Source organism: Cherax quadricarinatus, chromosome 62, assembly GCF_038502225.1.
Source record: "Cherax quadricarinatus isolate ZL_2023a chromosome 62, ASM3850222v1, whole genome shotgun sequence".
NCBI classification, from domain to species: Eukaryota; Metazoa; Arthropoda; class Malacostraca; order Decapoda; family Parastacidae; genus Cherax; species Cherax quadricarinatus.
The window spans coordinates 6,530,733-6,602,610 of record NC_091353.1 but is presented as its reverse complement, the minus strand read 5'-3'; the positions used below and the strand labels follow the sequence as shown (position 1 = coordinate 6,602,610).

At 44.3% G+C, this 71,878-nt stretch overlaps 2 protein-coding genes across 14 annotated transcripts in view; both read left to right on the top strand.

The window, feature by feature from the left end:
- The first annotated feature begins 42,801 nt into the window (after positions 1–42,801).
- On the top strand, positions 42,802–62,478 carry LOC128687268 (centrosomal protein of 41 kDa B). 2 transcript variants are annotated; one of them, XM_053774614.2, is made up of 4 exons: positions 42,802–42,921; positions 43,467–43,667; positions 49,665–49,856; positions 50,736–62,478. In XM_053774614.2, the coding sequence occupies exons 2-4, from the start codon at positions 43,470–43,472 to the stop codon at positions 51,300–51,302; spliced, it is 957 nt and encodes a 318-aa protein (XP_053630589.2). In that variant the 5' UTR covers positions 42,802–42,921; positions 43,467–43,469; the 3' UTR covers positions 51,303–62,478. The 2 variants fall into 2 exon arrangements, with proteins under 2 accessions (XP_053630589.2, XP_053630588.2); XM_053774613.2 differs by lacking the exon at positions 42,802–42,921 and adding an exon at positions 42,935–43,071.
- Positions 62,479–67,932: 5,454 nt separating this feature from the next.
- Positions 67,933–71,878, top strand: part of LOC128687272 (14 kDa phosphohistidine phosphatase) — an 11,628-nt gene continuing 7,682 nt past the window's right edge. The window contains exons 1-4 of one of the 12 annotated variants that reach the window (XM_053774628.1): positions 68,282–68,306; positions 70,143–70,207; positions 70,347–70,396; positions 70,523–70,585. In XM_053774628.1, coding sequence (XP_053630603.1) covers positions 68,297–68,306; positions 70,143–70,207; positions 70,347–70,396; positions 70,523–70,585 — 188 coding nt within the window. In that variant the 5' untranslated portion in view covers positions 68,282–68,296. Of the gene's footprint in view, positions 67,999–68,281; positions 68,307–68,735; positions 68,913–68,978; positions 69,021–69,095; positions 69,137–70,052; positions 70,208–70,346; positions 70,397–70,522; positions 70,586–71,878 lie in introns of those variants that run through there. The other 11 variants (XM_053774629.1, XM_053774632.1, XM_053774626.1 and 8 more) reach the window with 11 other exon arrangements.

Genomic DNA, 71,878 nt, shown 5'->3' with positions numbered 1-71,878 from the left:
GTGTGAGGTGAGGAACCATGGTTGTCTGCTGGTGTGAGGTGAGGAACTATTGTTGTCTGCTGGTGTGAGGTGGGGAACCATGGTTGTCTGCTGGTGTGAGGTGAGGAACCATGGTTGTCTGCTGGTGTGAGGTGAGGAACCATGGTTGTCAGCTGGTGTGAGGTGAGGAACAATGGTTGTCTCCTGGTGTGAGGTGAAGAACTATGGTTGTCAGCTGGTGTGAGGTGGGGAACAATGGTTGTCTGCTGGTGTGAGGTGAAGAACTATGGTCGTCAGCTGGTGTGAGGTGAGGAACAATGGTTGTCTGCTGGTGTGAGGTGAGGAACCATGGTTGTCAGCTGGTGTGAGGTGGGGAACAATGGTTGTCTGCTGGTGTGAGGTGAAGAACTATGGTTGTCAGCTGGTGTGAGGTGGGGAACAATGGTTGTCTGCTGGTGTGAGGTGAAGAACTATGGTTGTCAGCTGGTGTGAGGTGGGGAACAATGGTTGTGAGTGTCTGCTGGTGTGAGGTGAGGAACCACGAGTGTCTGCTGGTGTGAGGTGAGGAACTGCTGGTGTGAGGTGAAGAACTATGGTTGTCAGCTGGTGTGAGGTGGGGAACAATGGTTGTCTGCTGGTGTGAGGTGAAGAACTATGGTTGTCAGCTGGTGTGAGGTGGGGAACCATGAATGTCTGCTGGTGTGAGGTGAAGAACTATGGTTGTCAGCTGGTGTGAGGTGGGGAACTATTGTTGTCTGCTGGTGTGAGGTGAAGAACTATGGTTGTCAGCTGGTGTGAGGTGGGGAACCATGAATGTCTGCTGGTGTGAGGTGAAGAACTATGGTTGTCAGCTGGTGTGAGGTGGGGAACCAAGAATGTCTGCTGGTGTGAGGTGAAGAACTATGGTTGTCAGCTGGTGTGAGGTGGGGAACCATGAATGTCTGCTGGTGTGAGGTGAAGAACTATGGTTGTCAGCTGGTGTGAGGTGGGGAACCATGAATGTCTGCTGGTGTGAGGTGAACTATGGTTGTCAGCTGGTGTGAGGTGGGGAACCAAGAATGTCTGCTGGTGTGAGGTGAAGAACTATGGTTGTCTGCTGGTGTGAGGTGGGGAACCAAGGTTGTCTGCTGGTGTGAGGTGAGGAACTATTGTCTGCTGGTGTGAGGTGGGGAACCATGGTTGTCTGCTGGTGTGAGGTGAGGAACTATTGTTGTCTGCTGGTGTGAGGTGGGGAACCAAGAATGTCTGCTGGTGTGAGGTGAAGAACTATGGTTGTCAGCTGGTGTGAGGTGGGGAACCATGAATGTCTGCTGGTGTGAGGTGAGGAACAATGGTTGTCAGCTAGTGTGAGGTGGGGAACAATGGTTATCAGCTGGTGTGAGGTGAGGAACAATGGTTGTCAGCTGGTGTGAGGTGAGGAACAATGGTTGTCAGCTGGTGTGAGGTGGGGAACAATGGTTGTCAGCTGGTGTGAGGTGAGGAACAATGGTTGTCAGCTGGTGTGAGGTGAAGAACAATGGTTGTCAGCTGGTGTGAGGTGAGGAACAATGGTTGTCAGCTGGTGTGAGGTGAAGAACAATGGTTGTCTGCTGGTGTGAGGTGAGGAACAATGGTTGTCAGCTGGTGTGAGGTGAGGAACAATGAACAATGGTTGTCAGCTGGTGTGAGGTGAGGAACAATGGTTGTCTGCTGGTGTGAGGTGAAGAACTATGGTTGTCAGCTGGTGTGAGGTGGGGAACAATGGTTGTCAGCTGGTGTGAGGTGGGGAACAATGGTTGTCAGCTGGTGTGAGGTGGGGAACAATGGTTGTCAGCTGGTGTGAGGTGAGGAACAATGGTTGTCAGCTGGTGTGAGGTGGGGAACAATGGTTGTCAGCTGGTATGAGGTGAAGAACAATGGTTGTCAGCTGGTGTGAGGTGGGGAACAATGGTTGTCAGCTGGTGTGAGGTGAGGAACAATGGTTGTCAGCTGGTGTGAGGTGGGGAACAATGGTTGTCAGCTGGTATGAGGTGAAGAACAATGGTTGTCAGCTGGTGTGAGGTGAGGAACAATGGTTGTCAGCTGGTGTGAGGTGGGGAACAATGGTTGTCAGCTGGTATGAGGTGAAGAACAATGGTTGTCAGCTGGTGTGAGGTGAGGAACAATGGTTGTCAGCTGGTGTGAAGTGAAGAACAATGGTTGTCAGCTGGTGTGAGGTGGGGAACAATGGTTGTCAGCTGGTGTGAGGTGAAGAACAATGGTTGTCAGCTGGTGTGAGGTGAGGAACAATGGTTGTCAGCTGGTGTGAGGTGAAGAACAATGGTTGTCTGCTGGTGTGAGGTGAGGAACAATGGTTGTCAGCTGGTGTGAGGTGAGGAACAATGGTTGTCAGCTGGTGTGAGGTGAGGAACAATGGTTGTCAGCTGGTGTGAGGTGGGTCAGCTGGTGTGAACAATTGTTGTCTGCTGGTGTGAGGTGAGGAACAATGGTTGTCAGCTGGTGTGAGGTGGGGAACAATGGTTGTCAGCTGGTGTGAGGTGGGGAACAATGGTTGTCAGCTGGTGTGAGGTGCTGGTGTGAGGAACAATGGTTGTCAGCTGGTGTGAGGTGGGGAACAATGGTTGTCAGCTGGTGTGAGGTGGGGAACAATGGTTGTCAGCTGGTGTGAGGTGGGGAACAATGGTTGTCAGCTGGTGTGAGGTGGGGAACAATGGTTGTCAGCTGGTGTGAGGTGGGGAACAATGGTTGTCAGCTGGTGTGAGGTGAGGAACAATGGTTGTCAGCTGGTGTGAGGTGGGGAACAATGGTTGTCAGCTGGTGTGAGGTGAGGAACAATGGTTGTCAGCTGGTGTGAGGTGAGGAACAATGCTTGTCAGCTGGTGTGAGGTGAGGAACAATGGTTGTCAGCTGGTGTGAGGTGAGGAACAACGGTTGTCAGCTGGTGTGAGGTGAGGAACAATGGTTGTCTGCTGGTGTGAGGTGAGGAACAATGGTTGTCTGCTGGTGTGAGGTGGGGAACAATGGTTGTCTGCTTGTGTGAGGTGGGGAACAATGGTTGTCAGCTGGTGTGAGGTGGGGAACAATGGTTGTCAGCTGGTGTGAGGTGAGGAACAATGGTTGTCAGCTGGTGTGAGGTGAGGAACAATGGTTGTCAGCTGGTGTGAGGTGAGGAACAATGGTTGTCAGCTGGTGTGAGGTGAAGAACAATGGTTGTCAGCTGGTGTGAGGTGGGGAACAATGGTTGTCAGCTGGTGTGAGGTGAGGAACAATGGTTGTCAGCTGGTGTGAGGTGAGGAACAATGGTTGTCAGCTGGTGTGAGGTGGGGAACAATGGTTGTCAGCTGGTGTGAGGTGAAGAACAATGGTTGTCAGCTGGTGTGAGGTGAGGAACAATGGTTGTCAGCTGGTGTGAGGTGAGGAACAATGGTTGTCAGCTGGTGTGAGGTGGGGAACAATGGTTGTCAGCTGGTGTGAGGTGAGGAACAATGGTTGTCAGCTGGTGTGAGGTGAGGAACAATGGTTGTCAGCTGGTGTGAGGTGAAGAACAATGGTTGTCAGCTGGTGTGAGGTGAGGAACAATGGTTGTCAGCTGGTGTGAGGTGAGGAACAATGGTTGTCAGCTGGTGTGAGGTGGGGAACAATGGTTGTCAGCTGGTGTGAGGTGAGGAACAATGGTTGTCAGCTGGTGTGAGGTGAGGAACAATGGTTGTCAGCTGGTGTGAGGTGAGGAACAATGGTTGTCAGCTGGTGTGAGGTGAGGAACAATGGTTGTCAGCTGGTGTGAGGTGGGGAACAATGGTTGTCAGCTGGTGTGAGGTGAGGAACAATGGTTGTCAGCTGGTGTGAGGTGAGGAACAATGGTTGTCAGCTGGTGTGAGGTGGGGAACAATGGTTGTCAGCTGGTGTGAGGTGAGGAACAATGGTTGTCAGCTGGTGTGAGGTGGGGAACAATGGTTGTCAGCTGGTGTGAGGTGAGGAACAATGGTTGTCAGCTGGTGTGAGGTGGGGAACAATGGTTGTCAGCTGGTGTGAGGTGAGGAACAATGGTTGTCAGCTGGTGTGAGGTGGGGAACAATGGTTGTCAGCTGGTGTGAGGTGAAGAACAATGGTTGTCAGCTGGTGTGAGGTGGGGAACAATGGTTGTCAGCTGGTGTGAGGTGAAGAACAATGGTTGTCAGCTGGTGTGAGGTGAGGAACAATGGTTGTCAGCTGGTGTGAGGTGGGGAACAATGGTTGTCAGCTGGTGTGAGGTGAGGAACAATGGTTGTCAGCTGGTGTGAGGTGAGGAACAATGGTTGTCAGCTGGTGTGAGGTGAGGAACAATGGTTGTCAGCTGGTGTGAGGTGAGGAACAATGGTTGTCAGCTGGTGTGAGGTGGGGAACAATGGTTGTCAGCTGGTGTGAGGTGAGGAACAATGGTTGTCAGCTGGTGTGAGGTGGGGAACAATGGTTGTCTGCTGGTGTGAGGTGAGGAACAATGGTTGTCTTCCTACTCATTTCTGCAACATTGCATGCTCCTGGTAATGTATTGATTGCAATACAAAAGGCCTAGAACTATATATATCTAGTTCTCACATTGAAAGACCAGGAACCTGTGCTGACCACAGTCTTCCCAAGACCATTAAGCAGCCCACACTGGTCTGAGACCATGGAGGTGGCCATGGTAGAGTTCCTGGACAGAGATGCACCGTCCTGGTGACACTATACAGTTTGTGGAGTTGATGTTTCCTTTTGAGAGTTTTGTAAGTACTGTGTGAGTGTATGTGTGAGGAATGACAGGTGTGGGTGTGTATGTGAGGGATGACAGGTGTGAGTGATAACAGGTGAGTGTGTGTGAGGGATGACAGGTGTGAGTGATAACAGGTGAGTGTGTGTGAGGGATGACAGGTGTGAGTGATAACAGGTGAGCGTGTGTGAGGGATGACAGGTGTGAGTGATAACAGGTGAGTGTGTGTGAGGGATGACAGGTGTGAGTGATAACAGGTGTCTGCATGTGAGGGATGACAGGTGTGTGTGTGAGAGGGATGACAAGTGTGTATGTGTTAGAGGACGACAGGTGTGTGTGTGAGGGATGACAGGTGTATGTGAGAGGGATGACAGGTGTGTGTGAGGAATGACAGGTGTGTGTGAGGGATGACACGTGTGTGTGTGAGGAATGACAGGTGTGTGTGTGTATGAGGGATGACAGGTGTGTATGTGTATGAGGGATGACAGGTATGTTTGAGGAATGACAGGTGTCTGTGTGTGTGATGGATGACAGGTGTGTGTGTGAGGGATGATAGGTGTGTGTGAGGGATGACAGGTGTGTGTGTGTGTGAGGAATGACAGGTGTGTGTGAGGGATGACAGGTGTGTGTGTAAGGGATAACAGGTGTGTGTGAGGGATGACAGGTGTGTGAGGGATGACAGGTGTGTGTGAGGGATGACAGGTGTGTGTGAGGGATGACAGGTGTGTGAGGGATGACAGGTGTGTGTGAGGGATGACAGGTGTGTGTGAGGGATGACAGGTGTGTGAGGGATGACAGGTGTGTGTGAGGGATGACAGGTGTGTGTGTGAGGGATAACAGGTGTGTGTGAGGGATGACAGGTGTGTGTGAGGGATGACAGGTGTGTGTGAGGGATGACAGGTGTGTGTGAGGGATGACAGGTGTGTGTGAGGGATGACAGGTGTGTGTGAGGGATGACAGGTGTGTGAGGGATGACAGGTGTGTGTGAGGGATGACAGGTGTGTGTGTGAGGGATAACAGGTGTGTGTGTGAGGGATAACAGGTGTGTGTGAGGGATGACAGGTGTGTGTGAGGGATGACAGGTGTGTGTGAGGGATGACAGGTGTGTGAGGGATGACAGGTGTGTGTGAGGGATGACAGGTGTGTGAGGGATGACAGGTGTGTGTGAGGGATGACAGGTGTGTGAGGGATGACAGGTGTGTGTGAGGGATGACAGGTGTGTGTGTGAGGGATAACAGGTGTGTGTGAGGGATGACAGGTGTGTGTGAGGGATGACAGGTGTGTGTGAGGGATGACAGGTGTGTGTGAGGGATGACAGGTGTGTGAGGGATGACAGGTGTGTGTGAGGGATGACAGGTGTGTGTGAGGGATGACAGGTGTGTGAGGGATGACAGGTGTGTGTGAGGGATGACAGGTGTGTGTGTGAGGGATAACAGGTGTGTGTGAGGGATGACAGGTGTGTGAGGGATGACAGGTGTGTGTGAGGGATGACAGGTGTGTGTGAGGGATGACAGGTGTGTGTGAGGGATGACAGGTGTGTGAGGGATGACAGGTGTGTGTGAGGGATGACAGGTGTTTGTGAGGGATGACAGGTGTGTGAGGGATGACAGGTGTGTGTGAGGGATGACAGGTGTGTGTGTGAGGGATAACAGGTGTGTGTGAGGGATGACAGGTGTGTGTGAGGGATGACAGGTGTGTGTGAGGGATGACAGGTGTGTGTGAGGGATGACAGGTGTGTGTGTGTGAGGGATGACAGGTGTGTGAGGGATGACAGGTGTGTGTGAGGGATGACAGGTGTGTGTGAGGGATGACAGGTGTGTGAGGGATGACAGGTGTGTGTGAGGGATGACAGGTGTGTGTGTGAGGGATAACAGGTGTGTGTGAGGGATGACAGGTGTGTGTGAGGGATGACAGGTGTGTGTGAGGGATGACAGGTGTGTGTGAGGGATGACAGGTGTGTGTGAGGGATGACAGGTGTGTGTGAGGGATGACAGGTGTGTGTGAGGGATGACAGGTGTGTGAGGGATGACAGGTGTGTGTGAGGGATGACAGGTGTTTGTGAGGGATGACAGGTGTGTGAGGGATGACAGGTGTGTGTGAGGGATGACAGGTGTGTGTGTGAGGGATAACAGGTGTGTGTGAGGGATGACAGGTGTGTGTGAGGGATGACAGGTGTGTGTGAGGGATGACAGGTGTGTGTGAGGGATGACAGGTGTGTGTGTGTGAGGGATGACAGGTGTGTGTGTGTATGGGATGACAGACTTGTACACCTGACCTTGTCAAAACACTGTTACCTGAGACTATCTTCTTCCTTTTCACCTTCTTGAACTCCTCCTCATCTTCCTCTTCCTGCTCCTCCTGCTCCTCCTCTTCCTCCTCCTCCTGCTCCTCCTGCTCCTCCTCCTCCTGCTCCTCCTCCTGCTCCTGCTCCTGCTCCTGCTCCTGCTCCTGCTCCTGCTCCTCCTCCTGCTCCTGCTCCTCCTCCTGCTCCTCCTCCTGCTCCTCCTCCTGCTCCTCCTGCTCCTCCTCCTCCTGCTCCTCCTTCACTCACTCTTCCTTACCATCTCTCCCAACGTTTTCTGATCCAAATATAGGATATAATTAATCTCTTGGCCGTAGATAAGCAATCTGACTGAAGAAGGGAGATACAGAGGGAGAGATTCCATCACCTCCACACTAACTACGTTTTACACCCCACCTCCCCTACAAACCTGCCTCCCCAACAACCCCTCCCCACCTATCTCCCCATCACCACTTTTCAAGAGATAACTTTACATGCTCGTCAAAGTCTCTGATGAGCCGGACTGTGGTGTAAACATTGGTCTGCTTGCTGCCAGCACCAACAACCTTGATAGTCAGGCTGTCATCCAGGATTGTTTTACAGGTCACCTCAACCCCCCCCCCTCCTCTCCGCTGTATGATAGTTACATTGTAGGAACACCAGCAGTGTTGCTACACTATTCTATATGATAGTTATATTGTGGGAACACCAGCAGTGTTGCTACACTATTCTATATGATAGTTACATTGTGGGAACGAACGCTAGCTATGTTCCCTGTCATATTCCATCACACGGGACGGGTTTCGTATATTAGGTAAGGGAATCTGTCAGTGTGAGATGGTGGGAGGTGGAGTGATGAGGTGGGGGTTAGTGGGGAGGAGTTGTGGTCGGTAGATAGATGGGTGAATAGATAGCAAGACTTTGGTTGCTGCTGGTGCTGTTAGCTGGTACACACACACGGGGCCAGGAGCAATGACTCGACCCCTGCAATTGCAATAGTAGTGGTGGTAGTAGTAGTGGTAGCAGCGGCTCATCTAAACCACCACAGAGGCGCCTCAGAGTGACGATCCACAGGGGGAACGCTCGTCGCCTCCAGAACCCACAGCTGTATGAATCTTGCGGGTTTAGCGCTCAGTTGTGATTATAATACAATCGTGTGTAAGACGCTTTTATATAAATTCCACCCCCCACCCCCCAAAAAAACAAAAATAGCAAGAAAAGGAAAAAATATGTATCTGGATGACTTGTAAACAAACCTAGTCACTAACTAGGCCTAGTTAATGTGAAAAAGCCTAGTGACTATAAGTAAGCCTAGCTACTAACAAGACCTAGTTATTGTGAAAAAGCCTAGCACTAAGCAATCCTAGTCACTAACAAAACCTAGCTTCTGTGACCATTACAATGTCTGTGGCTCAAGTGTTTATTCATTCCAGTTAAAATTATATCCTGGCAGTAAGTTGTATACATCTTTTGTGTACATTATAGCTAAAACCTCTAATTTCTTTATTTTTTGGAGGGATTAGAGGTGTATGCACTGGAAATAAGTCACTCTGTCTGACTTTTTTGTGTTATCCCAGGTTCTCTACACATATGCTGCTATGTATGATAATTCTATGTAACTGTATTTGTGTATACCTGAATAAACTTACTTACTTACTTACTTACTTACTTACTAGCAGGATACATGTGAAACGCAGCTTTAATGACCCCCGTGTAGTAGATAGGCTTAAAACTAGGCTAAAAAAAAGCCCACACGAATGAATGTTGTGAGCGGTTATACCACCAAGACGGACAGTGGGAGTTGTGTGAGGCGGACACAACATCTGTTGTGCTGTGGAAATACGTTTTTTTAACGTAATGAATAAGTGACAGGCTCCAGTGGGTTAGTGAAAAGAGCAAGAATGTTGTGGAGAAGCGACTGTGGCGATGGTGGGTCACTGAAATGGTCAGGGAAATGGGAACATGGTAAATTAGACATATGTGTAGCAGCTGGGTTTACTGTGGGAACTTGACGCTGAATAACGGCTTCATCAGTCTAATACTAAGATGAATAGTGATGATCTGCCTCTCAAGGGAGGTTCCTTGACGCTGGTGAGAGGCTCTTGATCTAGGGAATTGGATCTGTGATGCAGTTCCCTGATTTGAGTCTAAATACCTTCCATCCCCTCCCCCCCACGTGCGCTGTATAATCCTACGGGTTTAGCGCTCCCCATGATTATAATAATATAATAGTGATGATCTGAAGGAGAGTGAGATAATCAGTCTCATGACTGAGGGACTGATTGCCTCGCTCTAAGGTAAACAAGTGTTGCCTATGTTTCATGTCAACAGCCTGGTTGATCAGACCCTGATCCACCATGAGGCCTGGTCTCAGACCGGGCCGCGGGGGCGTTGACCCCCGAAACCCTCTCCAGGTAAACTGACACGAGGTTAGGTAAAGTTCGTCAGGAAACAGGACAAGTGTTTCCTGACGCTGGTCTTAGTCATATGACGACCCACAGCTGGATCTTTTGGTCATCTGACCGATGCCTTCCACTGGCTTACCACCCATTCAAAAATTATGATTATAACCCTGTCCCTTATACCTCTATTTCTTGGTAACTGGAACGAGTTATCAACAAACCCAAGGCAAGAAAATCTTCCCCAATTATCCCCTAAGAAACAAAATACCAACACTGAATAACCATTTCCCATCATTCACTGTTAAGACCACAACCCCCAGCTGGGGTTCCTTATATCATGGGTGGGCAGGTGGTCATTAGCAGGGTTATTAGCATGATATCAAGACGCCTGTAAGCCCATCGTGTAAGTATTAGCATATTATCTGATGTACTGTGAGAGGCTCAGTACTGTATATGGCTCTAGCTGGGCTCTGCTGCCTCACTGGAAATAAGTCACTTCGACTTTTTTTTTGGGTTATTCTCGGTTCTCTAGACATGTGCTGCTGTGTGTGATAATGTGTGACTGTATTTGTGTATACCAGAGTAAACTTGCTTGATGCTGACTGCTTCTGTACGACAGTTTTGTATGGTTAGTTCACGAATTCGTGAAGATTGGCTTATTTGACTGTTACTGCTGATATTAAGCTCATTATCATTACTGATGATGCCTGTCTGTGGTTCATACGTCGGGTTCCGTGCGGCCAGCAGTAACAGCCTGGTTGATCAGGCCCTGATTCACTACGTCACCTATTCCACCACCTATTCCACCAGGCCCGGTGGCCTGGTGGCTAAAGCTCCCACTTCACACACGGAGGGCCCGGGTTCGATTCCCGGCGGGTGGAAACATTTCGACACGTTTCCTTACACCTGTTGTCCTGTTCACCTAGCAGCAAATAGGTACCTGGGTGTTAGTCGAGTGGTGTGGGTCGCATCCTGGGGGACAAGATTAAGGACCCCAATGGAAATAAGTTAGACAGTCCTCGATGACGCACTGACTTTCTTGGGTTATCCTGGGTGGCTAACCCTCCGGGGTTAAAAATCCGAACGAAATCTTATCTTATCTTATCTTAAAAATTACGTTGACAAATAAACTAGAGAGAGAGACATCAACTGACTAACCATCTTACCATCCCAACTCATCAGGCATTTCTCTGTAATATTCCTTCTACCCTCCCTCCCTCTCCACTTCCTTCCCTCCTCCGTCCATCTCTCTCCCCTCCTTCCCCTCCCCTCCCCACAAATTCCTTCTCTACCCCTTCTTCCCATGTGTTCTTTCCCCATCCGCCTCTTCCACCAGATTCATCAGAATTTACCCATGGATTATTTCTCCTAGGGAATGTATGCCCTCCTGTGAACCATACTGTAACTGACAACCATGAAAATAAGTCAAGACCCCAGTAGAAATAAGTCAAGACCCCAGTAGAAATAAGTCAAGACCCCAGTAGAAATAAGTCAAGACCCCAGTAGAAATAAGTCAAGACCCCAGTAGAAATAAGTCAAGACCCCAGTAGAAATAAGTCAAGACCCCAGAAGAAATAAGTCAAGACACCAGTAGAAATAAGTCAAAACCCCAGTAGAAATAAGTCAAGACCCCAGTAGAAATAAGTCAAGGACCCCAGTAGAAATAAGTCAAGACACCAGTAGAAATAAGTCAAGACCCCAGTAGAAATAAGTCAAGACCCCAGTAGAAATAAGTCAAGACCCCAGTAGAAATAAGTCAAGACCCCAGTGGAAATAAGTCAAGACCCCAGTAGAAATAAGTCAAGACCCCAGTAGAAATAAGTCAAGACCCCAGAAGAAATAAGTCAAGACACCAGTAGAAATAAGTCAAAACCCCAGTAGAAATAAGTCAAGACCCCAGTAGAAATAAGTCAAGACCCCAGTAGAAATAAGTCAAGACCCCAGAAGAAATAAGTCAAGACACCAGTAGAAATAAGTCAAAACCCCAGTAGAAATAAGTCAAGACCCCAGTAGAAATAAGTCAAGACCCCAGTAGAAATAAGTCAAGACCCCAGTAGAAATAAGTCAAGACCCCAGTAGAAATAAGTCAAGACCCCAGTAGAAATAAGTCAAGACACCAGTAGAAATAAGTCAAGACACCAGTAGAAATAAGTCAAAGACCCCCAAGGACCCCAGTAGAAATAAGTCAAGACACCAGTAGAAATAAGTCAAGACCCCAGTAGAAATAAGTCAAGACCCCAGTAGAAATAAGTCAAGACCCCAGTAGAAATAAGTCAAGACCCCAGTAGAAATAAGTCAAGACCCCAGTAGAAATAAGTCAAGACCCCAGTAGAAATAAGTCAAGACCCCAGTAGAAATAAGTCAAGACCCCAGTAGAAATAAATCAAGGACCCCAGTAGAAATAAGTCAAGACCCCAGTAGAAATAAGTCAAGAAACCAGTAGAAATAAGTCAAGACCCCAGTAGAAATAAGTCAAGACCCCAGTAGAAATAAGTCAAGACCCCAGTAGAAATAAGTCAAGACACCAGTAGAAATAAGTCAAGACCCCAGTAGAAATAAGTCAAGACCCCAGTAGAAATAAGTCAAGACCCCAGTAGAAATAAGTCAAGACCCCAGTAGAAATAAGTCAAGACCCCAGTAGAAATAAGTCAAGACACCAGTAGAAATAAGTCAAGACCCCAGTAGAAATAAGTCAAGACCCCAGTAGAAATAAGTCAAGACCCCAGTAGAAATAAGTCAAGACCCCAGTAGAAATAAGTCAAGACACCAGTAGAAATAAGTCAAGACCCCAGTAGAAATAAGTCAAGACCCCAGTAGAAATAAGTCAAGGACCCCAGTAGAAATAAGTCAAGACCCCAGTAGAAATAAGTCAAGACCCCAGTAGAAATAAGTCAAGACACCAGTAGAAATAAGTCAAGACCCCAGTAGAAATAAGTCAAGACCCCAGTAGAAATAAGTCAAGACCCCAGTAGAAATAAGTCAAGACCCCAGTAGAAATAAGTCAAGACCCCAGTAGAAATAAGTCAAGACCCCAGTAGAAATAAGTCAAGACCCCAGTAGAAATAAGTCAAGACCCCAGTAGAAATAAGTCAAGACCCCAGTAAAAATAAGTCAAGACCCCAGTAGAAATAAGTCAAGACCCCAGTAGAAATAAGTGAAGACCCCAGTAGAAATAAGTCAAGACCCCAGTAGAAATAAGTCAAGACCCCAGTAGAAATAAGTCAAGACCCCAGTAGAAATAAGTCAAGACCCCAGTAAAAATAAGTCAAGACCCCATTAGAAATAAGTCAAGACCCCAGTAGAAATAAGTCAAGACCCCAGTAGAAATAAGTAAGTCAAGACCCCAGTAGAAATAAGTCAAGACCCCAGTAGAAATAAGTCAAGACACCAGTAGAAATAAGTCAAGACCCCTTAGAAATAAGTCAAGACCCCAGTAGAAATAAGTCAAGGACCCCAGTAGAAATCAGTCAAGACACCAGTAGAAATAAGTCAAGACCCCATTAGAAATAAGTCAAGACCCCAGTAGAAATAAGTCAAGGATCCCAGTAGAAATAAGTCAAGGATCCCAGTAGAAATAAGTCAAGACCCCAGTAGAAATAAGTCAAGACCCCAGTAGAAATAAGTCAAGGACCCCAGTAGAAATAAGTCAACGATCCCAGTAGAAATAAGTCAAGGATCCCAGTAGAAATAAGTCAAGGATCCCAGTAGAAATAAGTCAAGACCCCAGTAGAAATAAGTCAAGACCCCAGTAGAAATAAGTCAAGGACCCCAGTAGAAATAAGTCAAGACCCCAGTAGAAATAAGTCAAGGACCCCAGTAGAAATAAGTCAAGACCCCAGTAGAAATAAGTCAAGATAGAAATAAGTGAAGGACCTCAGTAGAAATAAGTCAAGGACCCCAGTAGAAATAAGTCAAGACCCCAGTAGAAATAAGTCAAGGACCCCAGTAGAAATAAGTCAAGGACCCCAGTAGAAATAAGTCAAGGACCCCAGTAGAAATAAGTCAAGACCCCAGTAGAAATAAGTCAAGACCCCAGTAGAAATAAGTCAAGGACCCCAGTAGAAATAAGTCAAGACCCCAGTAGAAATAAGTCAAGACCCCAGTAGAAATAAGTCAAGGACCCCAGTAGAAATAAGTCAAGGACCCCAGTAGAAATAAGTCAAGACCCCAGTAGAAATAAGTCAAGACCCCAGTAGAAATAAGTCAAGGACCCCAGTAGAAATAAGTCAAGGACCCCAGTAGAAATAAGTCAAGGACCCCAGTAGAAATAAGTCAAGGACCCCAGTAGAAATAAGTCAAGGACCCCAGTAGAAATAAGTCAAGACCCCAGTAGAAATAAGTCAAGACCCCAGTAGAAATAAGTCAAGGACCCCAGTAGAAATAAGTCCAGTAGAAATAAGTCAAGACCCCAGTAGAAATAAGTCAAGACCCCAGTAGAAATAAGTCAAGACCCCAGTAGAAATAAGTCAAGACCCCAGTAGAAATAAGTCAAGACCCCAGTAGAAATAAGTCAAGACCCCAGTAGAAATAAGTCAAGACTCCAGTAGAAATAAGTCAAGACCCCAGTAGAAATAAGTCAAGACCCCAGTAGAAATAAGTCAAGACCCCAGTAGAAATAAGTCAAGGATCCCAGTAGAAATAAGTCAAGACTCCAGTAGAAATAAGTCAAGACCCCAGTAGAAATAAGTCAAGACCCCAGTAGAAATAAGTCAAGACCCCAGTAGAAATAAGTCCCAGTAGAAATAAGTCAAGACTCCAGTAGAAATAAGTCAAGACCCCAGTAGAAATAAGTCAAGACCCCAGTAGAAATAAGTCAAGACCCCAGTAGAAATAAGTCAAGACCCCAGTAGAAATAAGTCAAGACCCCAGTAGAAATAAGTCAAGACTCCAGTAGAAATAAGTTAAGACCCCAGTAGAAATAAGTCAAGACTCCAGTAGAAATAAGTCAAGACCCCAGTAGAAATAAGTCAAGGATCCCAGTAGAAATAAGTCAAGACCCCAGTAGAAATAAGTCAAGGATCCCAGTAGAAATAAGTCAAGACCCCAGTAGAAATAAGTCAAGGATCCCAGTAGAAATAAGTCAAGGACCCCAGTAGAAATAAGTCAAGGATCCCAGTAGAAATAAGTCAAGGACCCCAGTAGAAATAAGTCAAGGACCCCTGTAGAAATAAGTCAAGGACCCCTGTAGAAATAAGTCAAGACCCCAGTAGAAATAAGTCAAGGACCCCAGTAGAAATAAGTCAAGGACCCCTGTAGAAATAAGTCAAGACCCCACTAGAAATAAGTCAAGACCCCAGTAGAAATAAGTCAAGGACCCCAGTAGAAATAAGTCAAGGACCCCAGTAGAAATAAGTCAAGGACCCCTGTAGAAATAAGTCAAGGACCCCAGTAGAAATAAGCCAAGACCCCAGTAGAAATAAGTCAAGGACCCCTGTAGAAATAAGTCAAGACCCCAGTAGAAATAAGTCAAGACCCCTGTAGAAATAAGTCAAGACCCCAGTAGAAATAAGTCAAGGACCCCTGTAGAAATAAGTCAAGACCCCAGTAGAAATAAGTCAAGACCCCAGTAGAAATAAGTCAAGACCCCAGTAGAAATAAGTCAAGGACCCCAGTAGAAATAAGTCAAGGACCCCAGTAGAAATAAGTCAAGACCCCAGTAGAAATAAGTCAAGGACCCCAGTAGAAATAAGTCAAGACCCCAGTAGAAATAATTCAAGACCCCAGTAGAAATAAGTCAAGGATCCCAGTAGAAATAAGACAAGACCCCAGTAGAAATAAGTCAAGACCCCAGTAGAAATAAGTCAAGGACCCCAGTAGAAATAAGTCAAGACCCCAGTAGAAATAAGTCAAGACCCCAGTAGAAATAAGTCAAGGACCCCAGTAGAAATAAGTCAAGGACCCCAGTAGAAATAAGTCAAGACCCCAGTAGAAATAAGTCAAGGACCCCAGTAGAAATAAGTCAAGGACCCCAGTAGAAATAAGTCAAGACCCCAGTAGAAATAAGTCAAGACCCCAGTAGAAATAAGTCAAGGACCTCAGTAGAAATAAGTCAAGACCCCAGTAGAAATAAGTCAAGACCCCATTAGAAATAAGTAAAGGACAGCAGTAGAAATAAGTCAAGGACCCCAGTAGAAATAAGTCAAGACCCCAGTAGAAATAAGTCAAGGACCCCAGTAGAAATAAGTCAAGGACCCCAGAAGAAATAAGTCAAGACCCAAGTAGAAATAAGTCAAGACCCCAGTAGAAATAAGTCAAGACCCCAGTAGAAATAAGTCAAGACACCAGTAGAAATAAGTCAAGACCCCAGTAGAAATAAGTCAAGACCCCAGTAGAAATAAGTCAAGACCCCAGTAGAAATAAGTCAAGACCCCAGTAGAAATAAGTCAAGACCCCAGTAGAAATAAGTCAAGATCCCAGTAGAAATAAGTCAAGACCCCAGTAGAAATAAGTCAAGACCCCAGTAGAAATAAGTCAAGACCCCAGTAGAAATAAGTCAAGGACCCAAGTAGAAATAAGTCAAGACCCCAGTAGAAATAAGTCAAGACCCCAGTAGAAATAAGTCAAGACCCCAGTAGAAATAAGTCAAGACCCCAGTAGAAATAAGTCAAGGACCCCAGTAGAAATAAGTCAAGACCCCAGTAGAAATAAGTCAAGACCCCAGTAGAAATAAGTCAAGACCCCAGTAGAAATAAGTCAAGGACCCCAGTAGAAATAAGTCAAGGACCCCAGTAGAAATAAGTCAAGACCCCAGTAGAAATAAGTCAAGACCCCAGTAGAAATAAGTCAAGACCCCAGTAGAAATAAGTCAAGGACCCCAGTAGAAATAAGTCAAGACCCCAGTAGAAATAAGTCAAGACCCCAGTAGAAATAAGTCAAGACCCCAGTAGAAATAAGTCAAGACCCCAGTAGAAATAAGTCAAGATCCCAGTAGAAATAAGTCAAGATCCCAGTAGAAATAAGTCAAGGATCCCAGTAGAAATAAATCAAGGACCCCAGTAGAAATAAGTCAAGGATCCCAGTATAAATAAGTCAGGATCCCAGTATAAATAAGTCAAGGATCCCAGTATAAATAAGTCAGGATCCCAGTATAAATAAGTCAAGGATCCCAGTATAAATAAGTCAGGATCCCAGTATAAATAAGTCAGGATCCCAGTATAAATAAGTCAGGATCCCAGTATAAATAAGTCAGGATCCCAGTATAAATAAGTCAAGGATCCCAGTATAAATAAGTCAAGGATCCCAGTATAAATAAGTCAAGGATCCCAGTATAAATAAGTCAGGATCCCAGTATAAATAAGTCAAGGATCCCAGTATAAATAAGTCAGGATCCCAGTATAAATAAGTCAAGGATCCCAGTATAAATAAGTCAGGATCCCAGTATAAATAAGTCAAGGATCCCAGTATAAATAAGTCAGGATCCCAGTATAAATAAGTCAGGATCCCAGTATAAATAAGTCAAGGATCCCAGTATAAATAAGTCAAGGATCCCAGTATAAATAAGTCAAGGATCCCAGTATAAATAAGTCAAGGATCCCAGTATAAATAAGTCAAGGATCCCAGTATAAATAAGTCAGGATCCCAGTATAAATAAGTCAAGGATCCCAGTAGAAATAAGTCAAGGACCCCAGTAGAAATAAGTCAAGGATCCCAGTAGAAATAAGTCAAGGATCACAGTAGAAATAAGTCAAGACCCCAGTAGAAATAAGTCAAGGATCCCAGTAGAAATAAGTCAAGGACCCCAGTAGAAATAAGTCAAGACCCCAGTAGAAATAAGTCAAGACCCCAGTAGAAATAAGTCAAGGATCCCAGTAGAAATAAGTCAAGGATCCCAGTAGAAATAAGTCAAGACACCAGTAGAAATAAGTCAAGGACCCCAGTAGAAATAAGTCAAGACCCCAGTAGAAATAAGTCAAGACCCCAGTAGAAATAAGTCAAGGATCCCAGTAGAAATAAGTCAAGACCCCAGTAGAAATAAGTCAAGACCCCAGTAGAAATAAGTCAAGACCCCAGTAGAAATAAGTCAAGACCCCATTAGAAATAAGTAAAGGACAGCAGTAGAAATAAGTCAAGGACCCCAGTAGAAATAAGTCAAGACCCCAGTAGAAATAAGTCAAGGACCCCAGTAGAAATAAGTCAAGGACCCCAGAAGAAATAAGTCAAGACCCAAGTAGAAATAAGTCAAGACCCCAGTAGAAATAAGTCAAGACCCCAGTAGAAATAAGTCAAGACACCAGTAGAAATAAGTCAAGACCCCAGTAGAAATAAGTCAAGACCCCAGTAGAAATAAGTCAAGACACCAGTAGAAATAAGTCAAGACCCCAGTAGAAATAAGTCAAGACCCCAGTAGAAATAAGTCAAGATCCCAGTAGAAATAAGTCAAGACCCCAGTAGAAATAAGTCAAGACCCCAGTAGAAATAAGTCAAGACCCCAGTAGAAATAAGTCAAGGACCCCCAGTAGAAATAAGTCAAGACCCCAGTAGAAATAAGTCAAGACACCAGTAGAAATAAGTCAAGACCCCAGTAGAAATAAGTCAAGACCCCAGTAGAAATAAGTCAAGGACCCCAGTAGAAATAAGTCAAGACCCCAGTAGAAATAAGTCAAGACCCCAGTAGAAATAAGTCAAGACCCCAGTAGAAATAAGTCAAGGACCCCAGTAGAAATAAGTCAAGGACCCCAGTAGAAATAAGTCAAGACCCCAGTAGAAATAAGTCAAGACCCCAGTAGAAATAAGTCAAGACCCCAGTAGAAATAAGTCAAGGACCCCAGTAGAAATAAGTCAAGACCCCAGTAGAAATAAGTCAAGACCCCAGTAGAAATAAGTCAAGACCCCAGTAGAAATAAGTCAAGACCCCAGTAGAAATAAGTCAAGACCCCAGTAGAAATAAGTCAAGATCCCAGTAGAAATAAGTCAAGGATCCCAGTAGAAATAAGTCAAGGACCCCAGTAGAAATAAGTCAAGGATCCCAGTAGAAATAAGTCAAGATCACAGTAGAAATAAGTCAAGGATCCCAGTAGAAATAAGTCAAGATCCCAGTAGAAATAAGTCAAGGATCCCAGTAGAAATAAGTCAAGATCCCAGTATAAATAAGTCAAGATCCCAGTATAAATAAGTCAAGATCCCAGTATAAATAAGTCAGGATCCCAGTATAAATAAGTCAAGGATCCCAGTATAAATAAGTCAAGGATCCCAGTATAAATAAGTCAAGGATCCCAGTATAAATAAGTCAGGATCCCAGTATAAATAAGTCAAGGATCCCAGTATAAATAAGTCAGGATCCCAGTATAAATAAGTCAAGGATCCCAGTATAAATAAGTCAGGATCCCAGTATAAATAAGTCAAGGACCCCAGTAGAAATAAGTCAAGACCCCAGTAGAAATAAGGCAAGATCCCAGTATAAATAAGTCAAGGATCCCAGTATAAATAAGTCAGGATCCCAGTATAAATAAGTCAAGGATCCCAGTATAAATAAGTCAAGGATCCCAGTATAAATAAGTCAGGATCCCAGTATAAATAAGTCAGGATCCCAGTATAAATAAGTCAAGGATCCCAGTATAAATAAGTCAAGGATCCCAGTATAAATAAGTCAAGGATCCCAGTAGAAATAAGTCAAGGATCACAGTAGAAATAAGTCAAGACCCCAGTAGAAATAAGTCAAGGATCCCAGTAGAAATAAGTCAAGGACCCCAGTAGAAATAAGTCAAGACCCCAGTAGAAATAAGTCAAGACCCCAGTAGAAATAAGTCAAGGATCCCAGTAGAAATAAGTCAAGGATCCCAGTAGAAATAAGTCAAGACACCAGTAGAAATAAGTCAAGGACCCCAGTAGAAATAAGTCAAGACCCCAGTAGAAATAAGTCAAGACCCCAGTAGAAATAAGTCAAGGATCCCAGTAGAAATAAGTCAAGACCCCAGTAGAAATAAGTCAAGACCCCAGTAGAAATAAGTCAAGACCCCAGTAGAAATAAGTCAAGGATCCCAGTAGAAATAAGTCAAGACCCCAGTAGAAATAAGTCAAGACCCCAGTAGAAATAAGTCAAGACCCCAGTAGAAATAAGTCAAGGATCCCAGTCACTTTGTCTTAACTTTTCTTGGGTTGTCCTGGTGGGTAATTTACCCATGCATAATACTTACCTGTATTAAATAACCTTACTTAGTGAAGGTAATTATCCATGAGGATATCTCTGAAATACTTCACTAAATGGCCTTCAAAATGGCGATTATTTGACCTGGATTATTTGGCCTGGATTATTTGACCTGGATTATTTGACCTGGATTATTTGGCCTTTTTGGAACATCCAAATTTGAGTTATGAATAAATCTTGATCTTAAATCAGCGTGGTTGTGCTTCTCCCATTATTATTATTATTATTATTATTATTATTATTATTATTATTATTATTATTATTATTATTATTATTGATAATTATAATTATTATTGCTGCTATTAATATAATTAATATATCTTTATTTATTACAAGTACGTGATGCAACTTATACAGACCATAGCTCACACCAGTGACATACTGCTATATAGAAAGTCGCTTGTTATGCTGAGCATTTCCCGTAAATTAGGTCAGTTTTGTCCCAGGATGTGACCCACACCAGTCCACTAACACCCAGGATGTGACCCACACCAGTTCACTAATACCTAGGATGTGACCCACACCAGTCCACTAACACCCAGGATGTGACCCACACCAGTCCACTAACACCCAGGATGCGACCCACACCAGTCCACTAACACCCAGGATATGACCCACACCAGTCCACTAACACCCAGGATGTGACCCACACCAGTCCACTAACACCCAGGATGTGACCCACACCAGTCCACTAACACCCAGGATGTGACCCACACCAGTCCACTAACACCTAGGATGTGACCCACACCAGTCCACTAACACCCAGGATGTGACCCACACCAGTACACTAACACCTAGGATGTGACCCACACCAGTCCACTAACACCTAGGATGTGACCCACACCAGTCCACTAACACCCAGGATGCGACCCACACCAGTCCACTAACACCCAGGATGTGACCCACACCAGTCCACTAACACCCAGGATGTGACCCACACCAGTCCACTAACACCCAGGATGTGACCCACACCAGTCCACTAACACCTAGGATGTGACCCACACCAGTCCACTAACACCTAGGATGTGACCGACACCAGTCCACTAACACCCAGGATGTGACCCACACCACTCCACTAACACCCAGGATGTGACCCACACCAGTCCACTAATACCCAGGATGCGACCCACACCAGTCCACTAACACCTAGAATGCCACCCACACCAGTCTACTAACACTCAGGATGTGACCCACACCAGTCCACTAATACCCAGGATGTGACCCACACCAGTCCACTAACACCCAGGATGTGACCCACACGAGTCCACTAACGCCTAGAATGCCACCCACACCAGTCCACTAACACCCAGGATGTGACCCACACCAGTCCACTAATACCCAGGATGTAACCCACACCAGTCCACTAACACCCAGGATGTGACCCACACCAGTCCACTAACACCCAGGATGTGACCCACACCAGTCCACTAACATCCAGGATGTGACCCCACACCAGTCCACTAACACCCAGGATGTGACCCACACCAGTCCACTAACACCCAGGATGTGACCCATGCCAGTCCACTAACACCCAGGATGCGACCCACGCCAGTCCACTAACACCCAGGATGCGACCCACACCAGTCCACTAACACCCAGGATGCGACCCACACCAGTCCACTAACACCCAGGATGCGACCCACATCAGTCCACTAACACCCAGGATGCCACCCACACCAGTCCACTAACACCCAGGATGCGACCCACATTAGTCCACTAACACCCAGGATGCTACCCACACCAGTCCACTAACACCTAGGATGTGACCCACACCAGTCCACTAACACCCAGGATGTGACCCACACCAGTCCACTATCACCCAGGATGCCACCCACACCAGTCCACTAACACCCAGGATGTGACCCACACCAGTCCACTAACACCCAGGATGTGACCAACACCAGTCCACTAACACCCAGGATGTGACCCACACCAGTCCTCTAACACCCAGGATGTGACCCACACCAGTCCACTAACACCCAGGAATTGACCCACACCAGTCCACTAACACCCAGGATCTGACCCACACCAGTCCACTAACACCCAGGATGTGACCCACACCAGTTCACTAACACCCAGGATGTGACCCACACCAGTCCACTAACACCCAGGCTGTGACCCACACCAGTCCACTAACACCCAGGATGTGACCCACACCAGTCCACTAACACCCAGGATGTGACCCACACCAGTCCAGTAACACCCAGGATGTGACCCACACCAGTCTACTAACATCCAGGATGCCACCCACACCAGTCCACTAACACCCAGGATGTGACCCACACCAGTCCACTAACACCCAGGATGTGACCCACACCAGTCTACTAACACCCAGGATGTGACCCACACCAGTCCACTAACACCCAGGATGCCACCCACACCAGTCCACTAACACCCAGGCTGTGACCCACACCAGTCCACTAACACCCAGGATGCGACCCACACCAGTCCACTAACACCCAGGATGCCACCCACACCAGTTCACTAACACCCAGGCTGTGACCCACACCAGTCCACTAACACCCAGGATGCGACCCACACCAGTCCACTAACACCCAGGATGTGACCCACACCAGTCCACTAACACCCAGGATGCCACCCACACCAGTCAACTAACACCCAGGATGCCACCCACACCAGTCCACTAACACCCAGGATGCCACCCACACAAGTCAACTAACACCCAGGATGCCACCCACACCAGTCCACTAACACCCAGGATGCAACCCACACCAGTCAACTAACACCCAGGATGCCACCCACACCAATATACTAACACAAAGACGCCACCCACAACAGTCTACTAAAACCCAGGATATTACCCACACCAGTCCACTAATACCCAGGATTCCACCAACACCAGGCCTCTAACACCCAGGATGCCACACACACCAGTCCACTAACAGCCAGGATTCCACCCACACCAGGCCACTAGCTCCCAGGATGCCACCCACACCAGTCCACTAAAACCTAGGATTCCAACCACACCTGACCAGTAACACTCAGGATGCCACCCACACAAGTCCACTAACACCCAGGATGCCACCCACACCAGTCAACTAACACCCAGGATGCCACCCACACCAGTCCACTAACACCCAGGATGCCACCCACACCAGTCAACTAACACCCAGGATGCCACCCACACCAGTCAACTAACACCCAGGATGCCACCCACACCAGTCAAGTAACACCCAGGATGCCACCCACACCAGTCAACTAACACCCAGGATGCCACCCACACCAGTCCACTAACACCCAGGATGCCACCTACACCAGTCAACTAACACCCAGGATGCCACCCACACCAATCAACTATCACCCAGGATGCCACCCACACCAGTCAACTAACACCCAGGATACCACCCACACCAGTCAACTAACACCCAGGATGCCACCCACACCAGTCCACTAACACCCAGGATGCCACCCACACCAGTCCACTAACACCCAGGATGCCACCCACACCAGTCCACTAACACCCAGGATGCCACCCACACCAGTCAACTAACACCCAGGATGCCACCCACACCAGTCAACTAACACCCAGGATGCCACCCACACCAGTCAACTAGCTCTCAGGACACCATCCACACCAGTCAACTAACACCCAGGAAGCCACACACACCAGTCAACTAGCTCCCAGGACACCATCCACACCAGTCAACTAACACCCAGGATACCACCCACACCAGTCAACTAACACCCAGGATACCACCCACACCAGTCAACTAACACCCAGGATACCACCCACACCAGTCAACTAACACCCAGGATGCCACCCACACCAGTCAACTAACACCCAGGATGCCACCCACACCAGTCAACTAACACCCTGGTACCCATTTTACTGATGTAAAACATAGACAACCTGTGTAGAGAACCACTCCCACTGTTTCTACCCTCGGCGGGAATCAAACCCGGATCCATGCCGTGTGAAGAGGGAGCCATGGAAACCGTCATCATCATTTCTATTATTAATATTAAAAATAGTTTTAAATTAGTATGGGTGACAGAGCTCTGCGTTCCTCCCAGCAGAAGGGCATAAGAAACAAGGCATCACTATGGCTCATTATCGCCTCATAGTCACGGGACAAACGACCATAAAGACGCAATTGTGTTGTGTTTACTAAATATAGGGCCACCCTGACCACACATTACATATGGAGTTGACACAGACTTTGCAAAAGCTTTCGACAAGTGTGATCTTGGTGTAATAACACACAAAATGTGTGATAAAGGAATAACAAGAAAAGTTGGTAGATAAGATAAGATTTCGTTCGGATTTTTAACCCCGGAGGGTTAGCCACCCAGGATAACCCAAGAAAGTCAGTGCGTCATCGAGGACTGTCTAACTTATTTCCATTGGGGTCCTTAATCTTGTCCCCCAGGATGCGACCCACACCAGTCGACTAACACCCAGGTACCTATTTGCTGCTAGGTGAACAGGACAACAGGTGTAAGGAAACGTGTCGAAATGATTCCACCCGCCGGGAATCGAACCCGGACCCTCCGTGTGTGAAGCGGGAGCTTTAGCCACCAGGCCACCGGTCCTGATGGATCTATAACTTCCTCACAATCAGAACACAAAGAGTTACATTAAACAGCGTAAAGTCTGAGGCAGCTACGGTGAAAAGCTCTGTTCCACAAGGCACAGTACTCACCCCCATTCTATTCCACTTTAGATTTAACAACTGTCTTTCATGGTAACATATGCAAAACCACCGCGGGGAAGGGGATGGAGAGCTGACTGATAGCTCTAGGCCTTTCATGTTGCAATCAATACATCAGGAGCTTACAGTGTCGCAGAAATGAGTAAGAAGTCCAAGCAGATCTACTTGGACTTCCTACTCATTTCCGTAACATTACAAGCTCCTGATGATGTGTTAATTGCAACACGAAAGGCCTAGAGCTGTCATTCAACTCCCTCATGGTTGTTTAGCATCTTGTATGTTTTGTTCGCGATTATTGCATAATGGTAACATATGTACCAGTTTTCTTTATTTCCATTAGGACCTTATTGCAGGACCCTTCCCCAGGATGCGACACAACTGCAGTACCTGCTTGCTTTACAATCAAAAGTTCCCGGGTCGAACCCTGGGCGAGGTGTGATATATGTAGAACTCTCCTATAACCTGATGCCCTTGTTAGCCTGAATACCTTGGAGTTAGTCAGATATTATGACGTGCAGGGAAGGTAGGTACCACAGAAAACGACCTGTAAGGAAGGGTAAGTGCAACAGAAAACGTCCTCTGTGGGTGACAGAAAACGCAGTCTATATTAACACACACACACACACACACACACACACACACACACACACACACACACACACACACAAAGTCTTCCATCATCTAGTAATGGGATCCAATCTTACTAATGGGATCTAACTCCTCTCTCAGAGCAGTTCCAATCCCGTAACGGACCTGGTCTGGGCGGCTCTAAAACAAACCTTCACTCTTCCTTTGAATTCGTCAAACGAGAGGAAATTGTATGCTGGAAGATGTGGATTTTTTAATATAATTTTGCAATAATTGTTAATATAATGTAATATAAATGTCGAATGGTAATGCAAATATGGCGTACTAATGGTAGTCACGAACTACTAAACTACTTGTGAGGAAGTGAGAGTTTCCAACTGATTGGGAGGGAGGGGGGGGGTTGTGTAGATGGCAAGTTAGTAGTGCTGATGACCCGGTAGGGGGGGGTGAGGTGGTCTGTTAATTAATTTAATGTTAGGTGTAGGTTTTGTGAGAGTGGTGAAGGAGTGGGCATCGAGGGAGTGACAGTTCTGTGACCTACTGCCCCTCAAGGCAGATTCATTGATGCTGGTGAGGGGCTCTAGATCTAGGGAATTGGATCTGTGCTCCAGTTCCCTGAGTTAAGTCACAATACCTTCCATTCCCCCCACATGCGCTGTATAATCCTACGTGTTTAGCGCTCCCCATAATCATAATGTGACTACGTACCACTTACCTCACACAGATTACTTGTATGTAATAATGCCTTGTGAACCTCGTAATACAAACAACTTTTAATTTATCTTCTTTGTCTTTATTTTTTCTTTTATTAGGCCTATTTTCTCTATTATGTAGAGTACTAGTGGTACAATAATCTGGCCATCATGTAGAGTACTAGTGGTATAATAATCTGGCCATCATGTAGAGTACTAGTGGTATAATCATCTGGCCGTCATGTAGAGTACTAGTGGTACAATAATCTGGCCATCATATAGAGTACTAGTGATACAATAATCTGGCCATCATATAGATTACTAGTGGTACAATAATCTGGCAGTCATGTAGAGTACTAGTGGTACAGTAATCTGGCCATCTTGTAGAGTACTAGTGGTACAATAATCTCGCCATCATGTAGAGTACTAGTGATACAATAATCTGGCCATCATATAGAGTATTAGTGATACAATAATCTGGCCATTATATAGAGTACTAGTGGTACAATAATCTGGCCGTCATGTAGAGTGCTAGTGGTACAATAATCTGGCCATCATGTAGAGTACTAGTGATACAATAATCTGGCCATCATATAGAGCACTAGTGGTACAATAATCTGGCCGTCATGTAGAGTACTAGTGGTACAGTAATCTGGCCATCTTGTAGAGTACTAGTGATACAATAATCTGGCCACCATATAGAGTACTAGTGATACAATAATCTGGTCATCATATAGAGTACTAGTGGTACAATAATCTGGCCATCATATAGAGTACTAGTGGTACAATCATCTGGCCGTCATGTAGAGTACTAGTGGTACAATAATCTGGCCATCATATAGAGTACTAGTGATACAATAATCTGGCCATCATATAGAGTACTAGTGGTACAATAATCTCGCCATCATGTAGAGTACTAGTGGTACAATAATCTGGCCATCATGTAGAGTACTAATGGTGCAATAATCTGGCCATCATATAGAGTACTAGTGATACAATAATCTGGCCATCATATAGAGTACTAGTGATACAACAATCTGGCCATCATATAGAGTACTAGTGGTACAATAATCTGGCCATCATGTAGAGTACTAGCGATACAATAATCTGGCCATCATGTAGAGTACTAGTGGTACAATAATCTGGCCATCATGTAGAGTACTAGTGGTACAATAATCTGGCCATCATGTAGAGTACTAGTGATACAATAATCTGGTCATCATATAGAGTACTAGTGATACAATAATCTGGCCATCATATAGAGTACTAGTGATACAATAATCTGGCCATCATATAGAGTACTAGTGGTACAATAATCTGGCCATCATATAGAGTACTAGTGATACAATAATCTGGCCATCATATAGAGTACTAGTGGTACAATAATCTGGCCATTATATAGAGTACTAGTGGTACAATAATCTGGCCGTCATATAGAGTGCTAGTGGTACAATAATCTGGCCATCATGTAGAGTACTAGTGATACAATAATCTGGCCATCATATAGAGTACTAGTGGTACAATCATCTGGCCGTCATGTAGAGTACTAGTGGTACAATAATCTCGCCATCATGTAGAGTACTAGTGATACAATAATCTGGCCATCATATAGAGTACTAGTGATACAATAATCTGGCCATCATATAGAGTACTAGTGGTACAATAATCTGGCCATCATATAGAGTACTAGTGGTACAATCATCTGGCCGTCATGTAGAGTACTAGTGATACAATAATCTGGCCATCATGTAGAGTACTAATGGTGCAATAATCTGGCCATCATATAGAGTACTAGTGATACAATAATCTGGCCATCATATAGAGTACTAGTGGTACAATAATCTGGCCATCATGTAGAGTACTAGCGATACAATAATCTGGCCATCATATAGAGTACTAGTGGTACAATAATCTGGCCATCATGTAGAGTACTAGTGGTACAATAATCTGGCCATCATGTAGAGTACTAATGGTACAATAATCTGACCTTCATGTAGAGTACTAGTGGTACAATAATCTGGCCATCATGTAGAGTACTAGTGGTACAATAATCTGGCCATCATGTAGAGTACTAGTGGTACAATAATCTGGCCATCATGTAGAGTACTAGTGGTACAATAATCTGGCCATCATGTAGAGTACTAATGGTACAATAATCTGACCTTCATGTAGAGTACTAGTGGTACAATAATCTGGCCATCATGTAGAGTACTAGTGGTACAATAATCTGGCCATCATGTAGAGTACTAGTGGTACAATAATCTGGCCATCATGTAGAGTACTAGTGGTACAATAATCTGGCCATCATGTAGAGTACTAGTGGTACAATAATCTGGCCATCATGTAGAGTACTAGTGGTACAATAATCTGGCCATCATGTAGAGTACTAATGGTACAATAATCTGACCTTCATGTAGAGTACTAGTGGTACAATAATCTGGCCATCATGTAGAGTACTAGTGGTACAATAATCTGGCCATCATGTAGAGTACTAATGGTACAATAATCTGACCTTCATGTAGAGTACTAGTGGTACAATAATCTGGCCATCATGTAGAGTACTAGTGGTACAATAATCTGGCCATCATGTAGAGTACTAATGGTACAATAATCTGACCTTCATGTAGAGTACTAGTGGTACAATAATCTGGCCATCATGTAGAGTACTAGTGGTACAATAATCTGGCCATCATGTAGAGTACTAGTGGTACAATAATCTGGCCATCATGTAGAGTACTAATGGTACAATAATCTGACCTTCATGTAGAGTACTAGTGGTACAATAGTACCACTGGTACTCTGGTGGTGAGAGTGGTGACCTAGAGAGGGAAGTTCCTTGAAGGTGGTGGTGAGGGTCTCTTGATCCAAGGAATGTGATCTATGCCACCTGGGAGTGAACTTATTCTCCCAGGTGGTCCATGACCCCCACGGGTTGAGCGCTCCACCATGAGTAGTACTGATAGTGGTGTTGTAGTAGTGACATCTAGTGGTGGTAGTGATGGTGTAGTAGTGACATCTAGTGGTGGTAATGACGGTGTAATAGTGACATCTAGTGGTGGTAGTGACGGTGTAGTAGTGACATCTAGTGGTGGTAGTGACGGTGTAGTAGTGACATCTAGTGGTGGTAGTGACGGTGTAGTAGTGACATCTAGTGGTGGTAGTGACGGTGTAGTAGTGACATCTAGTGGTGGTAGTGACGGTGTAGTAGTGACATCTAGTGGTGGTAGTGACGGTGTAGTAGTGACATCTAGTGGTGGTAGTGACAGTGTAGTAGTGACATCTAGTGGTGGTAGTGACGGTGTAGTAGTGACATCTAGTGGTGGTAGTGACGGTGTAGTAGTGACATCTAGTGGTGGTAGTGACGGTGTAGTAGTGACATCTAGTGGTGGTAGTGACGGTGTAGTAGTGACATCTAGTGGTGGTAGTGACGGTGTAGTAGTGACATCTAGTGGTGGTAGTGATGGTGTAGTAGTGACATCTAGTGGTGGTAGTGACGGTGTAGTAGTGACATCTAGTGGTGGTAGTGATGGTGTAGTAGTGACATCTAGTGGTGGTAGTGAGGGTGTAGTAGTGACATCTAGTGGTGGTAGTGACAGTGTAGTAGTGACATCTAGTGGTGGTAGTGACGGTGTAGTAGTGACATCTAGTGGTGGTAGTGACGGTGTAGTAGTGACATCTAGTGGTGGTAGTGACAGTGTAGTAGTGACATCTAGTGGTGGTAGTGACGGTGTAGTAGTGACATCTAGTGGTGGTAGTGACAGTGTAGTAGTGACATCTAGTGGTATTAGTGACATCTAGTGGTGCTAGTGACGGTGTAGTAGTGACATCTAGTGGTGGTAGTGAGGGTGTAGTAGTGACATCTAGTGGTGGTAGTGAGGGTGTAGTAGTGACATCTAGTGGTGGTAGTGACGGTGTAGTAGTGACATCTAGTGGTGGTAGTGACGGTGTAATAGTGACATCTAGTGGTGGTAGTGACGGTGTAGTAGTGACATCTAGTGGTGGTAGTGACGGTGTAGTAGTGACATCTAGTGGTGGTAGTGATGGTGTACATCTAGTAGTGACATCTAGTGGTGGTAGTGACGGTGTAGTAGTGACATCTAGTGGTGGTAGTGACGGTGTAGTAGTGACATCTAGTGGTGGTAGTGATGGTGTAGTAGTGACATCTAGTGGTGGTAGTGACGGTGTAGTAGTGACATCTAGTGGTGGTAGTGACGGTGTAGTAGTGACATCTAGTGGTGGTAGTGACGGTGTAGTAGTGACATCTAGTGGTGGTAGTGATGGTGTAGTAGTGACATCTAGTGGTGGTAGTGATGGTGTAGTAGTGACATCTAGTGGTGGTAGTGACGGTGTAGTAGTGACATCTAGTGGTGGTAGTGACGGTGTAGTAGTGACATCTAGTGGTGGTAGTGACAGTGTAGTAGTGACATCTAGTGGTGGTAGTGAGGGTGTAGTAGTGACATCTAGTGGTGGTAGTGAGGGTGTAGTAGTGACATCTAGTGGTGGTAGTGACGGTGTAGTAGTGACATCTAGTGGTGGTAGTGACAGTGTAGTAGTGACATCTAGTGGTGGTAGTGATGGTGTAGTAGTGACATCTAGTGGTGGTAGTGACGGTGTAGTAGTGACATCTAGTGGTGGTAGTGACGGTGTAGTAGTGACATCTAGTGGTGGTAGTGACGGTGTAGTAGTGACATCTAGTGGTGGTAGTGATGGTGTAGTAGTGACATCTAGTGGTGGTAGTGACGGTGTAGTAGTGACATCTAGTGGTGGTAGTGATGGTGTAGTAGTGACATCTAGTGGTGGTAGTGATGGTGTAGTAGTGACATCTAGTGGTGGTAGTGATGGTGTAGTAGTGACATCTAGTGGTGGTAGTGGTGTAGTAGTGACATCTAGTGGTGGTAGTGATGGTGTAGTAGTGACATCTAGTGGTGGTAATGACGGTGTAGTAGTGACATCTAGTGGTGGTAGTGACGGTGTAGTAGTGACATCTAGTGGTGGTAGTGACGGTGTAGTAGTGACATCTAGTGGTGGTAGTGACAGTGTAGTAGTGACATCTAGTGGTGGTAGTGATGGTGTAGTAGTGACATCTAGTGGTGGTAGTGACGGTGTAGTAGTGACATCTAGTGGTGGTAGTGACGGTGTAGTAGTGACATCTAGTGGTGGTAGTGACAGTGTAGTAGTGACATCTAGTGGTGGTAGTGATGGTGTAGTAGTGACATCTAGTGGTGGTAGTGATGGTGTAGTAGTGACATCTAGTGGTGGTAATGACGGTGTAATAGTGACATCTAGTGGTGGTAGTGACGGTGTAGTAGTGACATCTAGTGGTGGTAGTGACGGTGTAGTAGTGACATCTAGTGGTGGTAGTGACAGTGTAGTAGTGACATCTAGTGGTGGTAGTGAGGGTGTAGTAGTGACATCTAGTGGTGGTAGTGATGGTGTAGTAGTGACATCTAGTGGTGGTAGTGACGGTGTAGTAGTGACATCTAGTGGTGGTAGTGATGGTGTAGTAGTGACATCTAGTGGTGGTAGTGACGGTGTAGTAGTGACATCTAGTGGTGGTAGTGACGGTGTAGTAGTGACATCTAGTGGTGGTAGTGACGGTGTATTAGTGACATCTAGTGGTGGTAGTGACGGTGTAGTAGTGACATCTAGTGGTGGTAGTGAGGGTGTAGTAGTGACATCTAGTGGTGGTAGTGAGGGTGTAGTAGTGACATCTAGTGGTGGTAGTGAGGGTGTAGTAGTGACATCTAGTGGTGGTAGTGAGGGTGTAGTAGTGACATCTAGTGGTGGTAGTGAGGGTGTAGTAGTGACATCTAGTGGTGGTAGTGAGGGTGTAGTAGTGACATCTAGTGGTGGTAGTGAGGGTGTAGTAGTGACATTTAGTGGTGGTAGTGACGGTGTAGTAGTGACATCTAGTGGTGGTAGTGACGGTGTAGTAGTGACATCTAGTGGTGGTAGTGACGGTGTAGTAGTGACATCTAGTGGTGGTAGTGACAGTGTAGTAGTGACATCTAGTGGTGGTAGTGAGGGTGTAGTGACATCTAGTGGTGGTAGTGATGGTGTAGTAGTGACATCTAGTGGTGGTAGTGACGGTGTAGTAGTGACATCTAGTGGTGGTAGTGATGGTGTAGTAGTGACATCTAGTGGTGGTAGTGACGGTGTAGTAGTGACATCTAGTGGTGGTAGTGACGGTGTAGTAGTGACATCTAGTGGTGGTAGTGACGGTGTATTAGTGACATCTAGTGGTGGTAGTGACGGTGTATTAGTGACATCTAGTGGTGGTAGTGAGGGTGTAGTAGTGACATCTAGTGGTGGTAGTGAGGGTGTAGTAGTGACATCTAGTGGTGGTAGTGAGGGTGTAGTAGTGACATCTAGTGGTGGTAGTGAGGGTGTAGTAGTGACATCTAGTGGTGGTAGTGAGGGTGTAGTAGTGACATCTAGTGGTGGTAGTGACGGTGTAGTAGTGACATCTAGTGGTGGTAGTGACGGTGTAGTAGTGACATCTAGTGGTGGTAGTGATGGTGTAGTAGTGACATCTAGTGGTGGTAGTGACGGTGTAGTAGTGACATCTAGTGGTGGTAGTGATGGTGTAGTAGTGACATCTAGTGGTGGTAGTGAGGGTGTAGTAGTGACATCTAGTGGTGGTAGTGAGGGTGTAGTAGTGACATCTAGTGGTGGTAGTGACGGTGTAGTAGTGACATCTAGTGGTGGTAGTGACGGTGTAGTAGTGACATCTAGTGGTGGTAGTGATGGTGTAGTAGTGACATCTAGTGGTGGTAGTGAGGGTGTAGTAGTGACATCTAGTGGTGGTAGTGACGGTGTAGTAGTGACATCTAGTGGTGGTAGTGAGGGTGTAGTAGTGACATCTAGTGGTGGTAGTGACGGTGTAGTAGTGACATCTAGTGGTGGTAGTGATGGTGTAGTAGTGACATCTAGTGGTGGTAGTGACGGTGTAGTAGTGACATCTAGTTGTGGTAGTGACGGTGTAGTAGTGACATCTAGTGGTGGTAGTGACGGTGTAGTAGTGACATCTAGTGGTGGTAGTGTTACTAGTTTATATATGGTAATGTTTGTATAATGTCACTGGTTTATATTATATGGTAATGTTTGTGTAATGTGTATATATGTGCAATGTTGATGCTTATAATGTTCCAGGTGTGGTAATTGTTGTCTGGCTGTCTCCTGCAACACTGATCAACACAGCAACAATGACCAGTCTGAGGAGTGCTGTCTCCTGCAACACTGATCAACACAGCAACAATGACCAGTCTGAGGAGTGCTGTCTCCTGCAACACTGATCAACACAGCAACAATGACCAGTCTGAGGAGTGCTGTCTCCTGCAACATTGATCAACACAGCAACAATTACCAGTCTGAGGAGTGCTGTCTGCTGCAATATTGATCAACACAGCAACAATGACCAGACTGAGGAGTGCTGTCTGCTGCAATATTGATCAACACAGCAACAATGACCAGTCTGAGGAGTGCTGTCTGCTGCAACATTGATCAACACAGCAACAATGACCAGTCTGAGAAGTGCTGTCTGCTGCAACATTGATCAACACAGCAACAATGACCAGTCTGAGGAGTGCTGTGGGCAGCTGCTGTGTGGTGAAGGCCGTGTTGCGGGCAGCTGCTGTGTGGTGAAGGCCGTGTTGTGGGCAGCTGCTGTGTGGTGAAGGCCGTGTTGTGGGCAGCTGCTGTGTGGTGAAGACCGTGTTGTGGGCAGCTGCTGTGTGGTGAAGGCCGTGTTGTGGGCAGCTGCTGTGTGGTGAAGGCCGTGTTGTGGGCAGCTGCTGTGTGGTGAAGGCCGTGTTGTGGGCAGCTGCTGTGTGGTGAAGGCCGTGTTGTGGGCAGCTGCTGTGTGGTGAAGACCGTGTTGTGGGCAGCTGCTGTGTGGTGAAGACCGTGTTGTGGGCAGCTGCTGTGTGGTGAAGGCCGTGTTGTGGACAGCTGTTGTGTGGTGAAGACCGTGTTGTGGACAGCTGCTGTGTGGTGAAGGCCGTGTTGTGGGCAGCTGCTGTGTGGTGAAGACCGTGTTGTGGGCAGCTGCTGTGTGGTGAAGACCGTGTTGTGGGCAGCTGCTGTGTGGTGAAGGCCGTGTTGTGGGCAGCTGCTGTGTGGTGAAGACCGTGTTGTGGGCAGCTGCTGTGTGGTGAAGACCGTGTTGCGGGCAGCTGCTGTGTGGTGAAGACCGTGTTGTGGGCAGCTGCTGTGTGGTGAAGACCGTGTTGTGGGCAGCTGCTGTGTGGTGAAGACCGTGTTGTGGGCAGCTGCTGTGTGGTGAAGACCGTGTTGTGGGCAGCTGCTGTGTGGTGAAGACCGTGTTGTGGGCAGCTGCTGTGTGGTGAAGACCGTGTTGTGGGCAGCTGCTGTGTGGTGAAGACCGTGTTGTGGGCAGCTGCTGTGTGGTGAAGACCGTGTTGCGGGCAGCTGCTGTGTGGTGAAGACCGTGTTGTGGGCAGCTGCTGTGTGGTGAAGACCGTGTTGTGGGCAGCTGCTGTGTGGTGAAGACCGTGTTGTGGGCAGCTGCTGTGTGGTGAAGACCGTGTTGTGGGCAGCTGCTGTGTGGTGAAGACCGTGTTGTGGGCAGCTGCTGTGTGGTGAAGACCGTGTTGTGGGCAGCTGCTGTGTGGTGAAGACCGTGTTGTGGGCAGCTGCTGTGTGGTGAAGGCCGTGTTGCGGGCAGCTGCTGTGTGGTGAAGACCGTGTTGTGGGCAGCTGCTGTGTGGTGAAGACCGTGTTGTGGGCAGCTGCTGTGTGGTGAAGACCGTGTTGTGGGCAGCTGCTGTGTGGTGAAGGCCGTGTTGCGGGCAGCTGCTGTGTGGTGAAGGCCGTGTTGTGGGCAGCTGCTGTGTGGTGAAGACCGTGTTGTGGGCAGCTGCTGTGTGGTGAAGACCGTGTTGTGGGCAGCTGCTGTGTGGTGAAGACCGTGTTGTGGGCAGCTGCAAGTCTTACGAGATGTCGTCACCAGCAGCAACACGGCAAAACAATTCAAATTTATTCTCTATAAGGGTTACAATGTGGGGTTTACAGGTTTTGGGTATTGTGTGGTTTACATGTTATAAAATACTAATTACAGAGGGGGCCACTAGGACACCTAGCATGGCTAGGCATTTCGAGCAGACTTAGATTAATTCTTAACATTAAATCCTTACAGATTATGGTATTAAGGCTAAATGACTACATCATAATTTGTGAGTTTAGCAATGTGAATGCTTTTGTTTTGGCACAATACAAGGTGTCTATGTTGGAATATCATAGGCAAACTTATGACTGGTTAGGATTTATTATTTTAAGATTAAGATTAGTGCTTCTGGGTTTATAGTCAGTGGGTAAGTGAGTGTAATTGTGAACCACCAGGTGGTTATCAAGTAGTTAGTTGTCAGGGTGGATCAGGGAGATAAGATGTTTTCTAACTGTATGTTTTAAAGTGATGAATGTGTCTGCAGTTCTAGAGTTTTCAGGTAGGGTGTTCCAGATTTTAGGTCCTTTGAAATCCATTGAATTTTTGTGAAGGTTTAGTCGAACACAGGGAATGTCATAGAGATGTTTGTGTCTGGTGTTATGCCTGTGGATCCTGTCACAACTATCAAGAAAGCATTTTAGGTCAAGGTTAATATTGGAATTTAAGGTCCTGTAGATATAGATTGCACAGTAGTAAGTGTGGATGTTCTGAACAGGGAGTAAGTTTAGATCTATGAAGAGTGGGGGGAGGGGTGTTGCCAGGGATGGGATTTAGTGATTATTCTTACTGCAGCTTTTTGTTGGGTTATAATTGGCTTTAGGTGTGTTGCTGCAGTTAATCCCCAAGCACAGATAGCATAGGTGATGTATGGATATATAAGTGAATGGTATAGTGTGAGAAGGGCAGTTTGCGGCATGTAGTATCGTATCTTGGAGAGGATCCCCACCGTTTTGGATACTTTTTTTTGTTGTGTGTTGGATATGGGTGCTGAAATTCAGGTTGTTGTCGAGGTATAGGCCTAGGAATTTGCCCTCATTATGCCTGGCAATTAGAGTGTTGTCGATCTTAATGTTAATTTGCGCAACTCCTGCTCTGCTGCCAAACATAATATAGTAGGTTTTGTCAGTGTTAAGCGTAAGTTTATTGGCTGTCATCCAAGTCGATATTTTGATCAGCTCTTCGTTAACAATGGTGTTGAGGGTGGCAAGATTAGGGTGAGAGATGACATAAGTCGTGTCGTCAGCAAAGAGAATGGGGTTCAGGTGTTGGGATACGTTTGGAAGATCATTGATGTATATGAGGAAGAGCAGGGGACCAAGGACACTTCCCTGCGGAACTCCAGTATCAAGTGGCCGTATTGATGATGCTGTGTCTTTAATGGTGACATACTGATACCTATTAGAAAGGTAGGATTTAAAATTTGCAATGTCTGCAAAGATAAAAGTATGGACATTACTACGTTATTCATGAACTGCCGTAAGCAGTATTTTGAAGTCAACGTATTTAGAATGCTTCCTTCAATATTTTGTAGATAGAAAAATTGCTAAAATATTTTCAAAGCTGATCTGTCAAAAATTACCATGAAATTGGAGTAATCAAAGTTTTTTTTTTACATTACCTCAGATTGATGGACCTGGAGGTGTTCATGGTGTGGTGGATGGCAGAGGAGTGACTAGTGGCGCCACTATTCTTGACCTCCAAGGCTAAATGGCGCCTTGACCTGGGGGAGGGGGGGTGATGACGTCAATGGTTTTGTGGGGAGGGGGAAGGTCGTTAGGGGAAGGGTCGGGGGTTGGCTGCTGGTGGAGGGGTGCTTGGGGGTGAGTAGTTAGTTGTTACTGATGGGAGGGTGATGGGGAGGGGGTAAGGGGTAAGTTGTTCCTGGTGGGAGGGTGATGGGAAGGGGGTAAGGGGTAAGTTGTTCCTGGTGGGAGGGTGATGGGAAGGGGGTAGGGGCGATGGTTGTCACTTAGTAATTACTAAGGGGCTAACAGTCTTGTTACTGTGTGTTAATGCGGCTTTAACCTTGATATTTGAAACGCCCTGGACACTAGCTCAAGGACATTCGTTTGCCACATATTCGTAATTCTAATGAACAATGTCCATGGACTCGTGTTGAAAACAGTCTCCTTGATGTTGGGCTTACGTATTTGACATTTCAAGTGGGTTTAGTGTTTAGTTTTGATAGTAGTGGTAGTAATATGGTTTGACCTGGTAGACGGCACGAGCTGCTTTTAGTGCCTCATGCAGGATACCTGGAGAGGGTTTCGGGGGTCAACGCCCCCCGGCCCGGTCTGTGACCAGGCCTCATGGTAGATCAGGGCCTGCTCAACCAGGCTGTTACTGTTGACCGCACGCAACCCAACGTACGAACCATAGCCTGGCTGGTCAGGTACTGACTTTAGATGTCTGTCCAGTGCCTTCTTGAAGACAGGGATCTGTTGGAAATCCCCTTTATGTATGCTGGGAGGCAGTTGAATAGTCTTGAGCTCCTGACACTTATTGTCTCTTATCGTGGTAGTGACACCCCTGCTTTTCATTGGGGGACGTTGCATCATCTGCCAAGTCTTTTGCTTTCATAGTGAATGATTTTCGTGTGCAAGTTTGGTACCAGTCCCTCTAGGATTTTCCAGGTGCATATAATCATGTATCTCTCCTGCCTGCGTTCCAGGGAATACAGGTTCAGGAACCTCTAAGCGCTCCCAGTAATTGAGGTGTTTTATCTCCGTTATGCGCGCCGTGAAAGTTCTCTGTACATTTTCTAGGTCAGCAATTTCACCTGCCTTGAAAGGTGCTGTTAGTGTGCAGCAATATTCCAGCCTAGATAGAACAAGCGACCTGAAGAGTGTCCTCATGGGCTTGGCATCCCTAGTTTTGAAGGTTCTCATTATCCATCCTGTCATTTTTCTAGCAGATGCGATTGATACAATGTTATGGTCCTTGAAGGTGAGATCCTCCGACATGATCACTCCCAGGTCTTTGACGTTGGTGTTTCGCTCTATTTTGTGGTCGGAGTAATTGAAATTTCTCATCATTGAACTTCGTATTGTTTTCTGCGGCCCATTTAAAGATTTGGTTGATGTCCGCCTGGAGTCTTGGAGTCTGCAATGGAAGACACTGTCATGCAAATTCGGGTGTCATGCGCAAAGGAAGACACGGTGCTGTGGCTGACATCCCTGTCTATGTCGGATATGAGGATGTAAAGTAAAAAGGACACAAGTGCAACTAATGTGATATTTTATTGTGGCAACGTTTCGCTCTCCAGGAGCTTTGTCAAGCTTGACAAAGCTCCTGGAGAGCGAAACGTTGCCACAATAAAATATCACATTAGTTGCACTTGTGTCCTTTTACTTTACATATTGTCGGTAATTCTACCAACTTTATTAGGATATGAGGATGAGGACATCAATGAGCTGACTTCAGTGGCATACTATATAGAAAGTCCCTGGTTATACAGAACATTTCCCGCAACTTAGGTTAATTCTGTCCCCAGGATGCCACCCACACCAGTCACCTAACACCCATGTACCTACTTGCTACTAGGTGAACAGAGACAGCAGGTATTTCCGCCTGTACAGGGGATCGAACTAAGGCACCTCCATATATTCTCCGGGATGTTCTTGTGCCCGCCGTCTTTCATGATTTGCGTTCCACGTGGCTGTTATTTACGCTCTACAGCACGCATTTAGCACACTACTGAGTGCATTACCGCTGACATAACGAACTGAGAGAACTAGGAGTCAGCAGACAGCGACATTCCTAGCGTAACTTAAAAGGTATGGAGGGTCGCGTCTACTGACCATTATTCTGACCGCTTCAATATATGCCTTGTGGTCACTTGTATGGTAGTTTCAGCGTTTTTTCTTCTACGCTTTGTGGCCCAGTCCCTAGACCCATTGTGTGTCCTGTGGCTGAGTTGGTAGCGCACTCAGCTCACACGTCGAGGTCCTTGGTTCGATCTTCGGTACGGGTGGAAACAGTGGCCGTGTTTCCTTACACTTGCTGTCACTGTTCACCTAGCAAGCAAGTAGGTACCTGGGTGTTAGTCGACTGATGTGGGTCGCATCCTGGGTAATAAGTGCCTCCATGATGCACTTGCTTGGGTTGGATTTTTAATCCCTCCGGGGGTTAAAAATCCCAACAAATTCTTACCTTGGGAATTACTTGATACTCTCTGCCTTAAAATTCTCCCTGGGGCAGCAAGCGAGTATTCTACGGCTTCTCAAGGAAATCGGTCATCAACTCTAGTGTGGTTTAGGCTTCTCACTCTGCCCGAGTTTGTGCTCAGTGAAGCCTACTTATTTTTCCTTTGGAGGACAGACTTCATCTATTTCTTTTTTTTTTTTGATGTTTAGTTCTGCCCTATGTGTCAAGCCTGAACACCTAGATTAAAGGGAGAATACGACGTGTTATAGTGATACCTATAGAGGGTCAACGCCCCCGCACCCCGGTCTGTAACCAGACCTCGTGGTGGATCATAGACTGATCAACCAGGTTGTTTCCGCTGGTTGCACATAGACTGACGTAGGAGCCAAAGCCCGGCTGGACAGGTACTGACCTTAGGTGCCTGTCCAGCACCTTCGTGAAGACAGCCAGGAGCCTTGAAGACAGCCAGGAGCCTTGAAGACAGCCAGGAGTCTTGAAGACAGCCAGGAGTCTTGAAGACAGCCAGGAGCGTTGAAGACAGCCAGGAGTCTTGAAGACAGCCAGGAGTCTTGAAGACATCCAAGAGTCTTGAAGACAGCCAGGAGCCTTGAAGACAGCCAGGAGTCTTGAAGACAACCAGGAGTCTTGAAGACAGCCAGGAGTCTTGAAGACATTCAGGAGCCTTGAAGACAGCCAGGGGTCTTGAAGACAGCCAGGAGCCTTGAAGGCAGCCAAGAGCCTTGAAGACAGCCAGGGGTCTTGAAGACAACCAGGAGTCTTGAAGACAGCCAATAGTCTTGAAGGCAGCCAGGAGCCTTGAAGACAGCCAGGGGTCTTGAAGACAACCAGGAGTCTTGAAGACAGCCAATAGTCTTGAAGGCAGCCAGGAGTCTTGAACACAGCCAGGGGTCTTGAACACAGCCAGGGGTCTTGAACACAGCCAGGGGTCTTGAACACAGCCAGGGGTCTTGAAGACAGCCAGGAGCCTTGAAGACAGCCAAGAGTCTTGAAGACAGCCAGGAGTCTTGAAGACAGTCAGGAGCCTTGAAGACAGCCAGGAGTCTTGAAGACAGCAAGGAGCGTTGAAGACAGCCAGGAGCGTTGAAGACAGCCAGGAGTCTTGAAGACAGCCAGGAGCGTTGAAGACAGCCAGGAGCATTGAAGACAGCCAGGAGTCTTGAAGACAGCCAGGAGTCTTGAAGACAGCCAGGGGTCTTGAAGACAGCCAGGAGCGTTGAAGACAGCCAGGAGCCTTGAAGACAGGCAGGAGTCTTGAAGACAGCCAAAAGCCTTAAAGACAGCCAGGAGTCTTGAAGACGGCCAGGAGTCTTGAAGACAGGCAGGAGTCTTGAAGACAGCCAAAAACCTTGAAGACAGCCAGGAGTCTTCAAGACAGCCAAGAGTCTTGAAAACAGCCAGGAGTCTTGAAGACGGCCAGGAGTCTTGAAGACAGCCAGGAGTCTTGAAGACGGCCAGGAGTCTTGAAGACAGGCAGGAGTCTTGAAGACAGCCAAAAACCTTGAAGACAGCCAGGAGTCTTCAAGACAGCCAAGAGTCTTGAAAACAGCCAGGAGTCTTGAAGACGGCCAGGAGTCTTGAAGACAGCCAGGGGTCTTGAAGAAAGCCAGGAGCGTTGAAGACAGCCAGGAGTTTTGACAGCCAGGAGTCTTAAAGAAAGCCAGGAGTCTTGAAGACAACCAAAAGTCTTGAAGACAGAAAGGAGTCTTGAAGACAGCCTGGAGTCTTGAAGACAGCCATGAGTCTTGAAGACAGCCAGGAGTCTTGAAGACAGTCAGGAGTCTTGAAGACAGCCAGGAGACTTGAAGACAGCCAGGAGTCTTGAAGACAGGCAGGAGTCTTGAAGACAGCCAAAAGCCTTGAAGACAGTCAGGAGTCTTGAAGACAGCCAAGAGTCTTGAAGACAGCCAGGGGTCTTGAAGACAGCCAAGAGCCTTGAAGACATCCAGGAGTCTTGAAGACAGCCAGGAGTCTTGAAGATAGCCAGGAGTCTTGAAGACAGCCAGGAGACTTGAAGACAGCCAGGAGTCTTGAAGACAGCCAGGAGCGTTGAAGACAGCCAGGAGCCTTGAAGACAGCCAGGAGTCTTGAAGACAGCCAGGAGTCTTGAAGACAGCCAGGAGTCTTGAAGACAGCCAGGAGCGTTGAAGACAGCCAGGAGTCTTGAAGACAGCCAGGAGACTTGAAGACAGCCAGGAGTCTTGAAGACAGCCAGGGGTCTTGAAGACAGCCAGGAGTCTTGAAGACAGCCAGGGGTCTTAAAGACAGCCAGGAGCGTTGAAGGCAGCCAGGAGTCTTGACAGCCAGGAGCCTTGAAGACATCCAGGAGTCTTGAAGACATTCAGGAGTCTTGAAGACATCCAGGAGTCTTGAAGACATCCAGGAGTCTTGAAGACAGCCAGGAGTCTTGAAAACATCCAGGAATCTTGAAGACATCCAGGAGTCTTGAAGACATCCAGGAGTCTTGAAGACAGCCAGGAGTCTTGAAGACAGCCAGGAATCTTGAAGACTGCCAGGAGTCTTGAAGACATCCAGGAGTCTTGAAGACAGCCAGGAGTCTTGAAGACAGCCAGGGGTCTTGAAGACAGCCAGGGGTCTGGAAGACAGCCTGGAGTCTTGAAGACAGCCAAGAGCCTTGAAGACAGCCAGGAGTCTTGAAGACAGCCAGGAGTCTTGAAGATAGCCAGGAGTCTTGAAGACAGCCAGGAGCGTTGAAGACGGCCAGGAGCGTTAAGGACAGCCAGGAGCCTTGAAGACAGCCAGGAGTCTTGAAGACAGCCAGGAGTCTTGAAGACAGCCAGGGGTCTTGACATCCAGGAGCGTTGAATACAGCCAGTGTGGCATGCAAAGAGTACGTAACCGTTATTCGGCGCATGGACACACCCTCATTTACAGGCTATCTCCCCCAACCAGCGAACCAGGTTGCTAAGAGTTGGTGATGGGGCCCCATCGTTCAACTAGTGACCAGGTTCTAGCCAATAAGAAGGTGAGATTGGCAATCGCAGAGGTTATGTGGATACCGCTCTCCTGTCTGCCATTGTCATTCCCATTCTAGAGCTGGTTGAGCACGGTCTGCTATCTTGTGGCTTCTATTTCTGCCTTGCTTACCGTGACGTGCACTATACTTATTACTGTACATAGTGTACATATTGCTGTTCTAAATTGGTGAAGGATAATATAAGTCTAAACTTTTTCTGCTGTGTTTCTTTTGCTCCCATTACACCTGGGATAACAGGCCTTTGAAATCCTAGGTTGTAATAGCCAGGAGTCTTGAAGAGAGTCAGGAGTCTTGAAGACAGCCAGGAGGCTTGAAGATAGCCTGGAGGCTTGAAGACAGCCAGGAGTGTTGAAGACAGCCAGGAGTCTTGAAGACAGCCAGGAGTCTTGAAGACAACCAGGAGTCTTGAAAACACCCAGGAGTCTTGAAGACAACCAGGAGTCTTGAAGACAACCAGGAGTCTTGAAGACAGCCAGGAGTTTTGAAGACATCCAAGAGACTTGAAGACAGCCAGGAGCCTTGAAGACAGCCAGGAGTCTTGAAGACATCCAGGAGTCTTGAAGACAACCAGGAGTCTTGAAGACAACCAGGAGTCTTGAAGACAGCCAGGAGTCTTGAAGACATCCAGGAGCCTTGAAGACATCCAGGAGTCTTGAAGACATCCAGGAGCCTTGAAGACAGCCAGGAGTCTTGAAGACATCCAGGAGTCTTGAAGACAGCCAGGAGTCTTGAAGACATCCAGGAGCCTTGAAGACATCCAGGAGCCTTGAAGACATCCAGGAGCCTTGAAGACATCCAGGAGTCTTGAAGACAGCCAGGAGTCTTGAAGACAACCAGGAGCCTTGAAGACATCCAGGAGTCTTGAAGACAGCCAGGAGTCTTGAAGACATCCAGGAGCCTTGAAGACATCCAGGAGTCTTGAAGACAGCCAGGAGTCTTGAAGACATCCAGGAGCCTTGAAGACATCCAGGAGCCTTGAAGACATCCAGGAGTCTTGAAGACAACCAGGAGCCTTGAAGACATCCAGGAGTCTTGAAGACAGCCAGGAGTCTTGAAGACATCCAGGAGCCTTGAAGACATCCAGGAGTCTTGAAGACAGCCAGGAGTCTTGAAGACAGCCAGGAGCCTTTAAGACAGCCAGGAGCCTTGAAGACATCCAGGAGTCTTAAAGTGTGACCGTATACTACATCAGTAACACCTGGATTAAAAGGACAATACGCCGTGTATTATTGTGGCCCTATATTCCAGCAGCTGTATTAAGTGGACAATACGGCTGGTGTTACAGTGGCTCTATATTATAATAACAAAGTGGTTGCAGTGCCTCAGTAAGGTGATGTTCACTTATTTTGTGTATATAGAAGTATTAATGATGTTAATTTCAAGGGGAAGGGCTCTTGATCCAAGGAACTCAACCTCTCCTCACCTTCCTGGATTCAACATCATTGCCTTCAACTTCCCCTAGGGATTGTGTGCCTTACAGGTTTAGCGCTCTCTTGAATAATGATGCATGACACCAAAATAATAATTATTATTACTGTTAGGATTATTATTATTACTGTTATAATTATTACTACTGTTGTAATTACTATTATTACGGTTATAATTATTTTTGTATTACTACTACCAATAATTATTATTAATATAAAAGATTATTATTGCTTCCTCATGTACATAATAATACTTTGCCTACAAATATTTTTTTTTCATGAAAATCATTATTTTTTCCCGAATTTTTCCGTTTCTTTGACTACTTTTAACACATTTAACACCCTTAATATCATTAAGGGCGTTAAATACACGCTGTATGACCCCTTTGGGTTTAGCACTTTGTTTTGATTATAATAACCTCACTAAATACGCTTTTATTTTTTTCAGAGGATGCATTCGAGAAAATTTTTAGTCCAGGACTCGAACACCATCAACAGGTTGAAAAAATTCTCCGTAAGCGATAGAGAAATTTTGGATAAGCGGACCAAGACTAACCCCCGATACACTACTGTCCGCGCTCGCACAGACACTGGTTTTAACACTCAGCGGCGCCAGGAGCTGGAGCACGAGATACGGAAATATTATAAGGTGAGGGTGGCTCAGTTGCTGACACACCGGCTTCACATGCTGGGTGTCCGGGTTCAATACCCGGTACAGGTGCGAATGTTGGTGTGGAAAATTGCATTTATCAGAATGTGTCATTATATACATAACAGTAAATGAACATAGATAATTATTATTTATCAGTTAGACAAGTAGGAATTTGGGACACCTAGGTCGCAAAAAATGTCCCCCTTCGATACTTACCACTGTCATAACCACAAGTTGCTCTGGACCTATTAATTAACAATAAAAGATACATCACCAGGAATTCTGGTAAATATATAAATTTGGTTATATATATACACAATTACATATTATTATTATTATTATAATCAAGGGGGAAGCGCTAAACCCGGAGGATTATAACACAATTACATAACAGAAGGAAAATATATCTTAATATCACTCACCAATTTGACTGAAGATTAATGTGTATCATACTCAGAAAACCTCACTCAAACTAAATCTATAAAAATAATGCTGGCCAGAATTACACACAAATCTAGAGAGCTTATCTGAGGTTCCTGGAGCTGTCTTGTCCAGTCGTCTGATATCTCAAGTTATGCAGGAATGCACATCCAACAATTTTGCCTCCTATTTGAGAGGTGTCAGCACAATTTTAACCTCTAGAGCACGAAAAAGTCTTCCCATTACACCAACGTTTGTACAAAATTCAAAACCAAGATGGCGAGTCTCGTCTGCGCAGACGAAGGCTTTCCGTTTTCTATGGCATAAATGTTATTAAATACAGTATGGCCATCTATTTACATATAAATACAGAATTTCTGGAAAATATATAAGTATTTTCCACAGTTGGTCGTGTTTCCTTAAGACACCTGTTGTCACTGTTCACCTGATAGTAAGTAGGTACCTGGGTGTTAGTGGACTGGTGTGGGTCGTATCCTGGGTGTTAGTGGACTGGTGTGGGTCACATCCTGGGTGTTAGTGGACTGGTGTGGGTGGCATCCTGGGTGTTAGTGGACTGGTGTGGGTGGCATCCTGGGTGTTAGTGGACTGGTGTGGGTTGCATCCTGGGTGTTAGTGGACTGGTGTTGGTTGCATCCTGGGTGTTAGTGGACTGGTGTGGGTCACATCCTGGGTGTTAGTGGGCTAGTGTGGGTGGCATCCTGGATGTTAGTGGACTGGTGTGGGTCACATCCTGGGTGTTAGTGGACTGGTGTGGGTCACATCCTGGGTGTTAGTGGACTGGTGTGGGTCACATCCTGGGTGTTAGTTGACTGGTGTGGGTCACATCCTGGGTGTTAGTGGACTGGTGTGGGTCACATCCTGGGTGCTAGTAGACTGGTGTGGGTTGCATCCTGGGTGTTAGTGGAATGGTGTAGGTTGCATCCTGGGTGTTAGTGGACTGGTGTGGGTCGCATCCTGGGTGTTAGTGGACTGGTGTGGATCACATCCTGGGTGTTAGTGGACTGGTGTGGGTCACATCCTGGGTGTTAGTGGACTGATGTGGGTCACATCCTGGGTGTTAGTGGACTGGTGTGTGTCGCATCCTGGGTGTTAGTGGACTGGTGTGGGTGGCATCCTGGGTGTTAGTGGACTGGTGTGGGTGGCATCCTGGGTGTTAGTGGACTGGTGCGAGGCACATCCTGGGTGTTAGTAGACTGGTGTTGGTCACATCCTGGGTGTTAGTGGACTGGTATGGGTGGCATCCTGGGTGTTAGTGGACTGGTGTGGGTCACATCCTGGGTGTTAGTGGACTGGTGTGGGTGGCATCCTGGGTGTTAGTGGACTGGTGTGGGTGGCATCCTGGGTGTTAGTGGACTGGTGTGGGTTGCATCCTGGGTGTTAGTGGACTGGTGTTGGTTGCATCCTGGGTGTTAGTGGACTGGTGTGGGTCACATCCTGGGTGTTAGTGGGCTAGTGTGGGTGGCATCCTGGGTGTTAGTGGACTGGTGTGGGTCACATCCTGGGTGTTAGTGGACTGGTGTGGGTCGCATCCTGGGTGTTAGTGGACTGGTGTGGGTCACATCCTGGGTGTTAGTTGACTGGTGTGGGTCATATCCTGGGTGTTAGTGGACTGGTGTGGGTCACATCCTGGGTGTTAGTGGACTGGTGTGGGTGGCATCCTGGGTGTTAGTGGACTGGTGTGGGTGGCATCCTGGGTGTTAGTGGACTGGTGTGGGTTGCATCCTGGGTGTTAGTGGACTGGTGTTGGTTGCATCCTGGGTGTTAGTGGACTGGTGTGGGTCACATCCTGGGTGTTAGTGGGCTAGTGTGGGTGGCATCCTGGGTGTTAGTGGACTGGTGTGGGTCACATCCTGGGTGTTAGTGGACTGGTGTGGGTCGCATCCTGGGTGTTAGTGGACTGGTGTGGGTGGCATCCTGGGTGTTAGTGGACTGGTGTGGGTGGCATCCTGGGTGTTAGTGGACTGGTGTGGGTCACATCCTGGGTGTTAGTGGACTGGTGTGGGTGGCATCCTGGGTGTTAGTGGACTGGTGTGGGTGGCATCCTGGGTGTTAGTGGACTGGTGTGGGTTGCATCCTGGGTGTTAGTGGACTGGTGTTGGTTGCATCCTGGGTGTTAGTGGACTGGTGTGGGTCACATCCTGGGTGTTAGTGGCTAGTGTGGGTGGCATCCTGGGTGTTAGTGGACTGGTGTGGGTCACATCCTGGGTGTTAGTGGACTGGTGTGGGTCGCATCCTGGGTGTTAGTGGACTGGTGTGGGTCACATCCTGGGTGTTAGTTGACTGGTGTGGGTCACATCCTGGGTGTTAGTGGACTGGTGTGGGTCACATCCTGGGTGCTAGTAGACTGGTGTGGGTTGCATCCTGGGTGTTAGTGGAATGGTGTAGGTTGCATCCTGGGTGTTAGTGGACTGGTGAGGGTCGCATACTGAGTGTTAGTGGACTGGTGTGGATCACATCCTGGGTGTTAGTGGACTGGTGTGGGTCACATCCTGGGTGTTAGTGGACTGATGTCATTCACATCCTGGGTGTTAGTGGACTGGTGTGTGTCGCATCCTGGGTGTTAGTGGACTGGTGTGGGTGGCATCCTGGGTGTTAGTGGACTGGTGTGGGTGGCATCCTGGGTGTTAGTGGACTGGTGCGAGGCACATCCTGGGTGTTAGTAGACTGGTGTTGGTCACATCCTGGGTGTTAGTGGACTGGTATGGGTGGCATCCTGGGTGTTAGTGGACTGGTGTGGGTGGCATCCTGGGTGTTAGTGGACTGGTGTGAGGCACATCCTGGGTGTTAGTGGACTGGTGTGGGTGGCATCCTGGGTGTTAGTGGACTGGTGTGAGGCACATCCTGGGTGTTAGTTGACTATTGTGGGTGGCATCCTGGGTACTCGCCTAGTTGTACTCACCTAGTTGAGGTTGCAGGGGTCGATACCTGGCTCCTGGCCCCACCTCTTCACTGGTCGCTACTAGGTCACTCTCCCTGAACCGTGAGCTTTATCATACCTCTGCTTAAAGCTATGTATGGATCCTGCCTCCACTACATTGCCTCCCAAACTATTCCACTTCCTGACTACTCTGTGGCTGAAGAAATACTTCCTAACATCCCTGTGATTCATCTGTGTCTTCAACTTCCAACTGTGTCCCCTTGTTGCTGTGTCCCATCTCTGGAACATCCTGTCTTTGTCCATCTTGTCAATTCCTCTCAGTATTTTGTATGTCCTTATCATATCCCCCGTATATCTCCTGTCCTCCGGTGTCGCCAGGTCGATTTCCCTTTAACCTCTCCTCGTAGGACATACCTCTTAGCTCTGGGACTAGTCTTGTTGCAAACCTTTGCACTTTCTTTAGTTTCTTTACATGCTTGGCTAGGTGTGGGTTCCAAACTGGTGCCGCATACTCCAATATGGGCCTAACGTACACGGTGTACAGGGTCCTGAACGATTCCTTATTAAGATGTCGGAATGCTGTTCTGAGGTTTGCTAGGGGCCCATATGCTGCAGCAGTTAGTGTTAGTGGACTGGTGTGGGTGGCATCCTGGGTACTCACCTAGTTGTACTCACCTAGTTGAGGTTGCAGGGGTCGAGTCCAAGCTCCTGGCCCCACCTCTTCACTGGTCACCACTAGGTCACCGTCCCTGTACCTTTAGCTTTATCATACCTCTACTTAAAGCTATGTATGGGTGTTAGTGGACTGGTGTGGGTCACATCCTGGGTGTTAGTGGGCTGGTGTGGGTCACATCCTGGGTGTTAGTGGGCTGGTGTGGGTGGTGTTCTGGGGGACAATATTTAAGGACAACAATGGAAATAAGAGACAGTCCTTGTTGATGTACTAACTTTCTTGTGTTATCCTGGGTGGTTAACCCTCCGTACCCTGGGTTATCCTGGGTAGCTAACCCTCCCTACCCTGGGTTATCCTGGGTAGCTAACCCTCCCTACCCTGGGTTATCCTGGGTAGCTAACCCTCCCTACCCCGGGTTATCCTGGGTAGCTAACCCTCCCTACCCCGGGTTATCCTGGGTAGCTAACCCTCCCTACCCCGGGTTATCCTGGGTAGCTAACCCTCCCTACCCCGGGTTATCCTGGGTAGCTAACCCTCCCTACCCTGGGTTATCCTGGGTAGCTAACCCTTTTTACCCTGGGTTATCCTGGGTAGCTAACCCTCCCTACCCTGGGTTATCCTTTGTAGCTAACCCTCCCTACCCTGGGTTATCTTGGGTAGCTAGCCCTCCCTACCCTGGGTTATCCTGGGTACCTAACACTCCCTACCCCAGTTAATCCTGAGTGACTAACCCTCCCTACCCCAGGTAATCCTGAGTGACTAATCCTCCCTGCCCCAGGTAATCCTGAGTGACTAACCCTCCCTGCCCCAGGTAATCCTGAGTGACTAACCCTCCCTACCCCAGGTAATCGTGAGTGACTAACCCTCCCTGCCCCAGGTAATCCTGAGTGACTAACCCTCCCTACCCCAGGTGATCCTTAGTGACTAACCCTCCCTGCCCCAGGTAATCTTGGGTGACTAACCCTCCCTACCCCGGGAGTTTACCCAGAGAGAGTTCCGTTGGTCAACACCCCTGCGGCCTGGTCTGTGACCAGGCCTCATGGTGGATCAGGGCCTGATCAACCAGGCTGTTACTGCTGGCCACACACAATCCAATGTATGAACCACAGCCCAGCTGGTCAGGTACTGACTTTAGGTGCCTATCCAGTGCCTGCTTGAAGACAGCCAGGGGTCTATCGGTAATCCCCCTTATGTATGCTGGGAGGCAGTTGAACAGTCTAGGGCCCCTGACACTTATTGTGTTGTCTTTTAATGTGCTAGTGGCACCCCTGCTTTTCATTGAGGGGATGCCGCATCATCTGCCGAGTCTTTTGCTTTTGTAGGGAGTGATTTTCGTGTGCAAGTTCGGTACTAATCCCTCTAGGATTTTCCAGGTGTACATAATCATGTATCTCTACTGCCTGCCTTCCAGGGAGTACAGGTTCAGTAATTGAGGTGTTTTATCTCAGTTATGCATGTTGTGAAGGGTCTCTACATTTTCTAGGTCAGCAATTTCACCTGCTTTGAAAGGTGCTGTTAGTGCGCAGCAATATTCCAGCCTAGATAGAACAAGTGACCTGAAGTGTGTCATCATGGACTTGACATCCCTAGTTTTGAAGGTTCTCATTATCCATCCTGTCATTTTTCTAGCAGATGCGATTAATACAATATAATCTTGAGTGACTAACCCTCCCTACCCTGGGTTATCCTGGGTGTCTAACCCTCCAGGATAAAAGTCCAAACAAATCTCACACACAAAAATCTTCTTAACCCCCCTTAACACAGCATTTACTTAATACACAGCTTTTATAACGTTCGTAAAATGTCCTGTTTGACCAACTACTCAATTTATTGCTGTGTACAGCAATAAATTGAGTAGTTGGTCAAACTACTATCGTGTATAGTATTATCATTGAGTATGATAATACTATACACAATAATATTACACACAATACAGAAAGTTCTCAACGTGTTTGTAGATAGAGGACTTACTGCACCACTAACTTATGTTCGCTATTCACAGGTAAGGAATGATGAAGTGTTCCGTCGCATCTCACTGGCAGACCTATTACAACTGATGGTGGCGCACTCAGAACGTGTCGATGCTGCAGTGTGCGCTGATCGTGACGCTGAAGGTGATAGTGTTGAGATGCAGGTCCCACTGAAATACAGAGACGAAGTGGAATGCATCATTCATCAGATGGATAATGTTAAGGTTTGTTATAGTGGAATACAGTGGAACCTCAAAAATCGAACTGCTCCCAACACAACCAATTATGTAAGTGTATTTTTGTAAGTGCTTTTATAAGTGTATTTTTGAGGGTCTGAAATGGATTAATCTAATTTACATTATTCCTGAAGGGAATAAATTCATTCGGTAAAGGCACTCGAACAGCCTTCTGGACTGAAGAAAGTTCGATATTTGAGGTTCCACTGTATTCATCAGATGATACTGTTAAGGTTTGTTATAAGTGTGATTTTAATGTACATAGTTATTTGTTGTAACATTAATTAAATATCTAAAGGGCAATAAGCCACACTTGAGGCTTTATTTGGGCTATCCTGGTTATCCTGGGTTATTAAATTGTCATCATTGCTTCATCATCACTCATCACTTTACATATCTATATTGATCAATCCGCTGCATACATGTTTCACCTGGAAGTTGAAGTTTCACCCTACTGGCTTCTTCTGTATAAATATATTAATTAATTCAAGCATATTTCTGGTCTAATAATCATTCTACTGGGTATATATTTGCCTATTAATTTTGTATATTTATGTGCTGTATAATAATAATATGAAGGGATTCAGGGAAACCAGTTAGCCGGACTTGAGTCCTGAAGGTGGGAAGTACAGTGTCTGCACTCTGAAGGAGGGGTGAGGATATTTGCAGTTTTAAACTGTAGTATTGGCACACCTCTGGCAAGACAGTGATGGAGTGAGTGATGGTGAAAGTGTTTTTCTTTTTTTTGGGTCACCCTGCCTTGGTGAGGGATGGCCAGAAAAAAAAATGATAATGAGACCTTGGGAAATTCTTAATAAATGAATGCATAGTGAATACACAACATTTTAATGATAGTTGTTCTTCCAGATTACAAGTAAAACAAGGAGTCCAGAATGCCCATATGTAATTATTGACGTTCGCCCACAAAACGAGTATCTGACTTCTCACCTTGCCACAGCTGTCAACCATCCACATTCCCGCCTCTCTAGAGCAGTAGGCTGGGAGTGTGCTGAGCTCCTGGCATACAAGAACCATCCGGAGTTTATCATCGTTGCATATGATGAAGGGGAAGACTTGGCTCCAGAGGTAGTTGCTACTCTCCAACATCGTGGATACAACAACATCTTCATGCTCAGTGGGGGTCTTCATCTCGCCAGAGATAAGTTTGGCTTTCCATTAGTCTCAGACGACTCTGCCCTCACCCTCCGTCCACAGGTCATCAGTGCAATATCGCAGCAGCTGTCAGATACCGTACTGCCACCTCTGAGCATGGCTGATGCTTCCGAGTGGTGGGCGGCTGCTTCCAAGCTTCCTAACGCCACCACCACTCCAACAGACTCCGGCTTTACCAACATCACACGATCCGTTGGTCAGCATACATCCAGATCACAAGTAAAAGGCAAAGATGGTCAACCGGTTAGACCATGGCGATAATTATTCAGCATTTCCTTATGAAATCCTCATTTATTTTTAATAAGTTTTACATTTGGTAATGGAATATTTTCTTTTTTTTAACTTATAACTGTACTGTAATAGGTGCTAAATAGCTTTAATATTCTGCATTGTATTTCATTCAAATCTCTGAGTGGCCTATAAAATTTCATTTGAGAAATTTTTTTTGCCTGTGTTATCTGCATTACAGTCAGTGTGGTCATGTGGGTTATCAAGGCATATTTGCACTGACTGGGCATGAGCTCGGTCACATCTAAGAGTACCACTGAGCAATAAAGCTAATAAAATTCTTGGCTTCATATCAAGAAGCATTAATAAAAGAGGTCCTAAGGTTATACATCAATTTCGTACTGTATATATTTGTACATGAATGGTATACAACACCAACAAGATGAAGAATTAGACATGTGCAGCTTCTGGGTATTTTTACAATAAAAATACCCAAATGTCGTACATGTCTAATACTGTATACATTTGGTAAGGCCTCATTTGGGTTATGCTTCTTAGTTCTGGTTTCCTCTTATCGATTTTTTTTTTATTGTCTCTTCGTAGGCACCTTGACTGACTGCAGGCTGATAACAGCAGTTGCCAGACTAATCAGTCGGAATCATAGCCTCAGGTTAGACTGTGAGAGTAGGTATATTCAGAACCAGTCACAGGTAAATCACGGATTACCACAACACAAGCGTCCCTCCATTGCTCTTCTGCCCTAGATCTCTTTGCTCAAGTATAAAGTAGAACTCCAGGCTTTTCTAGTAAGTGCTACTCTACAAGGAAAGTGCCTTTGTGTATGAGGGTCATTATCCCTCAACTGTATGCAAGAATATTTTAATCCCTAATACATGAATTAAAATTTTTTTAGTGTTGCATACACAAATACAGTATATACCTGTTACTGTATACACAGATACAAGGTATACCTGTTAGTGTTGTATACACTTACAGTATATATCCCTGGGTACATACCCTGTGTAACTTTTGTTGTAATAGTATATATTTTGCATATTGCATGCAGAATACCTTCATACTTTCTATGATATAGACAAGAAGTGCTGTCATACACTAATAATTTCGAGAACGTTCTACTTGAACTGCTGTGATGATGTACTATGCACTAATTTGAAGCATATTCAGCTTCAACTGTCAGGTTTGTGCTGTCTAGTGACTTTTGTGTTAACATGACAGCTACTAGAAAGCTCCATTATTTAAGGATGTGATTTGTCCATTATTTATTAGAATTCTATTTTGTGGGGAAAGTGAAATTTTTTACCAGATTCATTCTCCGTGCATCTAGACTATCACTAGAGAGGTTCATCATCAGGGATGTGATTTGTCCAGAATTCTGTTTTTTGGGATATTGAAAAGTTTTACCAAATTCATTCTCTATGCATTAGAACAGTATTTAAAAATGTCTATGGGGGGGATTATCCCTCCTTTGACACACTTCCCTAGTTTTCAGGGTTAGTATTGTCTTAATTACATTCCTGATATACAGTAGATTGTATGATATTCTGCTGTTTGCCTGTGTACTTCCATATTAGCCACTGTTAGACACCACAAAAACACATTCTCTAATTATAATAGAGGGTAGATGTAGTTTCTGTACTTTTCCTGATGAATCATTTACTCACCATGAAAACAAAGCCATAGTTTTGCTTGGCATGTCTCCGAATAAACATCAGGAAATCACCAATAGCAGGCAGTCTCAGGCTAGTGAACTGCACAAACCAAGTGACAATAACATTGTGATTTGTTCCTCATTCAGCTTTGTGTAACCAAGTAAGTCATTGAGCTCTGATGAGCTGTTTTCAAGAGTTTTAAAGGAACATAAGTTCTTCCTTAACAAACCACTAGGTAATTTCATTAAAAAATCACTACAAGAACAACCACTGCGAAAAAATAGTGAATTCCAAGTGCTTTTGTGATTTCTCTTCACAGTGGTTCTGCATATTGTGATATCACCTGTTTACTGTGATCTTATTGCAGCAAATCATTACAAGTGGGTATCATACTGGATAAGTGGAAAATAGCAAATTTGATACCCATTTACAAGGTGGGAGATAGTTTTCAAATTATAGACCAATCATCCTAATCCCAACTGTGGGTAAGTTTATACAATTGGTATATAATTAAGGATGCAGTTCAAATTGGTGTTTAGTGGAAGAATTCCCTTGGGGTACTTTCGAATGTGTATAATATGGGAAATTTATATAAACCCAGAAAAATTTGTGATTTGAGAAATCAGCATAACTAGTAACTCGGCAAAGCTTAAAATTATTAGATGTACAGTATCATGTGATACAAAGTCACAGTGAAAGATATAATTTCCTCAATGAATCTCATCTCGGTTTCATAAAGGGTCACTTTTAACCTATAAAATTTCTAATCTTTTTTTTAATACATGTATTTGTTTCAGTAAGATATCTGAAGAGATGAACGATGATAACAATTAATAATTATAATAATATTGCAGCATGATACAATGTTTGTACAGAAACTTTTGACATTTACTCGTGCCTGGAGAAAGCCCTTAGTCATGACTTCAGTAAGGTCTTAGAATAGTTACACACAGGAGATTGATGACGAAAGTAGCAGTACATGGTATAGGAGGATAAATTATCTCCTGGCTTAAGGTACAGTTGATCAATAGGCAACAGAGCATTTGCTTATCTGAGAAATCAAGATAAGTAAGTTTATTTAGGTACAGATACACAAGTACAATTATCACGTCTAGTAACACGTGTGAATTTTCCAGGATAACCTAAAAAATTAAGGTAATGTAACTTATTGATAAAATGGAAAACATATTGCAGAAATAGAGATGATTTTGATTAGTTTCACAATGAAAACGACCTTGAAATTGGGCTCAAAGTAGCAGAAATGTTTGATTTTTACCAATGTTCAAGAGTAAGCAAATCACACCACACATCCAATACACACGTCAACTGGGGAGTCTAATATTTTTTCACTAGTGCACTGATATTATTTATATCATTTTTACAATAATGCAATAGTCTGCATAACAGTAAATTTTGTATTGTTTGTATGAATAAAAAATAAAAATAGAAAGCAATAGTAATATAAGAGGTGCCTAGAGACGTGACTAATGAACACAAGATATGTTATTTTGGTGCCAAGAATGTCTACATTGTTTATTCTGGACTTTATTTTGAAATTGGCATCTTTTTCAATTTGTGTGAAATTGGCCAAATTGCCAATTTCTGACCACTTTATTGGGTAGTTGAAATTGGTAAATGGGTGGTTTCTTGTACTCAACTGATAGAAAAAATGGAGTTCTAAAGAAATAGCTATGAGTTTGGTCAACTGGAACAACGGAATTGGCCAAAAACAGGGCTCAAAGTCGGCAAAATCGTCAATGCATATATGTCGCCGAGACCGCTAACTTCGCGGGAGCGTAATTCCGTGAGTTTTCGACCAAATTTCATATTTCTGGTGTCATTACCATCGGAAAAAGATTATCATTTCATAAGAAATTTTTTTTTTTTTTTTTTTTAAATTACGACATAGAATGACAGTTTCAGAAAGGGGCTCACGACACAGTCAAAAGGTTAATGCATACAAATGTAATGTACTAATTCTTGGAAAAGGAAATAGATATGACATTTATAAACTAAATTAAAATTACACACACAAACTAAATAATGTAGATCTTACTCAGAATGAAAGAATGAAAGACTTGGAAATTCTGGTCAGCAGACATTTCACCAGCCAGTGGCTTTGTCAGTTCAATACAGAGGTTATATGAAGGTGTTGAAACAGGAGACAGTGGAAGATGAGGTAATCAGTCCCTCAGCCTGGGCACTAGTGTTCAATACCTTAGTCGTAGATCAAACCTTATGGGTTTAGCACCTCCTTATGAATAAAATAAAAACAACAATAATAATAATGATAGTAATATAAAAATAAAGTAGGAATTATGCAATATAGAGTTAGCTCAGATATGTCATCTTGCCATTTTATATGTGCAAACACGCTGAAGATGCTTCATGGTCGCATGTAAATAAAAGTAAATTATTTTAGTTAACGGGCAACCACAAATAGATAATAGGTTAAGTAAGGTTTGTCAGGAAACAGGACAAGTTTTTCCTGATGTTGGTCTTCAGGTTAAAGATAAAGATGTTTATTTTGACAGATTACATGGTTGTACAGAGGAATATAATAGTTGGGTGTACATGCCAAAAGCCCGTCCGTATGCTGAGCATTTTGGGCAAACTTAACCCTTTGACTGTCGCGGCTGTATATACACGTCTTACGAGGTACCGTGTTTGACGTATATATACTCATAAATTCTAGCGGCTTCAAATCAAGAAAGAAAAAGCTGGTAGGCCCACATGTGAGAGAATGGGTCTGTGTGGTCAGTGTGCACCACATAAAAAAAATCCTGGAGCACGCAGTGCATAATGAGAAAAAAAAAACTCCGACCGTTTTTTTTTAATTAAAATGCCGACTTTGTGGTCTATTTTCGTATAGTATTTATGTTTGTATTCTCGTTTTCTTGGTCTCATTTGATAGAATGGAAAACATATTATGGAAAAAGAGATGATTTTGAATGATTTTACTATAAAAAGAACCTGGAAATGGAGCTCAAAGTAGGGGAAATGTTTGACTTTTGCCGATGTTCAAAAATAAACAAATGACATTATTGTCCAATAAATGTCCAACTAGCCATTCTAATATGCAATCATGAATGGGTTGATGTTATTTATACATTTATTACATTATTGGAGTAGTCTGCATAATAGTAAAGCTTCGATTTTTTGTTTGAATGAAATTTCAAAATAAAAAGCAAGAGTAATATCAGAGGGGCCTGGAGACATGACTGATGAACAAAGAAAATGTTATTTTAGAGCCAGGAATGTCTGCATTGTTCATTCTGGACCTTATTTTGAAATTGTCATATTTTTTAATTTTCATGAAATTGGCCAAATTGCAAATTTCTGACCACGTTATTGGGTAGTTGAAATTGGTAAATGGGCAGTTTCTTGTACTCAATCGATAGATAAAACGGAGTTAAAAAGAAATAGCTATGAGTTTAGTCGACTGGAACAATGGAATTAGGCAAAAATAGGGCTCAAAGTGGGCAAAATCGCCGATTTGTAAATATCGCCAAGGTCGCTAACTTCGCGAGAGCGTAATTCTGTCAGTTCACCATCAAATTTCGTTTTTTTGGTGTCATTACAATCGGGAAAAGATTCTCTATCATTTCATAAGAAAAAATAATTTTTTTTTTTTTTTAAATTTTGCAACACCAGGAGACACCTCAGGATTGGGGGTTGTGACAGTCAAGGGGTTAAAGATTAACTTAAGATTAGTAAGGCAATAATACATAGTTCATATGGTCATTAAATGTGTTAGAGTGAGTACAGTAGAATTGTGTATCAGGTGATGCTACATGGTTTTGATAAGTCTAGTAGAGACTTATTACACTATTGAATTAGTTAATAAAGATTACAGTGTATTACAATGTAACAATTTAAAACAATTTACAGTATGATGTACTGTAGTACAATCTACTACTATTTAAAACAATGAACAAATAGACATCCCAGTTTCAAAGTAGTAAGTGGTTGAGCATTCATCAGCACAATATGAGTAGCTTTTGGGTATGGTATGGTTTGTCTGGTTAATTTTAGGTGATGAGGTTAGGTTAATTAAGGTTTGTCAGGAAACAGGACAAATATTCCCTGATGCTAGTCTTAGTTATACGATGACCCGCTGCTGCAACTTTTGGTCATCTGACCAAGGCCTTCCACTGGCTTACCAGTTCACCCCTTTAAAAATTATGGTGAATGTATTCAGATATTTGGGAGTGGACGTGCCAGCGGATGGGTCTATGAAAGATGAGGTGAATCATAGAATTGATGAGGGAAAAAGAGTGAGTGGTGCACTTAGGAGTCTGTGGAGACAAAGAACTTTGTCCTTGGAGGCAAAGAGGGGAATGTATGAGAGTATAGTTTTACCAACGCTCTTATATGGGTGTGAAGCATGGGTGATGAATGTTGCAGCGAGGAGAAGGCTGGAGGCAGTGGAGATGTCATGTCTGAGGGCAATGTGTGGTGTGAATATAATGCAGAGAATTCGTAGTTTGGAAGTTAGGAGGAGGTGCGGGATTACCAAAACTGTTGTCCAGAGGGCTGAGGAAGGGTTGTTGAGGTGGTTCGGACATGTAGAGAGAATGGAGCGAAAGAGAATGACTTCAAGAGTGTATCAGTCTGTAGTGGAAGGAAGGCGGGGTAGGGGTCGGCCTAGGAAAGGTTGGAGAGAGGGGGTAAAGGAGGTTTTGTGTGCGAGGGGCTTGGACTTCCAGCAGGTATGCATGAGCGTGTTTGATAGGAGTGAATGGAGACAAATGGTTTTTAATACTTGATGTGCTGTTGGAGTGTGAGCAAAGTAACATTTATGAAGGGGTTCAGGGAAACCGGCAGGCCGGACTTGAGTCCTGGAGATGGGAAGTACAGTGCCTGCACTCTGAAGGAGGGGTGTTGGACTTCCAGCAGGTATGCATGAGCGTGTTTGATAGGAGTGAATGGAGACAAATGGTTTTTAATACTTGATGTGCTGTTGGAGTGTGAGCAAAGTAACATTTATGAAGGGGTTCAGGGAAACCGGCAGGCCGGACTTGAGTCCTGGAGATGGGAAGTACAGTGCCTGCACTCTGAAGGAGGGGTGTTAATGTTGCAGTTTAAAAACTGTAGTGTAAAGCACCCTTCTGGCAAGACAGTGATGGAGTGAATGATGGTGAAAGTTTTTCTTTTTTGGGCCACCCTGCCTTGGTGGGAATCGGCCAGTGTGATGATAAAAAAAAAAAAAAAAATTATAACCATTAGGAATTCACAAATGGGTAATGGCTTTAGCAACCAATAAAACTAATTTCCCTGAAGCACTGAGCAGATGATATTCCATAAGTTATAGACCCTTGTGGGTTTAGTACTTAGTTTTGATTATAATAATAATCTATCAGTTACAATGGTTTATATCATGCCTTTGAATACAACTAATCTATTAGTTATTATGCCATATTTAAATTTGTTTGTAGTATATATATATATTTTATATTAAGAGTAAAATTGTTGAATTGTGAAAGTTTTTAATTATTGTAAGTAGATTATTCTGTTAAGGTTATTAATTATGTATTTGGAAAGATTGAGAAATACGTTTGTTATGAATTACTTCATGTACACTCATGAATTGTGAGAGGAATTGTTAGTTCATGAATAATGACAGGGATTGTTAGGATTAGGATTTGTTCATGGATTGTGAGAGGAATTGTTAGGATTGTGATTTGTTCATAGAGTGTGAGAGGAATTGTTAGGATTGTGATTTGTTCATAGAGTGTGAGAGGAATTGTTAGGATTGTGATTTGTTCATAGAGTGTGAGAGGAATTGTTAGGATTAGGATTTGTTCATGGATTGTGAGAGGAATAATTAGGATTGTGATTTGTTCATGAATTGCTAGGATTGTGATTTGTTTATAGACTTTGAAAAGAATTGTTAAGGTTATGTATTGTACATTCATACATTATGAGTGAAATTGTTAAGAGTTATAAATTATTAAATTATTATGAAAGAGATTTATTAGTTACTGTACATATTTATCATTGTTTAAACTGATTAGTTAAAAAATTCACTACCAAAAATTAAAATGCATATTAAAACTTAATGATACAGAAATAAAGTATTTCCCCCACAGGGATGCGTCCCAAGACCTACCGTGGATATCTGAAATCATGGATACCAGCAAACCCTGTTTGAAAGTCATTTTTTATTTACATACCCATGATAAAATTTAATTATACACAATAAAATTAAATTATACACAATAAGTCAAGAAGTATCACTTTTTCACTGATGGGAAACACTTCACGGCTTTGAAGAACTGCCAGGTTCACTACATTTGCACTTTTGGGCTATTATTAAGCAGAATTAAGGGTTATTTTCAGGTCATGATAAACTGTGGATAACTGAAACTGCAGAAACCAAATCCATAGATACAGGGGTTCTACTGTACTTAAAAATATGAAAAAAAAAAACTGTGATTACAGTTGGTTACAGAATTGTCTGTATAGTAATTAGTTACTATCATGGCCAGATAATGTGTGGTAAAGCGCTGGACCTGCCACTACCAGGACCGTGGTTCAAGCCTCCCATCCAGCTTTCTGTTTATTGCGGCATAATTGAAATTATAGAGAATTAAAATTATAGAGATGTTTATTTTGACTACAGGTTTGATACATTTATAATGCAAAAAATATATGATACAGTTGCATGCTCAAAAGAAATTCATTTAATATGCAGATCATTTCAAGCAAACTAATCATTACAACCAGGTATACTCCAGGTATACTCCAGGTATACTCCAGGTATACTCATACATCGCTTCCTTTTCCTATAAGCCAGATACAGTTGCTCCTCAACTTATGATGGTTTGACTTACAATATTTCAACTTTACATTGGTACAAAAGCAATTACTTTGGAGATGAAACTTAAGATAATTACTCAGCATGAAGGCATAAAGTCCATAACTTGTATTCATTTATTTACTTTTCAGTATTTTCAAATACTGATAGTACTGAGTTAGTTACAGTAATTATTTGTTTATTTACTTATTCAGTGACAGTAGTTATTTATTTACTTATTTATTTAGCCTATTATATTCAGCTTGTGATATTTTCAATTTACAAAGGGTTCGTTGGAACGTAACCCTGTTGTAAGTCAAGGAGCACTTGTATATTGAGCGTTTCCTGCAAATTATGATATTTGGATCACTTGAGTCATGTTGAAAGTTCCGGTGATTGTGATAGTCTTCAAGGATTATCTCTGTCCCCTCAATAAGATGTCTTATAATTTGTAAAACAAAAAAAAAATCCATTTGTTTCTGTAGAGAGAAAGAACAGACCAAAGATAATTGTCAGAACTTTATTTCGCTAGTGTTATTGAATGCCAAAGATGTGAACAGGCAGGGAATGTTGCTTCTGCTGTAGATATCAACTTTTGAAATGCATTTTATACATACATTCTGAAGTCAGCATGTATGTACGTTTCATGAATGGCTAATGCTGTTAAGTAGGAAAAATTGTACACAGTAGGCTGTCTTGCAAACCACAGTATGTACTGTACAGTTTTTCTTTTTTAAATGTGATTGAAAAAGAATACCCATAATTGATAACATGTGGAGAGACCTTCACAGTACACATTATTCAATTTTGGATACCTTTCTCAATCATATTTACACAAAAAACATAAAACAAATGAAGCCATGTATATTGGAATACGTATTACTAAGAATACTATTATCCGTCCACTGATTGTCTCGAAACTGTTAATACCTGTTCTTAAACCAAAATTGTACAAGTACTGTGGAACCCCGAATATCAGCCGCTGTATTATTTGGCCGAATCATATTAAGGCCGGTTTTTGGGCGGAAATTTTGCTCCGTATTTTGGCCAGGGCCTCGCGTATCAGTTGTATTAGATGAGTCAGCCTGCCTCCCGCTGGGGCGCCGCGCATAGGTGAGTCGGTCTCCCTGTGTCTCTCGGTAAATGAGCATATACTCCACACATTCATCCAAACATTTCCTTAAAATTCATTGGTTTTTGTGCTTGTTTATTAAGTGCGACTGTGAAATAAGCCACCATGGGCCCAAAGAATTGAAGAGAGCAAGAGAGATCACAAACAATGGAAGATGTGGAGAGAGGCAGGGAGTGTAGCATGGAGGGAGGGGGTGTAGCAGGCAGGCAGGGAGTGTAGCAGGGAGAGAGTGAGTGTGGAAGGGAGACAGGGAGTGTAGCAGGGAAACCGGGAGTGTTGAAGAGAGGCAGGGATTGTAGCAGGCAGGCAGGGAGTGTAGCAGGGAAACAGGGAGTGTGGAAGGGAGGCAGGGAGGGAAGTAACCCCAGAGGGGGCTTTGATACCTGAAGTCCTTATGGAAGGGGACATCCCTTCCTGACAATAATCAGTCCTCCCTCTCTCCTCCTCCCTGTCTTCCATAAGCCAACAAGAGTCTTCAGTAAAGGTATGTAATAGTGATTAAATGTTCATTTATATATTTTATTTAGTTCTCGTTGTTTTGTGTATTTAAAACTATAATTATCTTTAAAAAATGTATTTTTGTTAATATTTTTGGGTGTCTGGAATGGATTAATTGTGTTTTTTTTTTTTTCAACAACTCGGCCGTCTCCTACCGAGGCAGGGTGACTCAAAAAAGAAAGAAAATCTCCAAAAAAGAAAATACTTTCATCATCATTCAACACTTTTACCTCACTCACACATAATCACTGTTTTTGCAGAGGTGCTCAGAACACAACAGTTTAGATGCATATACGTATAAAGATACACAACATATCCCTCCAAATTGCTAATATCCCGAACCCCTCCTTTAGAGTGCAGGCATTGTACTTCCCATTTCCAGGACTCAAGTCCGGCTATATAAAAATAACCGGTTTCCCTGAATCCCTTCACTAAATATTACCCTGCTCACACTCCAACAGATCGTCAGGTCCCAAATACCATTCATCTCCATTCACTCCTATCGAACACGCTCATGCACGCCTGCTGGAAGTCCAAGCCCCTCGCCCACAAAACCTCCCTTACCCCTTCCTTCCAACCGTTTCGAGGACGACCCCTACCCCGCTTTCCTTCTCCTACAGATTTAAATGCTCTCCATGTCATTCTACTTTGATCCATTCTCTCTAAATGACTGAACTACCTCAACAACCCCTCTTCAGACCTTCACACCTTATCCTAATTTCCACACTCCGAATTTTCTGCATAATATTTACACCACACATTGCCCTTAGACAGGACATCTCCACTGCCTCCAACTGCCTCCTCGCTGCTGCATTTACCACCCAAGCTTCACACCCATATAAGAGTGTTGGTACTACTATACTTTCATACATTCCCTTCTTTGCTTCCATACATTAATTGTATTTACATTAATTCTTATGGAAAAATATTGCTTTGAATTTAGACCGACCTTCTGGAACGGATTATGGCTGATATTTGGGGTTCCACTGTATGAGTATGTGTATAGGTTGCAAATGTATATTGGAATGTTACTAAGAATACTTTTATCCGCCCACTGGTTGTCTTTAAACTTGTAATTGCTTTTGTTAAATAAATATTTTATGCACAAGATCTCATTTTGTTTGTATTTTAACCCTTCACCAGACTGACCCCCCCTCACCCTTGAAGGGTGAGGGGGGTCAGTGTGGTGAAGGGTTCATGGTCCAAAGAATTTTGGCTACCCCTCTCATTTCTTAGGTCAAATTCGATTGCCTCCCATTTTCCAGGCACTGTGTGACCCATACAGGTTTAGTGCTTTCCCCATGGTAATGATCTAGGAGATCACTGTACACCTTGCTTGTTCTCTCTCTTTCTCTAGGCTGGAATATTGCTGTACACTAACAGCCTCTTTCAAGGCAGGCAATATTGCAGACCTGGAAAATATATAGAGAACTTTCACTGCACACACAAGTACAAAAAAAGCACCTAAATTACTGGGAACTGTTCAAGTCACTTGACCTGTACTCCTTGGAATGCAGGCGAGAAAGATACATGATAATATGCACTTGGAAAATTCTAGAGGAACTAGTCCCAAATCTGCACACAAAAATCACTCTTTACAAAGGCAAAAGACTTGGCAGGAGATGCAACATTCCCCCAGTGAAAAGCAGGGGCACCACGAGTACACAGAAACATCACAATAAGTGTCAAGGGCCCAAGACTGTTCAAATGCCTCCCAGAATACATAAAGGGGATTACCAATAAACCCCTGGCTGTCTTCAAGAACCCTGACTGTCTTCAAGACCCCTGACTCTTCAAGACCCCTGACTGTCTTCAAGACCCCTGGTTGTCTTCAAGACCCCTGGCTGTCTTCAAGACCCCTGACTGTCTTCAAGACCCCTGGCTGTCTTCAAGACCCCTGACTGTCTTCAATACCCCTGACTGTCTTCAATACCCCTGACTGTCTTCAAGACCCCTGACTCTTCAAGACCCCTGACTGTCTTCAAGACCCCTGGTTGTCTTCAAGACCCCTGGCTGTCTTCAAGACCCCTGACTGTCTTCAAGACCCCTGGCTATCTTCAAGACCCCTGACTGTCTTCAAGACCCCTGACTGTCTTTAAGACCCCTGGTTGTCTTCAAGACCCCTGGCTGTCTTCAAGACCCCTGACTGTCTTCAAGACTCCTGGTTGTCTTCAAGACCCCTGGCTGTCTTCAAGACCCCTGGCTGTCTTCAATACCCCTGACTGTCTTCAAGACCCCTGACTGTCTTCAAGACCCCTGACTGTCAAGATCCCTGGCTGTCTTCAAGACCTATGGCTGTCTTCAAGACCCCTGGCTGTCTTCAAGACCTATGGCTGTCTTCAAGACCCCTGGCTATCTTCAAGACTCCTAATTGTCTTCAAGATCCCTGGCTGTCTTCAAGACTCCTGGCTGTCTTAAAGACCCCTGAGTGTCTTCAAGACCGGTGGCTGTCTTCAAGACCCCTGGCTGTCTTCAATACTCCTGGCTGTCTTCAAGATCCCTGGCTGCCTTCAAGACCCCTGGCTGTCTTCAAGACCCCTGGCTATCTTCAAGACCCCTGGCTGTCTTCAAGACCCCTGGTTGTCTTCAAGACCCCTGGCTGTCTTCAAGACCCCTGACTGTCTTCAAGACCCCTGTCTTCAAGACCCCTGACTGTCTTCAAGACCCCTGACTGTCTTCAAGACCCCTGTCTTCAAGACCTCTGGTTGTCTTCAAGTCCCCTGGCTGTGGACATTAAAATGGTATAAAATACCGACAGGTTGTTAGGTAAGACACATATGCAACAGTCTGAGGGACTGACCACCTCAAAACTTTAAGGGTGATGGACTGATTACATCGTCTTCAAGTCTCTTCTGCTTCTATCAACATTTCTGTACTCGACTGAAGAAGCCTACTGTGTAGGCGAAACGTTTCGAAATAAAGATACCTAACTGTTGCATATGTCTTACCTAACAACCCCTGGCTGTATTCAAGACCCCTGGCTGTCTTCAGTACCCCTGACTGTCTTCAAGACCCCTGACTGTCTTCAAGACCCCTGACTGTCTTCAAGACCCCTGGTTGTCTTCAAGACCCCTGGCTGTCTTCAAGACCCCTGGCTGTCTTCAAGACCCCTGGCTGTCTTCAAGATCCCTGGCTGTCTTCAAGACCCCTGACTGTCTTCAAGACCCCTGACTGTCTTCAAGAAGGCACCCTATTGTGTATACCTTTGATGAATTTCGCGAGTTCTTTACTCCCAGAGTCCGGCTATGGGCCAGACTTTTCTAGTGCTAGACTGATCAACCAGGTTGTTGCTGCTGGAGACCAAATTCAAATTCAAATTCAAAGTTTATTCTCTATAAAGATTACAATGTTGAATTTACAGAATTTGGTTGTTGTGTGGTTTACATGTAGTTAAATAATGATTACAGAGTGTACCACTAGAACGCCTAGCCCCTCAAGGAAGGTTCCTTGATGTTGGTGAGGGGCTCTTGATTTAGGGAATTGGATCTGTGCTCCAGTTTCCCAAATTAAGCCTGAATGCCTTCCACATCCCCCCCCCCAGGCGCTGTATAATCCTCCGGGTTTAGCGCTTCCCCCTTGATTATTATTATTATTGTATAATCCTCTGGGTTTAGCGCTTCCCCCTTGATTATAATAATATTAATAATAGAACGCCTAGCATGGCTAGGCATTTCGGGCAGACTTAGTTTAATTCTTTATTTTAAAATATTACAAATTATGAGGTAAGTTGGTATTATGGCTAAGTGACTAAATACTAGTTTGTGAGTTTAGCAATGTGAATGCTTTTGTTTTGGCACAGTACATAGTTTCAGTATTGGAGTATCATAGGATTCATTATTTTAAGATTGAGATTAATATTTCTGTTTATGGTCAAATGTAAAAGTATGAACCACCAGGTGGTATTCGTGTAGTTAGTTGACGGGGTGTATCAGGGAGATAAGATGTTTTCTGATGGTAGTTTTGAAGGTGATGAATGTGTCTGCAGTTCTAGAGTTCTCAGGTAGGGTGTTCCAGATTTTAGGGCCTTTGACATACATTGAATTTTTGTAAAGGTTTAGTCGGACATGGGGAATGTCATAGAGATGTTTGTGTCTGGTGTTATGCCTGTGGGTTCTGTCACAACTATCAAGAAAGCGTTTTAGGTCAAGGTTAATATTGGAATTTAAGGTCCTGTAGATGTAGATTGCACAGTAGTAAGTGTGGATGTTCTGAACAGGGAGTAAGTTTAGATATATGAAGAGTGGGGGGGGGGTGTTGCCAGGGATGGGATTTAGTGATTATTCTTACTGCAGCTTTTTGTTGGGTTATTATTGGCTTTAGGTGTGTTGCTGCAGTTGATCCCCAAGCACAAATAGCATAGGTGAGGTATGGATAATTAAGTGAGTGGTATAGTGTGAGAAGGGCATTTTGCGGCACGTAGTATCGTATCTTGGAGAGGATCCCAACTGTTTTGGATACTTTTTTGGTTATGTGTTGGATATGGGTGCTGAAATTCAGGTTGTTGTCAAGGTATAGGCCTAGGAATTTGCCCTCATTATGTCTGGTAATTAGAGTGTTGTCGATCTTAATGTTAATTTGTGCATCTCCTGCTCTGCTACCAAACATAATATAGTAGGATTTGTCAGTGTTAAGTGTAAGTTTATTGGCTGTCATCCAAGTCGATATTTTGATCAGCTCCTCGTTAACAATGGTGTTGAGGGTGGCAAGATTAGGGTGAGAGATGACATAAGTCGTGTCGTCAGCAAAGAGAATGGGTTTCAGGTGTTGGGATACGTTTGGAATTCAAATTCAAATTCAAAGTTTATTCTCTATAAGGATTACAATGTTGATTTTACAGAAATTTGGTTATTGTGTGGTTTACATGTTGTAAAGGTCCCCTCAAGGAAGGTTCCTTGATGTTGGTGAGGGGCTCTTGATTTAGGAAATTGGATCTGTTCTCCAGTTCCCTGAATTAAGCCTGAATGCCTTCCACATCCCTCCCCAGGCGCTGTATAATCCTCCGGGTTTAGCGCTTCCCCTTGATTATAATAATAATACATGTTGTAAAATAGTGATTACAGAGTGTACCACTAGAACGCTTAGCATGGCTAGGCATTTCGGGCAGACTTAGTTTTATTCTTAATTGTAAAATATTACAAATTATGAGGTAAGTTGGTATTATGGCTAAGTGACTAAATACTAGTTTGTGAGTTTAGCAATGTGAATGCTTTTGTTTTGGCACAGTACATAGTTTCAGTATTGGAGTATCACAGGATTCATTATTTTAAGATTGAGATTAATATTTCTGTTTATGGTCAAATGAGTGAGTGAGTGTAAGTGTGAACCACCAGGTGGTATTCGTGTAGTTAGTTGACGGGGTGTATCAGGGAGATAAGATGTTTTCTAATGGTAGTTTTGAAGGTGATGAATGTGTCTGCAGTTCTATAGTTTTCAGGTAGGGTGTTCCAGATTTTAGGGCCTTTGACATACATTGAATTTTTGTAAAGGTTTAGTCGGACACGGGGAATGTCGTAGAGATGTTTGTGTCTGGTGTTATGCCTGTGGGTTCTGTCACAACTATCAAGAAAGCGTTTTAGGTCAAGGTTGATATTAGAGTTTAAGGACCTGTAGATGTAGATTGCACAGTAGTAAGTGTGGATGTACTGAACAGGGAGTAAGTTTAGGTCTATGAAGAGTGGGGGGGGGGTGTTGCCAGGGATGGGATTTAGTGATTATTCTTACTGCAGCTTTTTGTTGGGTTATTATTGGCTTTAGGTGTGTTGCTGCAGTTGATCCCCAAGCACAAATAGCCTAGGTGAGGTATGGATAAATAAGTGAGTGGTATAGTGTGAGAAGGGCATTTTGCGGCACGTAGTATCGTATCTTGGAGAGGATCCCAACCGTTTTGGATACTTTTTTGGTTATATGCTGGATATGGGTGCTGAAATTCAGGTTGTTGTCAAGGTATAAGCCTAGGAATTTGCCCCCATTATTTCTGGTAATTAGCGTGTTGTCAATCTTAATGTTAATTTGTGCATCTCCTGCTCTGCTACCAAACAAAATATAATAGGTTTTGTCAGTGTTAAGCGTAAGTTTATTGGCTGTCATCCAAGTCGATATTTTGATCAGCTCCTCATTCACAATGGTGTTGAGGGTGGCAAGATTAGGGAGAGATGACATAAGTCGTGTCGTCAGCAAAGAGAATGGGTTTCAGGTGTTGGGATACGTTTGGAAGGTCATTGATGTATATGAGGAAGAGCAGGGGACCAAGGACACTTCCCTGCGGAACTCCAGTATCAATTGGCCTTGTTGCTGATGCTGTGTCTTTAATGGTGACATACTGATACTTATTAGTAATGTAAGATTTGAAATAAGCAAGTGCATGGCCTCTTATACCGTAATGATCAAGTTTGTGGAGTAGGATGTCGTGGTCTACTGTGTCAAAAGCTTTTCTTAGGTCAATAAAAATTCCTAGTGGATATTCCTTATTTTCCAATGCTGTGTACAGCAGATCTAGCATTTTTATGATTGCATCATTAGTGCTTTTATTTTTCCTGAATCCAAACTGGCAGGGGTTGAGTATGTTTTGAGCCGTTATAAATGAATACAGTCTCCTGTGCACGAGTTTCTCAAAGATTTTGGATAGCAATGGTAAGTTAGATATTGGCCTATAGTTGTTTAAGTCTGTAGGGTCACCACCTTTATGTATTGGTGTAACCCTTGCCATCTTGAGTAGTTTCGGGAAGGTGCTAGTCTCTAGTGACTTGTTAAAAAGTAATGAAATAGCATGCGAAAGGACATGGGCCGCTCGCTTGTACAGTAATGGTGGGACATGAGACAGATTCCCCGAGTTATTTTTAAGTGACTTTATAATCTCGGTGACTTCCATGGGCTCAGTTGGTGCAAGATAGAAGGAATTAGGGAAATTCCCATCTAGGTAGTCCCCGGCATGGACATTGGTATGTGGGATTTTACTGGCGAGATTAGATCCTATGATTGAGAAGAAGTCGTTTATCTTGTTAGCTGTGTCAGTGGGATGTAGTGGTGTTTCATTAGGTTTAGTTGGGACAATATTCTTGGTTTTTCTCAGTTTGTGGGTCCCTAGAATCTGAGAGAGTGTTTTCCAGGTCTTTTTTATATCTCCTCTAGTGTCTGTGAATCTACTGGAGTAGTATAGTTGTTTGGCTTTCTTTATTACTTTAGTGAGAGCTGATGAATAGTGTTTAAGAATATCTTTGTGTATTAAGCCCTGTCTATATTGCTTTTCATATTGGTGTTTCTTGTCAATGGATTTCAGAATGGTGCTGGTTAGCCATGGGCAACCAAGCCGTTTGTTTGTGATCTGTTTTGTTTTTATAGGACAATGTTTGTTGTATAGTCTAAGTAATTTTTTGTTAAGAAAAATGTCTGTCCAGTCATCAATACCATTGGCCTTGGAGAATTCTGTAGGCCAATCAACAGTCTCTAGGTCAGCTGTGAACTTCCTTACTGAGGCCTCGTCATGGAGTCTAAATGAGACTTTGTTGTATTCAAGTGGCGGTTTACTAATGTTTGTCAGGAGGAAGGTAGGGTAGTGGTCTGTAGTGCTATCTGTGATTATCCCTGATTTAAGGGGGGCTAGTATATTGGTCCATATGTGGTCTATTATGGTTGCACTTGTCTCAGTGAGCCTGGTTGGTTTAGTTATTGTTGGTATGAGAAGTGTGTTGTTCATATTGTTGATGAAATCAGTTACAGGCTGATCATCTAGTAAGCCAAGGTTGATGTTGAAGTCTCCAGCTAAGAGAAGGTGGTGCTTATTCATTTGTCTGTTTGTTATTAGTGACTTTAATTTCTCACTGAAATTTGGGATGTTTGTGTGAGGTATCCGGTAAATGGCACCGATTGTTATAGGCGTCTTAAGGTTTTTTACAGTAAAATTAGCAAAAATGTATTCCCCATATTCATCACTAAAGCAAGTGGTGCTAATACAAGATAATTGGTTAGAGTAATAGATTGCAATACCACCCCCAACTTGGTTTGTTCTGCAGTTGTGAATTGCTGTGTATCCTGGTAGAGGGTAGATATCTATTGTGTCCTGCTTAAGCCAGGTCTCAGTAAGAATAATGCAGGAGAAGGGTGTCTTTAGTGATTCAAGGATGTTGTAGTTAAGTACTGGTAGACTTTTAGCATTGTTTAGGATAGTGCTGGCTTGTGATGCTGTGTAATAAAGGCAGTATGACCCTTGTGGTTTAGCGCTTCTTTTTTTTGATTACAACAATAATAATAATGGAGACCTAATGGACCTCACCGGAAATAAGTTACATTGACTTTTTTGTGTTATCCCAGGTTCTCTACACACATGCTGCTATGTATGATAATCTATGTAACTGTATTTATGTATACCTGAATAAACTTATTCATGGTGTATATATATACACATCTGAAGAATACTACTCCATATTATATTAGTAAATAAGTTTATTCAGCTACAATTATGCAATTTTTTGAATGGTTACAATTGTTTTTAGTAATATATGTGTAAATTACTTGGGATAATTAAAAAAATAGACTTCTATTGGGGCCCTTGAAATGCCTTTTAACAGCCTAATATCCCGTAAAATTGCATGAAATACGTGACTTACGAAGATAAAAGAAATGTATTTTTGTATGGTCTTATAGTTTAATATGTATTATGTAGCCCATGGACACCTGGGGGGCTTTTTTATAGAAAAAATAGAATGTGTTTGAGTGAGGAAGAAGATGGTGGTCCTGCCACCAGGTCTAGTTTGTTGATTATTTAGATGATTTTACAGCGATTGCTGGGCCAGGAGCTGTACCAACTGTTCCCACGTCTGCCTCTATCTCTCAGTCACCGCTGGTGAGTAATTAATGTTTGTTAGCAGGTGGTTAATGAGGTTAATTAAGGCAATATAACGAGTCGTTCAGCTGATGCTGCCAGCAACTTGCTTCTGATTTCCTGTATATTTTTGGTGATTCTGCTGTGATTGCTGGGCCAGGAGCTGTACCAGCTGTGCCCACGTCTGCCTCTAGCTCTCAGTCACAGCTGGTGAGTAATTAATATTGTTAATAGGTGTTTAACGAGGTTAATTAAGGTAATATAACGAGTTATTCAAACTCTTGTGTCTTCCTGAACTTGCTTCAGATTTCCTGTATATTTTTGGCAATTTTTCAGTGATTACTGTGCCAGGAGCTGTGCCAGGAGCTGTGCCAACTGTGTCCACGTCTGCCTCTGCTTGTTAGTTACTGCTTGTTACCAAGTGATTAACGAGGTTAATTAAGACAGTCATATAACGTTTATCTTGGTGTATATTTTAATGATCCTTCTACTGTACCAACTATGTTATTTTCCTCTTCTGCTTGTTAGTCACTGCTGGTAAGTAGTTACTGCTTGTTAGTCACTGCTGGTAAGTAGTTACTGTTTCTTAGTAAGTTATTTAGGCACAGTTACATATTAAGTACAATTATACATTCAAATTCTAAATTTATTTCCATATAGTAACACGTGTTTAAGTTACCCAGGATAACCAGTCAGACACATAGTAATTATAATAAAAATTATAATCTTTTATTTACTACAAGTACATGATACAACTTATACAGACCATAGCTGACATCACCGACATACTACTATATAGAAAGTCGCTTGTTATGCTGAGAATTTCCCACAAATTAGGTCAGTTTTGTTCCCCAGGATGCGACCCACACCAGTCCACTAACACCCAGGTATCCATTTTACTGATGAGTGAACAGGGACAGCAGGTGTCTTATGGAAACACATCCTTAATGTTATCCAGCCATACTAGGGATTCGAACTCCGGACCTCGGTGTGTGAGCTGAGTGCTCTAACGATAGAGCTATGGGACTTATATTTTCTTTCATTTTTCCATCAATGTACTTGAAATGTGATTTATTTCAACTGGATTTGTTGAATGATTGTTTTAATACCATTTATTCATTTTGATACATTATATTTATCATATGGGAAAAAAAAGTCTGTGTTCAACTTCATTGGGTTATCCTAGGTTAAGTCATCATAATGTACTTTGTATGTTATGTGCCTAAATGCAAAATAGAACTCAATTAACGATAAAGTAAACCAGGAAATAAATGCGTTGTCTGGCGAAGTCACGTAAGTTTGAAGTCACCGATGCCGGAGAGTTATCCAGGTGTCAGGCTCAGTGACTTGTTAAAATGCAGCTACAAATTATCCAACACCATGATTTAGGTTTAGGTTAAAGTTAGTAAGTAGGTTTATCCAATATTATTTTATTAACACACAGGCCATTTCCCACCAAGGCAGGGTGGCCTAAAAAAGAAAAACTTTCACCATCATTCACTCCATCACTGTCTTGCCAGAGGTGTGCTTACACTACAGTTATAAAACTGCAACATTAACACCCCTCCTTCAGAGTGCAGACACTGTACTTCCCATCTCCAGGACTCAAGTCCGGCCTGCCAGTTTCCCTGTTACATAAATTATCATACATAACAGCATATATGTAGATTACCCTCCAGGATAACACAAAAC

Excerpts from the sequence above, each read along its gene's own strand:
- LOC128687268 (XM_053774614.2), top strand. The coding sequence starts at position 43,470 with ATGCATTCGAGAAAATTTTTAGTCCAGGACTCGAACACCATCAACAGG. Across the intron at positions 43,668-49,664 it reads AGATACGGAAATATTATAAG|GTAAGGAATGATGAAGTGTT; the intron begins GTGAGGGTGGCT and ends CGCTATTCACAG. Across the intron at positions 49,857-50,735 it reads ATCAGATGGATAATGTTAAG|ATTACAAGTAAAACAAGGAG; the intron begins GTTTGTTATAGT and ends TTGTTCTTCCAG.